Raw genomic sequence first — 72,089 nt, 5'->3', positions numbered from 1 at the left:
CTCTTCGAGTAATGCTATATGACGAAGAGGCAAACTGGGAAGCCATGCGCCTGGCATTAGACTCACTCCCTGAAAGGAGGGGCAATGATGTCTTGCGCCATGAAATTTACCGCCTGAGAATGACTAGATCATACAACAAAAAAGTACACAGGCGTCCACTCAAAGTGGGGGACTTTGTACTTAGAAAAATGGAAGCAGTTGGAAGGGCTAATGAGTCTGGCAAACTAACTCCCAACTGGGAAGGACCCTACCGAATCTGTGAAGAGGTCAGGGACGGTACCTACCGTCTGGAAACACCAGACGGCCAACCGTTGCCTCGAACTTGGAATGCAGATAATCTTAAGAAATATTTCTTTTTAATGATATAAATAGTCAAGGGCTACTTAATAAAAGTTTGCATACTTAATATTCAATTTTGTACTAAGAGGGGCACGCCTACTAACAAACAGTCGGCTACTCTCCATTGAGTATTTTACTCTATCTTCAGAGGGGCATGCCGTTTGTACCTTTATAGTCGGCTACTCTCCATTGAGTATTTTACTCTATCTTTAGAGGGGCATGCCGCCTGTACCTTTACAGTCGGCTACTCTCCATTGAATATTTTACTCTATCACCATAGGGGCATGCCGTCTGGACACATAGTCGGCTACTCTCCATAGAAGAGGGCCGACTGGTTCCAAACACACAGCCACCCCCCTTATACTTAACTAAAAATGATCAGGGCCTGGCCGACCCTGTGCCCAAACAGGCGGCTACCCTCCTTTTAATTAGCACCTACGTTCACCAAGAACTAACCAAGGCCACAGGCCGAATGATCAGACCAGGCGCCAAGCCAACTGATCCAATCTTCAAAACTAATACGACCTGTCCCAACATCATAGCAGGCGTCCGGCGGCATCCCTCCGGATGAAATTCGTCGCAGAGGGCAGCTCCCTTTTGGGTGGAACATTGCTCTATAAACTAATTACACGGCACCTATACGACTGCCCCCAAGGGCAACCACGTAGCCGTTTTTGAGACAAGGATAACTCTATCACTAACCAAACCAGTGGTAGCAGTAGGCATCTGAGTCAGATGACCGCCTGTATTACTTGGGATAAATGCAGGGGGTACCTCTTGAGTTAATAGCCAACAAACATTGGCGAATCAAAAGGTTCAGCCGGCCTCCGCCGCCTGGTACCTTTACTACTCAAGCAGGAGTGACGGCGACTGAGTAACTCCAAAGTTAACTCATAGTCACTCTCTCAAACTTAGTATGGATCCTAAAAGGTATGAGTCGTCCGCCTGTTTTTAGCAAACAGGGGCTCTTAACCACTACTCCTGCTAGGTTAATAACTTATGAGTTAAAAGCCAACAAACATTGGCGAATAAAGGGGAACAACCGGTATCCACCGCTTGATACCTCTACTACTCAGTTACTTGGCGACTAGGTAACAATCATGTTTACTTGATCACTCCTTTAAAATTTTAGTATGAAACTAAAAAGGTGTTCATACAGCACCTGTTCACACTAGATTAAATATGGCGGGAAACAGTCGGCCTAGACGGCCTAAAGTCTCTAGCCTAAAAGCATGACAAGTAGGAAACAACTTTCCTACTTGGTTAATTTTTCAAATGACAGGACCGCCTGCCTAAAGGGGATCCAGTCTTTAAAATGGTTCGAATACCGATTGGATAAATGGCCGACTGATTGTCTAGCCTGGAAACAGACAACCAGTCGTCCAGGGGCATAGGCGGCGTGACTAACTATTCGTACCTGTCTGCAATTATCGGCCATGTAAAACAGTCGGTATAGTGTACAATTGGATATCAGAATATTCAATACTTAAACAAATTTGAAGCAAAACAAAAAAATTCATTAAAAAGAAGCCGGTCATTAAAGACCGGCAAAATATTCAGAGCCCCGGCCCCCTGGCCGGGTAAATACAAACAAACGGCACACAGAACGTGGGAAGAAGACATAAAGCTTAAGAAGGGGGCAGATCTTCAATATCAGCAGCTGCCGCCTGGTCAGCACTCTTCTTGCTGGACTCGGCTTCAGCTCCATCCTTCTTTGATGCATTACCCCCAAGCGGCACAAGCGCCACTACCGGCTGCTCCTCCTCCTCCAACGCCTCCTCCTCAGCAGCCGCCAGGATCTCTTCATTATATCTATCAGAACACTGGCGGTACGTTTTTTCCCATGAAGCAAAGTCGGCATTGGGGAAGAGGCAGCCCCAAGTCATGCGCTGGATTTGAGCAGAGTCTTCCATCATCTCCCGGACCAGCTCTTTCTTTTCTTGCTCGACCTTTTCCGAGAGCTCCTGAGTAAAACTCTTCTCCTGGGTCACCAGGCGTACCTTTACGCTCGCCAAGGATTTCTCCAAGGTTTCGTATGAGGACATCTTTTGGCGAAGAGGTCTCAGCTCGGCCTTGAGGTTGTTGATGGTCGCCTCCAGCTCGCTATTCCTCTTCTGGGCCGCCTCTAACTGAGCCCGGATAGCGGCGGTAGCCTGCGCCTGATAATAAAGAATATCAATGGTCAGAACTTCATTTTGGGCAATTTGAAACATTGCCTTATCACAGTCAGAGGCGGCCATAGCTTTTGCAGCCTTTACCTCTTTGTTCTTCCGTTCAAGCGGCTTGCGAAGGTCGTTCACTCGGAGCAGGGCCTAAGTAAAAAGGGGAACAAGCGTCAGTTTCCAAACAAAAATAAAACAGGCGTCCTGGAATTCAAATACTCAAAAATATGCTAAGTATACCTCAGCAAGGACCCCTGCAATCCCGTCTAGGTCAAGGTTGCCGACACCCCTGACCGCCTCCCTTTCAGCTGGAGGAACGACCTTGATCATAGACTTGGCCACCTCGACCAAGTCAGGCTCCTGAGGGCCGGCTGCATCAAGCATAAACAAACGGATTAGACCTAGTAAAGAAGGGAGCAAGTCTAAAATTTACAAGGACAATTTCATACTTCTAGGTGGCCCGGCTGGAGTTTTAGAAGAAGTGGCCGGCTATTTCTCAGCCGCCGCATGTTTCTTGGCAGAACCAGGAGAGCTCGCAACAGTCGTCCTCCGGGCCTTGGGGTCCGGCTGTTGGGAAGAAGAAGCTCTTGGAGCGCCCGTCTAAAAAAAGAAGAAAAGAGTCAGTATATGCATAAACACAACTCCAAAAAGAGGGTGAAAGGTTCGAAGCCCACCTAGGGTGCCCCCTTGTTGGCGGAGTCGGTTGAAGACTGTTGCATGATGGAGGCCCGCAACATGGCCGCCGCAGTCTTGGAGGCGGTAATTTTGCTCATGGCGTCCGCTGCAAAAACAAATAGCAAAGTTAATAAAAGTCATAACAAGAAATGCACGGAACAGCAGAGTATTCGACAGGCCGGCTACCTCTTGAGCACCGACTGCTGAGGCCACAGGCGGCCAAAAAGTACTCGTCGTAGAGCCATTTGAAGCTCGGGACGTAGTGCAGGGGTACTTGCTCTCGTACCCCTGAAGTAGAGTTCACCTTCGACTCTACTTTGAAGAGTCCTTTATCTAGGATCTCTTTCTTAGCCTTAGGGGGAACAGGCGGCATGCTGCGGCCGCCTGACAGAAGGGGCGGATTCCTGTTCCACCTGTTGAAGCGCTTGTTCAGCTCTGTGTCTGAACTCTCAATGATGAGGAAGGTGCTCCGCCAGTCCTTCCATTTGTTTGCTTTACCTCTCGTCATGAGGTAGCCCCTGTGGCTCGTCAATTGATACCAGCCGGTACCGCCTGCCTTAGGGGTCCGGCTGAGGTAGTTCATGTGGGCGAAAGCCTCGAAGCTCGGCTCCACCCCGTGCAGTTCGCACCCGGCCACATAGCCGAGTACGTTGACCCAGGAGTTCGGGGCTAACTACCATAACCCCAACTCATACCCATCCAAGATCCGCTGAACAGCTGGATGTAGTGGGAAGCGCAGCCCAGCCTTGATGGACGCCTCGTAGCAGCCAAAGCAGGCCCCATCATAACTGGTACCAGCCGGCCATACGACTATGTCTTCTGGATCCGGCACGAACACTAAAAAGCCGGGGCCCATTGTGTGGTTTGCGATAAAGCTCTCCACTTTCTCTTGCATGGCCGTGATCCGGCCCCGAGGTACCGTGCAGTAGTAGGGGGTATTTTTCTCTCGGTGAGAGGCGGATGGCTCCGCCCAATCGTCCCCCTTCTCAACTGCGTGAGAAAGCCTCGCCTCTTGTAGGCGACTGTTTTTCTCTTCTGTGTCTAGGGAAACATGGCCAGAAGAGCTAGACTCGGAATCGTCCTCTGACGAGTCCGAAGAGGACGACTCTTCTCCTCTCCCGGAGGGGCCCGCCTCCTCTCCTTTAAAAGGAGCAGGAGAGAATGAAGAATTGTCAACTGTAAAATGGGAAGGGGTCACTTTGACTCCTCCCTCAAAACTGCCGGCTTTCAAGCCGCTTTGTTTCACTTCCACATCTGGCGCCTGGTCAGATGTTTCACTAATCGGCACCCTGTGGGAGGAGCCGTCTGAGTTTGAGATCCTAGCAGTCTTTTTTGTTCTGGCCATCATGCTCTGCATAGACACAGATACAGTCGGACTTTGTATAAAGGGCAAAGATGGGTCCAGAAAAGGGCAGGCGGCACTCCTAGTCCTAGATTCAGCCGTCCCCGGTGACCGGCTGATCACTAACCTAGGTCGTGTCGTGTGCTTCCGTGGTGCCATTTCAAAAAAGAATAAAGTAAAGAGAAAATTAAGAGTAAGAGAAACGACGGATACCTGAGCGAGTGACGATTGATGAAGTTCTGAAAATCCTTTGCAGTCGGCTTGTCAGAGCAGGCGGTAGGCAGAAAGGGTCCAAAATGTTAGAGCAAGTTCAGGGGTCCGAATGTTCTCTCACAAAGTTTTCAAGTGTGAAAATGACCGAAGTCAACACTCCTTTATATAGGCGAAGTGAGAAGGCGAAGGGTCACTTCCAGAATTCAAAATTTTGGCGGGAGAATCTCTCGGCCTCTCGCCGAGTGACACCTGTAGCAAGCCGTCGCCTGTTACAGGGCGATACCTGTCACAGGTAACACGTGACCAGTCACGTGCCACCTGTGAGGGGCAAATGATTAGGGGATTTTTCCCCACCAATCACCATCTGACAAGTGGACCAATCAGGTTCCGCCATGTGTCCGTCACATGGGCCAATAGGAGCCTGCCACGTGTCAAGCAATGATCCGTCCACTATGGACCAATTATGACACGACACGTGTCCTTCCCATGACACTTGGGATAACCGGTCACCTAGGCCCAACTTCCGAGGGAAGCCCAATCAGCCCAAGGTTAACCTAAACCTAGATTGACACGTTTCCCGAGGTTATAAATACCTCCCTTAATCCTCATTAAGGGAGATTACGCTAAAAACGCAGATTACACACATTAAACACTCTCACCTAGAGAGACCCAATCACTTTAATTTCCGCATTAATTACTCCTTAATCAAGTACTAACTTGACCGTCGGAGGCGGATCTCCAATCATCCGGAGCATCCGTTTGTTTTGCAGGTACAGGCGTCCGGTTCCAGTCTCGGAATTGTAACTCTCCCGCAGGACATCAGAAAACCCCGAAACAAACCCCACTTACACAAATATTTTATAATTTTTCTCTTTTAATATGGAGTAAGAATTAAATATTACCTTATCTTATAAAATCCTCCTCTGGTCTCCACTACTACCAGTAAGTCGATAAATATAATTTTACATATTTAATAAATTAATTTAATATTTATAATATATTGCATCATAATTTTACATATTTTATAAATTAATTAAATAAAATCCTTACTTTGATTGTTGATTGTTGATAAAGTGTTGATTTTTAATGAGTTAATGTCTGGGTCAAGTTACGGGGACATAACTCCTTTTAGGGGGTAGAGGGCGATAGAGTTTCGTGCGTTTACTTTACGAGTCATTTTTGAGTAATTTTGAGTATTTCTTGAAGTTAGTTATGATCTTGAGTCTGGTTAGGATGTGCATGAGTCTAAGAATTTAAAATCGATTTCTTTTAATTTTGGCTATGTTTCGGGACGAAACTTCTTTTATTTTTTGGAATAATCAAATATTGTTTTATTTTTTATGACCAGCAAAAGATTTTTCCAAATAGTTCTTCCTTCCTTACTAACTTGTGCAAATAAGCACTCTGCACTCATAAGAAAATCCTTAAGATTGAGAAATAATTATAAACCATGCCAAATTAATAATACCACCCTTGAACCCGAATTTTCGTCGAGCCTCCAAAGCAGTCTGCACATCCGCAGCCCAATCATCATAGTTATCAGTTTTGAGTCGTGTAGGGGTAATAAAATCCCAGGTCGATCTTGCAACCCAAGGTAAAATGACGAATTTGGTTTAATTTCTGTGAAAGGGGGTGGCGGTGGAGGTGGAATATCATCTCCAGCCATTGTTACGAGAAGAAAAAAAACTCAAAAAATAAACCTTGCCCTAATACCATGTTAAATTGAATAAAACTCAATGACTTGATTGTATTGATTACTCTCCACCACATATATAATACAAGCTTAACCCTATTATGATAGGATTAGGAAACTACCAAAAATATATCGTAGAGATATTCTAAGGCATAAATTATGATATAAAATTTATCCTAAAATATTCCCAAAATATATCCCGCAATAATAAATGATTAGATCATTTAAATATAATATGCTTAGCTCATGCTCAATAAAAAGTTTTATGGTTCATACTCAATACCGCAATTTCTATCTTACTCCTGGAGTACCGTGCACATGGTACTCCAGATTTTATAAATTCATGTTATTTTGATATTAACTTCTTATTATTTCAATTTATATATATGTTGTTTTTAAATAAATGTATGTTATTTTGCCTTTTTTCTCAGTCATCTTCCTCCCATACTCTCTCTTCCTCTCTCAGCTACTCCAACTCAAAATCACACACATTCTCTTCCCTTCTTCATCCAATTTTCTGGGTTTCCCAAAAATCAACCTCTCACTCTCTCTCTTCCTCTCACTATTCCAATTCTAAATCAAAGACACTTTCTCTCTCCTCTTTTCTTCTTCCAATTTTCTGGGTTTCTTAGAAATTAATTAATTTGAAGTCATTTAAGGGTTCAAATGTGTTCATGTCAAGAAATTTAGTACCTCTTGAAGTGTTCGATTCTCTTTTAACTCAAAGCTGCTAATGTTATTTTGATGTAAAACTTATTATTATTTCAATTTATATACATGTTATTTATAAATAAGTACTTGTTATTTTGTAAATTAAAAATATCATGAATGGAGGTTGAAGTAAATAAGTAAATAACATATTGTTGTAACAAAATAAGTAAATAACACGACATTTAAGCAAAATAACAAAAAGTGTACGCAAAATAACTCAAACATATTTGTAAGGAGTACCATGATCCATTGTACTCCAGGAGTATATAATACTAATTGAATCCACTTCAAATTAACACAACGAACCTACTTATTATGATACTACATACATAATACGATCCAAATAAACTCTTAACATGAAACTAAATTGAAAGTGCAGGAATAATAGCTCAAGAGATCGATAGATTTAGGTTATATATTTGATATGCGCGAAACATAGAATACAATATATAAAATGTAAAGTTGAAAAATAAAGGAGAAATAGATGAGATGAATACACAGATATACTTGGTTCAAACAACCTAACTTACGTCCACAGGGTAAGGGATAGTATTTTCTTATTAAGTTATTAGATTTCATGGAAGATAAACAAAAGATATAACAAAAGAGATTATACAACACTCTCCATCTCATAAAATCTCTCAAGTGGAGCTACATATTGTCTTGAATTTTCTTCAATTGAGGACGGACGTATGGTAAATGGTAATTTCCTTTTTGCGGACAAGTAGAACCTGTTTAGGCAAATCTCAATAAGGACATCTAAGAATTTGCTAGGTTTGAGGGGTAATAACAATCATTCTACCAACAACATATAAAACAACTAAGAACGATGATAAATCAATAAGTAATCAATAAGTAAGCAGTAAATTATCAACTATATAAAGAAGATGAGTTTAGAGATACAATACAGAGTAAGGACAAGCTTCCTTGTTCAGTAGGGATGCAATCCCGTAGATAAAAGTAGAGCAAATTGTTTATATTTAAGTATATGTGACAGGGTAAAGTCGTATCCCCTAATCAAAAGTAATTCCTAAGTCCTATAACTAATGTAGATAGGGAAGTAGGGTCGATCTCCACAAGGAAACAAGCCTTTCTATTCCTAATTAACTATTATAATCTAGATTATTAGGTAACCAATATGTGAATTTGAATGTAAAACTAAGCTACGAAGATTAAGAATAAGGAGAGGATAATATATAAAAGGATCTAGGGCATAGGTTCACCAATAAATAATATTCCAGGGTAGAATACAATAATCATTCATCAATGCATATATTAATACGATTATAAAGGGCTTTCGCTACGTATTATAATCACACAATTAATTTACCGGTATTAAATCTCATCTTTCGAATCTCGACCTAACCATTTATAAATTAACCTGCCTATTGAAACTAGACCTAAACATCAATTCTCATCTGTCAAATCTCGAATCAATATTGTTAAACTCATGCATAAAAGATCTGCGAAAATCTAGTCATAGAGCATTAAATCAATCAATAGGAAATTAATCTAGCATTGACAATCAACAACAATAAATTACCCCTTCATATTATTTATGGATCCCCATAACCCTAGAAATAAAACTACTCACACATAGTAAAAACTAAACTAATCAAAGCAATAAAACAAGTCATGATGGAAGGAGTAAAATAAATAACTAAGATTAAGAGAAGAGAAATCGTTACCAAACTAATCTGTATTAATTGAAATAATTAAGAACAAGAGTTGAGAGAAGAGTTAAGAGAGAGAAAAATCCTAAGGAGAGAGAAAGTCTAAGAAAGAAGATAATCAAAATTTCGTACAAAAATCCTACTTAAACGTTTTCTAAAACAAAAATTAAGACTAAACTAATCAGGTCCTATAAAAATGCGCGCCCGATTGGGCGAAGGGCCGCCCGATCGGGCCCGCCTTTTTCTTCGCGTTCCTCCTCCGCAGCATCGCCCGATCTTGCTAGACACTCGCACGATCGGGCGCGCTATGAGCCACGCACAGCACCAGCAGCGCCGCGCCCGATCGTGCTAGAGGTTGCCCGATCGGGCCCTTGCTTCACTTTGAGGCTCGGACTTCGATTGGGCTTGATTTCTCGGCCCAATCCGGATTGCCTCTTCGGGTCTTGAATACTCGGTCCAAATACCTTGGGATCCCAATTACCGAGCCCTTAATCACCGGCTCGATGACTCTAATCGGCCTTGGGCTTCAAAGATGGTCGTGCACTTCTAATTCCCGTAGTCGCTCCATGAAAAACCCGAGAAAACGCTCCAAAGGCGCAATTTCCTACAAAACTCAACAAAGGCAACGAAAACACTAGAAAACACAAATTAGTAATAAAAGTGGCTCGAAAGAGCCAAAAAAAATACTAAATATGACCAAGGGACGGGGGTAAATTACTATATAAAATGGATACATCAATATGTGAACGTACATGAGTGTTAAAATGCTTAATTCTTCTTATTTATACCTAGGGAACTCTAGGGTTTACAAATATACTCGGAATATATTTGAGATGTATAAGATCTTCTTGATTTATTTTGTTCCCTGTTCTGTAGGTGTATCTTTGGCAAGTATCTCCTTGATTAATACGCTTGGTGCTGCTTTCCTTGTTTATTCCAATCAAGTCGTTTTGCATATTCTTGCTGATTTATTGATCTTGGATTGGTGCTCTAAGTACAATGGGTCGTGTGGTAATATGGGCCCAACAATTTCCCCTAATTTTTATTTTCAAGTATTGGAAGTGAAAATTACCTAAAGAAACTATTATAAGGATTTTTGAATTTTTCAGAAACTATTCCAACGGTTAGCAAAATAGGAAACGTGGTGGCGGTTTTAAGGCAACTTTCTCGATAACTGTAAATGGCAGTTTATTTCTTTCTTTGGTATTTATTGGGTGTGCAGGCTCTTGTCTAATCACTTCATTGCTTTGCCCCAATTTCAATTTTCATCAGGTATTTTCTCTCTCTTCTCTGTTTCCTCTGTTTCTTTACTTTGTTGTTTTCTTTTTGCTTTGTGATGGGTGATTCTGTAAGAGTGGTGTTTGCTGGGGTGGATGAGGGTGTTAAGAAGCCGACTTTGGTTGCGCAAAACGTCTTTCCTGCTAAAGATATGTACCCTTCTACTGTGACGAGGGAGGAAGTACAGAATATCGCTGCCGTTGCGCGATTTCCTGATTGGGTTGTGATGAAAATCCGATCTTTTAGGGAGAGGGCTGACTGGATTGCCCCTGGTTGGGTGTGCTTCTTTGAGTACCCCTTTGTGATTGGGCATACTTTCCCTTTTTCTTCTCTTGTTCGCCAATTTCTATCTAAGGTTAGGGTTTCGCCTTGCCAGTTATTGCCCCAAACCTGGAGGGTTTTGAGAATTTTAGATTTGCTGAGTGCAAAATTGGGTTTAGAACTTGATGTGAGGGATTTGTGTTATCCTTATACTATCAGGACCAGTGGTAAGGGTCGGGTTGGTCTACGTTTGAAAGATGGTGTTGGTCCTTTGGTGACTGACTTAGAGAAGGCGTTTGACAAGAAGTGGTATCACAAGTTCTTCTTTGTGAGGATTGATTCGTTGGGTGATGATTGTGATTTTTTTATTGACACTGTTGAGGCTGAAGGTATTTTGTTTTCTTATTTTCCTGTGTTATGCTCTCCTTCTTTGTTGATTTAGGCTTATTTGCTTGATGGTTGCAGTGAGTAAATTGAAGCAGCGTTCTCAGTCTCCGTCCCTGATAGACAAGTTGTACGAGTTGAGTGCAGACGAGAGGTCCTTCATCAAATTGACGCAGCCAGAGGCGGTTATCCCAATCAAGTCCTTAGACGATTCTGATTCTGAGCAGAAAGTTGCCCCAACTATGTCTCAAGGTTTGCTTTTCTCTTTTCTGATGTGCTTGTTGTGTTTTGTTGTGTCAATCCTTGTAGATGTATTTTGTTGCAAGTCTGTTTTGCCCTTGTTAATAATTTAGTTGGTTTCCAGTTTGTTTGTCCTTTCTGAGGTGGTTATGTACCTTGCTGAGTATGTTTGTTGTGTTCCTTGCTGAATTCTTTTTTGAATTCTGCCATGTTCCTTGTAGATACTTCGAGGTCACTAAGGTCTCATGACCTTCTTAGCTCGTCCTCTCTCTTGGGTCGCCTTAAACATCGTTCCTCTCCTCAAACTACGGAGGTCGTTCCTCTCAAATCGGTTGCTCCAAAGAGCGGTCCTCCTCTACCTCCACATCGTACTGGCCTTAAGAGGAAGTTGGAGGTGACTATTGATGTTGACGCTGCTGATTTCTCTTTTGAATCCTTGGCTCCGCATGTGGATACCCTACTGTTTCCGTCCTTCAAGGATCGTCAATCCTCACAGACTTTTGCTCATCTTTCTCAAGAGGCTGTTGTGCAGTCTTTCCAGGTATGGTACACTCCCAAAAAAGAAAAAAACAAAATTTAATAATCATGATTATATCAGGTTGCGCATCTCTTACTTGATTCCGTATTCTACAGAGCCTTCAGTCCTGTTTGGGCGTACTGGGAAAAGTGTCAGAGTTTATCGGGTGTATGAGGCTATGAAGAAGGAGCGTGATTCCCTTTCTGACAAGTGCAAGGCTGCTACTGATGCTCTGAAGACTGAACGTGCTAGGCATAGGGATCTTGTAGCTGGATAATTTGTTGCAAAGCAACAAAACAGACAAATTATCCAGTTGCAAAGTAATTCTGCCTTGTTTGCTATGATGATCTTGTATTTATGTTTCTTACTGTATCATTGTTGTATTACAATCGTATTGCAGTTGTATTACAATTGTATTACAGTTGTAATATGAATGTAGTGTTGCTTACATGTGTTTGTTTGTTCTATGGGGACAGTTGGTTTGTTCCTTGCAGGGCAGATTAACCGTTGCTCTGTGATGACATGTTACACTCTTGCTTAGTAGTGTAGGTGTTGTTCCTTGCAAAACAGAATAGTGTGACGGGTGACCGTGGGTTTCCCCAACGGCCCTTCGATGCCAATGTAGTACTCGTAATGATCATAAATTGAATTGACAAAGTGTGAGTAGAGAGGAGTACCTTTCGTGCTGATTTTGGTTGTTGGAGGTTTTTATGTTTTTCTATTTTTCTTTTTTTTTTTTTTGGTTTTTTGCTTGCTTTTCTGTTTTTTTTTGTGTTTTTTCTTTTTGTAAAAAGAGACAAAATTGAAATGATAACTACGTACCTTCGCTCCTCAGAAATTATATAGCTTTAAGTGTGTTGCATTCTAGCTTCGATGTATCTCTTTTCCTTATGCATTTCTGAGTCTGTAGGCTCCATTGCCTACCACCTTAATGATCTCGAAAGGTCCTTCCCAGTTGGGTGCTAGTTTCCCTGCGTTTACTTCCCTGGTATTTTCGTATACCTTTCTGAGAACCCAATCTCCCAGCTTGAAGACTTTTGTTCTGACATTCTTGTTGAAGGATCTTGCTACTTCTTGCTGATATGCTGCCATTCTCATTTTTGCGTCTTCTCTAAGTTCTTCCACTGTGTCTAGGTTGTGAATTAATTCTTCTTGATTCCTTTCTTCTGTCATTAACCCGTACCTTGCTGTGGGGACCTCTACCTCTGTTGGGATCACTGCTTCACATCCGTACACCAATGAAAATGGGGTGTGGCCTGTGGCGCCTTTCGGAGTTGTTCTGTCTGCCCATAGTATGTTGGGTAGTTCGTCTGCCCATTTCCCTTTTGCTCCTTCCAGCCTTTTCTTCATGTTATTTATAAAGACTTTATTGCTTGACTGCCTGTCCATTTTCTTGTGGGTACCTAGGTGTAGATGTGATGAGGGAGATGTTCCATTCCTTACAGAACTTTGTAGTCTTATTGCTGATGAACTGGGATCCATTGTCTGTAATGATCTCTGCTGGTACCCCGAATCTACTTAGGATGTTTCTTTTTATAAACGAGATGACGTGCTTATCCTTGATTTCCTTGTATGCTTCTGCTTCGATCCATTTTGAAAAGAAGTCTGTCATTGCCAAGAAGTATACTCTCTATCCTGATGATGGGGGTAGTTTCACTATATCCATTCCCCACTTCATGAATGGCCAAGGTGTCAGTGTTGGGTGTAGCTCTTCTAATGGCTTGTGTGTTAAGGGTGCGTGTTTCTGGCATGCTAGGCACTTATTGGCGAATTCTGCTGCGTCCTTTCTTATGCTGGGCCAGTAGTACCCCATTCTAAGTGCTCTGTTGGCTAAATTCCTTCCTCCAGAATGATTTCCGCATTCCCCGCTGTGTAACGACTGTAAAACCTGATGTGCTTCCTTTTCTTCTAGGCATCGTAAGAAGGGGCCTGCTGCAGATTTCTTAAAGAGTACATTGCTGATTAGGCAGTACTTGGAGGCTTTTTGAGCAAGTGCTTGAGCTGCTACTTTCCCTGTTGGTTTCGTCTCGTCCAAGGGATATTCTTTCAGTGGTGTTGTTCAGTTGTTGTCTTCTTTCTCTGTAGGGCTTGCTTGAACTTCGTAGATGCTCATAGATGATTCTTTTTCTATGGCTGGAGAGAGTACGTGCACTAGGGGGATAGCCCCGAATTCTTCTGGGTTGATGTTTGATCCTAAGTTTGCTAGGGCGTCTGCTTCAGTGTTCAATCCTAAGTTTGCTAGGGCGTCTGCTTCAGTGTTCAAGTTTCTGGGTACTTGATCTATCTTAAATTCCTTGAACTCCTTAATGAGCTTCTTTGTGACTTCCAGGTAGGCTATCATCTTGACATCCTTTGCTGCATATTCTCCATTGATTTGATTTACCATGAGTAAGGAGTCTGAGATTTCCTCTAGATGTTGTATCTTCATGTCCTTTGCAATTGTTAATCCTGTAATTAGCACTTCATACTCAGCTTCATTATTGGTGGCCTTGAAGTTGCGCCTTATTGCCTATGCTATCTTGTCTCCTTGGGGTGATGTTAGTACTACTCCTAGGCCTACTCCACGCGCCATCTGTATGGAGTATCCATTTCTGTGTAGCTTTTGGTTCCTGTAGTGCCAATACCTCTTTTTGTGCTTCTTCCTCAAGAGTTGGGCTGAAGTCTGCTACGAAGTCTGCCAAGGCTTGTGGTTTGATTGCGGTCCTGGGCTCGTACTGTATATCATACCTGCTCAGATGTAAGGCCCATTTCTCCATCCTTCCTGACATTTCTGGCTTTCTCATGATAGCTTTGATGGGGTAGTTGGTGCGTACTCGTATGGAGTGGCTTTCAAAGTATGGGCGTAACTTTACTGAAGTAGTAACTAAGGATAAAATGATCTTCTCTAATGACGCATACCTCGTTTCCATACTGAGTAGGGTTTTGCTTACGTAGTAGATTGGGAATTTCTCCTTATCCTCTTCTCTTGTGAGGGCTGCACTGATCGTCCCTTCAGACACTGCGAGGTACAGCTGGAGTGGCTCTCCTTCTTTAGGGTTAGAAAGAATCAACGGGTTGGCCAAGTATTCTTTCAGCTTCTAGAATGCTTCGTCGTGCTCTTGTTCCCACTTGAATTCCTTATTCTTCTTCAGTACTTCGTAAAAGGTTCCGTTCTTGTCTGAAGATTTTGAAATGAACCTATTCAATGCTGCAATTTTCCCTGTTAAGCTCTGTACATCCTTCTTTGACTTTGGTCGCTCTAGGTCTAGGATGGCTTTAACTTGGTCTGGGCTGGCTTCTATTCCTCTTTGCGTAACCATGTATCCTAGGAACTTTCCTGACTGTACTCCAAATGTGCATTTTGTGGGGTTCAACTTCATGTCATACTGCTTCAGGATGGCAAATGCTTCTCTAAGGTCTCTGACGTGATCTTCTGCCTTTTTGGACTTAACTACCATGTCGTCTATGTAGACCTCTATTGTATTCCCTATTTGCTCTTCAAACATCTTGTTCACCAACCTTTGATATGTTTCTCCTGCGTTCTTTAATCCAAAAGGCATTACTTTGTAGCGGTATATTCCTTGACTAGTAATGAAAGCAGTTTTCTCTTGGTCATCCTTGTGCATGAGGATTTGATTGTAACCACTGTACGCGTCCATGAAGGATAGTAATTCATGCCCTGTTGTGGCGTATGGCATCAATATGAGGTAGAGGGAACGGATCTTTTGGGCACGCCTTGTTGATATTTGTGAAGTCTATACAGATGCGCCATTTTCCGTTCTTCCTGACTACTACTACATTAGCAATCCATTCTGGGTACTTTACTTCTCTTATCTTTCTAGTCTTCAATAGGTTTTGGATTTCTTCATTAATAATCTTGTTCCTTTCTGGCGCAAATTTCCTCCTCTTCTGCTTTACTGGTGTTTGTAGTGGATCTACATTCAGCTTGTGAGTAATTACGTATGGAGAGATGTCTTTCATGTCTTCGTGGGTCCAAGCGAATACACCTTTTTCCTCTTCTAAAAAGTCATATATTTGTTGTTTGAGTTCTGACTTCAATTCTGATCCTATTCTGACCTTTTGGTCTGGATGTTTGGGGTTCAACTCTTGTTCTTCTGCTATTCTCAACTTTTCTTGGCTCAGTTGACCCTCTGATTGCTATGCTAAACTCTTTTCTGCAAATGTTGCTTTTAGTGCGATTTTGTAGCATTCCTTGGCTTCCCTAGGATCTCCTCTAATTTCTTGAATACCCCACCTAGTAGGAAACTTAATGACTTGGTGGTACGTAGAGGGGATGGCCTTCATCTCATGTATCCAGGGTCTGCCTAAGATCATATTGTACGAAGATAGAGTGTCAATCACTCGGAACTTGACTTGTAGGTTGATTCCTTTTGCGTACGTGGCCAATGTAATCTCTCCACTTGTCTTCTTGGTTTCCCCACTGAATCCTACTAACATTGTTGACTTGTTGACGATGTTCTTTTCGTCTATGTTCATATGTTTCAGAGTATCAAGCATGATGATGTTTGCAGAGCTTCCGTTGTCAACTAGGATTCGCTTGATCATGCAGTTTCCAACTGGGAGTGAAATCACTAGGCCGTCATGATGGCCTTCTACCACATCGCTTTCTTCAAACATGATGGGAATGTCTATCTTAGACTTCTCCTTCTTGTCAGGTTGATCTTTGTTACTCTCCTTTGCATGCCGCTTTGCTGATGAGTATGTTAAACCACATACTTTCGATCCTCCTTATATGAAACAGATGGTTTTGACAATTGGAGGCGGAGGTGGAGGACCTCCTTGCTTAGATTCTCTTTCTTTCCCTGAAGCTTTAGATCTATCCGACAAGAGTTCTTTGAGGTAGCCCTTTTTTAGCAGGTATGCAACTTCCTTTCTGAGAGCGACGCATTCATCAGTAGTGTGGCCGATATCTGAATGGAAATCACACCATCTGGATGGATCTTTCTTCTCTCCAGGCCTGTAACTCCTCCTAGGCCATTGCACGGTATCTCCCATCTTATTTAGGGTCCTAATTACTCCTGCAGGGTTAACATTGAAGCAATACTCATGTAACTTAGGTGGGAGTTCAGGATCTTCCCTCCAATCAGAAAATTCTTCTTCGACAGCATTGATTGATCCCTCATCAAAGCGGGAACGATGATACGGCTTGAATCGATGATCCCTTCTAGGAAAATTGTTGTTCCTTCTTGACTGGCGATCTGGCTCGGGAGTCTTTCTTGCATACGCATCTTCCTCAAATTTGACTTGAGCCATAGCTTTGGCTTGCACATCTTCAAAGGTTGTACAGGGATATTTGGTCAACTCCTTGTAGAGCTCACTATGGTCTAGAAATCCTCTTTTGAATGCTTCGATTGTTGTGGGAGCATTACACTTATGTATCCCAATCTTTTCCCTGTTGAACCTGTTAAGATAATCTCTCAAGGATTCACCATGTCTCTGCACAACACGGTACAAGTCTGAAGACTGCTTCTCGATTTTTCTGCTGCTAGCAAACTGGATCTTGAATAGGTTCACCATTCCTACAAAAGATCGAATTGTCCCATTATCTAAATTAATGAACTAAGTTAGAGCTGGACCTGATATCGTGGCTCCAAAGCCTTTGCACATAATAGGCTCTCTGATGTCTCTAGGGATTGAGCTTGTCATCATCTTCTGCTTGTAAAGGGATACATGCTCATCGGGGTCCGTTGTTCCATCGTACATGGTCATATTGGGCGTGCTGAACCTCTTCGGCACTTCTACCATGGCGATCTCTTCTGAGAAAGGAGATTCTATATAACCATCTGCTACCTCCTCTTCCATGGGCTTCGGCATTCCAGGAATTTTGGCGATTTTGGCTTCGATCGCCTTGAGGTATTCTTTGACCATCTTCTCTACCTTTCCCTCTTCGGCTCCTTCCTGATTGTTCTTCTTGAATTTTCATGCATCCAAAAAGTCTAGATACAGGGTTGCTTCCCTGTTGTTAGATCTTTTTTCCCCGTTAGGGGTGTGAAAGGTTCCGAACATGTCAAGCTGCATGGCTATACTTTCAGTGCTCTTTGTTGGTTCTATTTTATTATTGTGCTTTTGTTTTAATAACAAGCATTTTTTATCATTATCAAAATCAAATAAATAGTTTTCTTTAGTCTAGATTCTATGAATCCGTTAAAACAAAAGGGCCTGGCGAGGGACGGATTAGGCCAGGCCGTGGGAATTAAAAAGGCCCTTTCGGGTGAAGAAGTCTTTCTTTTTTCTTTTCTTTCTATATTTGAATATTCTCTATTTTCTATTGGTGTTAACGGTTTTAGATGCGACTGATTGTATTTGGCTACGAAGGGCTTCATTTTGTTTGGTAAGGCTGGTGAGTTTGGCTTCAGTTTGGACTTTTTGAGCCAGCGGTGTTTCAATTTGGCTTTTCTGCTGGTCTAAAGTTTGGCGGAATGCGTTCATTCCTTCATTAATTTCGGCAATGGTAAAGGGTATTGGTTGCCCAATCATGGTGTTTGTCTTGGTTTTTTGGCGAATTGGTAGGTTAATTGATTATCAGCCCCACGGTGGGCGCCAAATTGTTTAGGCAAATCTCAATAAAGACATCTAAGAATTTGCTAGGTTTGAGGGGTAATAACAATCATTCTACCAACAGCATATAAAACAACTAAGAACGATGATAAATCAATAAGTAATCAATAAGTAAGCAGTAAATTATCAATTATATAAAGAAGATGAGTTTAGAGATACAATACAGAGTAAGGGCAAGCTTCCTTGTTCAGTAGGGATGCAATCCCGTAGATAAAAGTAGAGAAAATTGTTTATATTTAAGTATATGCGAACGTACATGAGTGTTAAAATGCTTAATTCTTCTTATTTATACCTAGGGATCTCTAGGGTTTACAAATATATTCGGAATATATTTGAGATGTATAAGATCTTCTTGATTTATCTTGTTCCCTGTTCTGTAGGTGTATCTTTGGCAAGTATCTCCTTGATTGATATGCTTGGTGATGCTTTCCTTGTTTATTCCAATTAAGCCGTTTTGCATATTCTTGCTGATTTATTGATCTTGGATTGGTGCCCTAAGTACAATGCGTCGTGTGGTAATATGGGCCCAACAGAACCTGATCCTTCATACATAGCAAACCAAGGCCGGTTATGGGCCTGTGCAAAGAGACCCATAGCACATGGCCCCGAAATAAAGAGGGCCCCCAATTGAAAAAAAAATTGTTACTGATATAACAAAAATTAATGTTGAATGTGCTATGCAAGTGGAATTTGCAAAGTTGGTAGCAGTCAATCACTGAAATCATTTAGTCTTGGGTTGTTGTGCCGAGGTTCAAGCACCATGTTTTTTGTTTTTTTTTTTATACATTTTTAAAATATCTGCCATTCTCTTTTCTTTTCTTTCCTTCTTATCTTTCTTTTTTTTTTTTTTTTGCTATTTTTTGTTAAAATAAAAAAATAAACAAACTAATCAAACTTTACATTTTAGGTTAATTAATTGATAACATATTGATTCAAAAAAAAATTAATAAATACATATAGTTTCTCTCAAAAAAAAAAGGAAATATACGGATTAAACTTAAAAATGAAATGCTATTATCAAATTCATAAACTTAATAATACAAACATTAGTGTTATGCGTTTTATCATGTAAAAAAAAAAGGCTAAAAGCAATGAGTTAAAAAACTATAAAGTATAATTTCATATTTAAAATTATACGTTTTAAATCATCGGGGCCTAATTTAAAAATAGCACAGGGCCCCTAAATTGGTTGGGACGGCCCTGTAGCAAACATATATAGTTAAAGAATAACATGGATAGTAACGAACACATAAGTTACTAAGGTTCAATTTAGCTCAAAGTCTATGTCCTCCCTAACCTAATTACTTAATTTACTCCAAATAATTTTTAGAAAAAAGTATTTACAACACGATTGCTAGCCTACTTGAGACAAACAATCTCTCACGCCTAATTATAGATGTGCACTCTTTCGCACTTGACCTCACAAATGCTCCCTGCTCACTAACCTTTCAGTTACCCAATTACAATAAGCACTCTTTTTCCCTTCAAAATGCCTTTTTCCAAAGATAAAAGTAAGAAAATAATACATCTAACAATAGTGTACACTATGTCACTACAAGTGTATAAATAGACGAGTTATATAGCATAAGTGTTTGAGCCTTTCAAAAATATTTCTATTATTGCACATAAAAACTTAAACTCGAACTAAGGGATTGTTTGACATTGTTTTTTGTTTTCAGCTTTCAGTTATATTAAATAGCGTTGGGAGATGAGTTATTCGTAACCTAGAATATCATATCTTATAACAAAAGATATTTCTATAATACATAACCCACAATAGAAATTACCTAGTATATTAGAACTAGAATAACACCCTAAGATATTACTGAAGTATATGAAATAATTCAACTTTTCATAATAGCACAAATATATTGTATTAGAAGTCTATTATTTTTTCCCTCAAAAAAAAAAAAAAAAATAAGTCTATTATTTTAATAATATAAAATATACTCTTAGCTTGTTATTCAACTCACAACTAGTTATTGAGCAAGTAATAAAATAAATAATTCTGAATATATCTTTAACATCAATTCTACTAATAATGATACAACTCAATTACAATTCATATATGACGTGAAAATATAGCTAAAAATAAGGAAATTGTGTGTGGAGACAATATGTGGTACAAGGGATTGTGCTTATTATGACTATATAACCTGTAAGTACTGAGTAGTCATTTGTGAATAATAAGTTTGGTCCGACCAAATCCCTGGTTTTACAAGAAGCGCTCCCCTAAGCCAAGATGAGCCATATACAACCACACAAATGTAATGAGCTCCCTACCTTGGCTCAATTGAGCAATATGACTTCTTGGCGAGCAACGGACAGCAGCATAACAAAGCAGCTCCACCCAAACCTTGCTGGTTATCTTCCATTGCTCTTTTTCTCCAAACAACTGCAGTTGCTTATCTAGACGACATGCATCCAAGAGGACTGATTTACTTTTATCATCCTTGGCAACAATAGGCTTAACATCTGCTTTTACTTCAAGCACCCGCTCACTAAACTTCTTGAAAAATTCAGCTTCTTGGACTTGTGAAGGATTTTCACCTGATTGGCAACAACACTTCTTAGCCTTCCACCACCACCTACAAACCAGCTGATACTCAATTTCTCATAATTCATTAACTTCAAGGCTTCAGCACAAGTGTCTTCAAACCGAGTATCCGACATACCAACCACAGAAGAAAGAAGCTTTTGCTGCGACATTACAAGATACAACATGTAATCTGAGAGTGACTTGCTGATGAGTTTATAATCTTTGGTCTCTTGACTTTGGTTGTTGCTGCTAGCAGTCCAGGAGCAGATATCGGTCGCAAGGTGCCAAATCAACAGAATTTCGTCATAATCAATATCTACAGTCCATGGACTTAAGCACTCGGAGGCAAGGAAATAGTCATCTTGCAAAACCTATTCACCTCTAGCAGAAAATACATCCTTCGCCACCACTATATCAGAAGCTAGTACTGCTTTCTGATGTAGCTCTTTCATGACAAAATCAATAAGCTTCTCTTCAGCCTTACATCCTTCAACATAGACAAATCCATAAAGAGAATCACGAATGTGCTTTATACCAACAAATCAACAATACACTTAGAGTCGAGCAAAGAAGGGGGATTCCTGAAGCAGCGTTTTAACAGGTTGTATTTGGAGATGGATTGTGACCATCTTTGGGAGCTAGGTTGCCTTATACATTTCGACCACCTTAAGAACGGCATAAGAACTTCATGGTATCTGTTTATTTTTACACCGTGTGTGATAATAATCCACCAATCTGACAATACAAACATAACACCAGCACATATATCCAATGCTACAGCCCCAACAAGCAAGGACAACGTTATTATAGCATCAGACACATGGTGTTTGATGTCCCATCTGAAAGAGAACATCAATAAGGATGCAATAACCAATAAAAAGCATAAAACGCGAACAAATGCACGTTTCTTTAGCAACAAAAATGACTTGGTATAAAAGATATCATAGATTAAGTTGAGCTCAATCTGCATGATTTCAAAAGCTTCTTTTAAAGACCTTTTCAAAATAAAGTTTCGACGTCGTTCACCATCCTTTAAGCTCAAAAACCCATCAGCGAGAAGGGGTTTGAACATTTCATAGAATTCGTGAGCTTCTCTTACTATCTTCATAAAATAATTTGGATCTGTTTCCTCAGAAGTGCCGTGTTATTACCACCATTATTGCTTTCACCATTCTCGTCTAGACCTCCATCTCCCTGCGATTTTTGGTCCAAATTTTCTGATTGACCATGTTCAACATCAAATTCAGAAGGAATATGAGCACATTTAGCAGAAAAATACTCTTCCATTAGCCTAGCATAGTTAGGCCCAGGTTCAGGTGGGGTCCTGAGGGAGTCCCTAAAATTGTCACTGCTGGCGTAAAACAAAGCACAAGTGCGCTCATAATATTTGTTAAATCCAACTACAAACATGAGAATCGTGGGTATCCACAAAGAATTACGTCGCAATGATCTTACAAACACATAAATAGTCACGAGTACCTGGGTAGCCAGCTGAAGAGCGTGCCTGCGCCACAGCTCATTATCCTCCATTGCCAGAACAGTAATTGTGTCTGGACCACCAAGGTGCAGTAAATAAAATCATATAAGAATAGTTGAAAACTATAAGTTTGGAATGGAGAGAATGAGCTTAATTAAGTTTGGAAGGGAAAACAATCTAATGAGGTTAATATAAGCTAATATACAGCTACAAGGGTAATACAGTCATAGCAGCTAGTTGTTAGGATATTTTGTGTGATGTTTTCTAGGATGATTCTAGTGAATGCTAGGCAATGATTAGCTGTAAGGATTGGCTGCCACTCTTGTCTTCTAGCTAGTATATAAACTGATGTAATCAGTCCTTGAGGAATAATGAGAAATGACCTAATATTCTCCCTCTTATTCTGCCTCCTTTTCTATTATTCTCTGATTACTGAGCTAGTCTCCTTGCATCTCTTAATATTATTTATGTCATCATGGTATCAGAGCTTTGATGCAAAATCGAGACTTTATTGCTCACATATGTATTTCTGGTCATCTCATTTGTTAAAAATCTATTTTTTTCTGTTGCTCCTTGTTTTTTTCTTCATAAAAATCCTCTCTTTCTCGTTTTATAATGGCTGACACTGCCAGTCCTTTGTATCTTCATCCCAATGATGGGTCTTACTCCATATTTGTTGATAATCTTACAGGAGCAGCTGATTACAGATCCTGGAAACGTTCAATGGAGATAGCACTTTCATCAAAGAAGAAACTGGGCTTTGTTACAGGCTCAGTTCTCAGATCTACATATGCCGAGGATGCTGCAAAATCAAAACAATAGGATACATGCAACTCAATGGTAATTTCTTGGATCCATGCTTGCTTATTAGATAATATTAAAAAAAAAAATTGTTTTGTATGTCAACACTACTAGAGAAACTTAGGTTCAGCTTGAAAAACGATTCTCCATGTCCAATGGTTCTAGAAAATATAGGCTAAACAAGGATATCTATAATTTGAAACAGAACAATGAATCTGCCAATGCATATTATACTGGTATGTCTAGTCTATGGGAAGAACTTGATGCTATGAATATCTTGCCTCTGTTTCTGATGGTAATGCCGAGGTCAGAAATCTTTTAAATGCCATTGCTAAGTTCTAAGAAGAAAGCAAATTGTTTCAATTTCTAAATGGGTTAGATAAATGTTATGCTGCTATGAGAAGTCACATTTTGATGCTCACACCTAGACCTGGCAATCCTGACCCAGAACCGATGACCCGACCCGAGTGACCCGACCCATGACCCGAAACCAGTGACCCGAAATTGACCCAAAACTCGAATTAACCCGACCCGACCCATACCCGATCCGAAGTGGAACTGACCCGACCTTGACCCGAAACCCGAAATGACCCAACCCGAAACGACCCGACCCGAGATGACCCGACCCAAAGTTGACCCGAGACCCGAAACGACCCGACCCGAAGTTGACCCGACCCGAAAATGACCCGACCTTTAACTTCTTTTAGTAAATAATAATATAAGTTACTACCTCCGTTAACTTTATTTGCAATTTTGGAATATTTTATATCTCACAAATAATACCCCAAAGTTACAAATAAAAGTTAACGGAGGTGTTTTGGGTGTTTTTGTCCCTTGGGAGAGTTACAACACGAAGACTGATCCGGGGTGAGCTGTACCTGCAAAACAAACGGAGACACCAGTTGGGTGGTGCTCCGCCTCCGACGCACAAGTTAGAAACTTGAAGGGAGAAAAAAGGTACGGAAATTTAGGTAGGGATCTGCTCGGATTCCAAGCTCAGGATGTCTCTATCGAAGAGTCAATGTGTAATAAATGATCAAACGTGCCCTCAAAATGAGGGACATCTCCCTATTTATAGGGTCTTTGGGAATTGTGCCCCTGATTAGGTTACTGAACCCTAATCATTGGTGGGCTGCGCCGTTTGGCGGCATTCTCGGGATTTGGGCCTGAAGGCCGCCTTTTCCCTTGATTTCGGGAATGACACGTGTTTGGCAGGGATTGGTCCATTTTAGACCAATCTGGGGTGACACGTGTCACCTTCTGATTGGGCCACGCGGCAGGGTAAAATTACCCTAAACAGGAGGTAGTATAAAAAGTTTATATTAGGAAATTATACATTAAAATAGACCCAACAACATCTTACATGACTACATTGACTTTCATATAATAGCTAAAAAAGATGGTCAAAGTGAGATGTGTGAATAGTGCAAAATGTCAAATCGTTAAGAGTAATTTGGGACGAAGGGAGTACAAGAATAATTCAAAGAAATTATTACAACAATGACAATGATAATAAGAGTACGTATTAAAACTAAGATCAATAAGAGAGTGAGGTATAACTCAATTAGTTCTTCTTAGTTTCAGGAGATCCTGAAAGTGATTCTTAGCCTAAAGTTTTAAACACAAAAAAAAAAAAAAAAAAGTTAATAAAAGTCAAACAATTATTATAATCCATGAAAAAAATAGCCTTAATAAATATAGTGAGTTTTTCGTCAAAAAATAAATAAATATATATACAGAGTTGAATTTAATCCAATGAATCACCCGAATTGACTCGACTAGAAGTTGACCCGGAATTGGACCCGAAAATTGACCTGACCCGAACTGACCCGACCCAAACTTGACCCAAACCCGAACTCGACCCAAACTATTGACCCAATACCCGACCTGACCCGATTATCAGTCAACCCGAAATCAACCCGAAACCCGAAATGACCCGACCCGACCCGAACTTGACCCGACCCGAAATGACCCGACCTGAATGACCCATTTGCCAGATCTACTCACACCCCTCCCTACTGTTGAATCTGCTTGTTCCATGCTGCAACAAGAAGAGAGTCAAAAAGAAATCCTGCTCATAGGCAAGAATGAGCCTGAATGAGCCTGCTCATAGGCAAGAATGAGCCTGACTCATAAGCAAGAATAAGCCTGATTCTCAGCAATGTACAGCAGAAATTCTGCTACTTATCCTACTCCTGGTTCTGCTAATAGACTTCCTCTTTGTAGTACTTGTGGGAGGAAAGGGCATAGTTCAGATAGGTTTTGGTTATTAGTTGGGTATCCAACTTGGCATCATAAATACAAACCAAGCACGGCAAAGCCAATTCCCAGACAGAATGAACAGAAATGGACTAGGCAAGGTCCTAAGTTAGCAGTTGTTGCTTAGAGTGCAGGCACTAGTAGTTCTGGTTCTATAACCCTAACTCAAGCACAATTTGAAAAATTGCTTCAGAATATTCCCTCAGCAAATGCTGCATCCCAGCATAGGGGGGATGACACTGATGAAGAGCTAGAGAACTTCTCTGGTATGGTGTCCTGCTGTAATGCAATCAAAGTGTCAAATGACTGGATAATTGATTCAGGTGCATCTGACCACATGACTTCTAACCTTCAAAATCTCAGTGAATTTCAACCTGTTCTCTCTTAGCTCAAGATAAATTTTCCAACTGGTGAAACTTCAAGAATATCACACATAGGATCTATGGAACTTCCTAACTCTCTGACCCTTAGGAATGTGTTATGTGTTCCTAACTTCAAGCATAACTTGTTGTCTGTAAACAAGTTGATCAAAGATTCTCAGTGTGAAGTGGTCATCTATGGAACACATTGTGTAATAAGAGATATAAAATCAAAGAAGATCAAGGGGCTGGGAAAGGTGAAAAATGGCCTTTACTACTTGATTAATGGCTCTACTGATCAAAGTTCCAATATTCTTCAACTGACAGGCAACAATGAGAATGATGGTGATGAACATCTAGACTTAGCAATCTCATCAAAGACTGAGAGTGTTCCTTTTGCTGTGTGGCATCACAGACTAGGACATGCTTCACTCAGCAAACTGAAGCATATTGAATGTGTTAAGAAGACAATAACATAAAATAGCCAAGTTTGTGTGACCTGTCCCCTGGCTAAATTCACTAAGCAGCCTTATCAGTTGAGTACATCTTATGCTAAGGAACCATTTGAAGTGGTTCATATGGACATTTGGGGCCCACAAAGTATGTACTAGAAGAAAATACAGATATTTTCTCACTTTGGTGGATGACTATTCAAGAATGACATGGGTGTATTTATTGGAGCAAAAATCTGATTCTCTGGCACAATTCAAGTCTTTCTATAATTATGCTCTCACTCAGTTTGAGAAGAAAATCAAAGTTCTTAGGTCAGACAATGCCCTTGAATTTGATGATGGGCCATGCCAAGAGTTTTTTGCCCAAATGGGAATTGTGCATCAAACTTCCTGTGTTGACAGGCCACAACAGAATGCAAGGGTGGAAAGAAAGCACAGACATATACTTGAGATTGCAAGAGCCATCATATTTCAAGCTAGTTTGGAGCTATCTTATTGGGGAGAATGTGTCATGACTGTTGTACACATCATAAATAGATTGCCTACCACAGTTTTAAATAACAAAACACCATTTGAAATGTTATTTAACTCTGTTCCTGAGTATGATCACTTGAAAGTATTTGGGTGTTTAGTTTTTGCTTACACACACTCAGTTCAGAAAGATAAACTTCAACCCAGAGGTTTGCCATGTGTATTCTTGGGATATCCAGCTACTCAAAAAGGGTACAGACTCCTTGATTTGTCAAATAAGAAGATCTTTGTGTCTAGAGATGTTGTGTTTCATGAAACCATCTTTCCTTTCCAACTTTCCTCTCTTGATCAGCTCATGAAACCCCTACCAGTACCCTTTCCTAACTAGAATCATTACCCTATCTTTTTTTATGACTGTCCTGTTCCCTTGGGTGCACAAAATGACATTCATGAAAATCAGACTTTGTCTGATGATGACAATGATACTGATGCACAAAATCAATCCCCAAACACAAGCTCAAACACAAACCAAAACACTTATCCCCCACCACCTCCACCACCACCTCCCAGACAAAGCCATAGACCATCAAAACAGCCTTACTGGATGAGAGACTATGTTCAGCCAAAAAATAAAAACAAAAATCAGCAAATAGCCAATTTTGCAAACCAGCAGGTTTTCCCTGAATTCTACTGTTTTCTTTCTACTCTTGAAAGCACCACTGATCCAGTCCACTACAAACATGTTGTGCAATCTGATCAATGGGTTGCAGCTATGAACCTAGAGCTTTCTCAGTGTAAACTTAATGGTACTTGGGAGGTCACAACTCTGCCACCTGGAAAGAAGGTCATAGGAAGCAAATGGGTGTATAAAATAAAGTTCAAATCTGATGGCACCATTGATAGACATAAGGCAAGAATTATGGTTTTAGGTAACAGACAACAATTTTGCATAGATTACAAGGAAACCTTTGCCCCTGATGCCAAAATGACAACTGTAAGGACAATCTTAGCTATGGCTTCTATGTATAATTGGAACACCACCCAAATGGATGTGACCAATGCTAATCTGCATGGTGACTTGCTGGAAGATGTTTATATGTCAATCCCCCCAGGGTATTTCTCTTTTGGGCACATAATTCAAGTTGATTCAAGTGCTTCTGCTCCCTGCAAGACCTCTCATTTGGTCTATAAGCTTAAAAAATCCTTATATGGATTAAAGCAGGCACCTAGGCAATGGTTTTCTAAACTTTCTGAGACTATTATATCCTTTGGGTTCACACAGTCTAAGGAAGATTATAGTCTATTTACTAGATGTCTGAACAATAACTTCACTGTTGTACTAGTCTATGTAGATGATCTCTTGATCACTGGTAACTCTGAATAAGACATTGATGAGGTCAAGCTTCTTTTGTCATCAAAGTTTCACATGAAGAATCTGGGGCCACTGAGATATTTCCTTGGTCTAGAAATAGACAGATCAGATCAGGGAATTTTTATTTCTCAGAAGAAATACACAACAGACTTGCTAACAGAGTACAACATACTTAATGTAAAGCCCTTGAAATTGCCAATGGATACTCACTTAAAAATGAGTGATAGCAAAGGTGATCCTTTGTCAAATCCTACCCATATCAGCAGCTCCTTGGGAAGCTCATATACTTAACTGTCACCAGACCTGATATCTCTTTTACTGTCCAGAATCTAAGCCAGTTCATGCATTCACCAACCACAGTGCATATGCAAGCTACAAAGAGGCTCCTTAGATACCTAGCTGGTACTTGTTCTCAGGCATATTACTAGCTTCTGCTTCTGCTACCATTCTCATTGCATATTGTGACAGTGATTGGGCAAGTTGTCCAATTTCCAGGAGATCCACCACAGGTTATTGCATACTCCTTGGTGTTTCCCCTATATCCTGGAAATCTAAGAAGCAACCAGTGGTGGATCGTTCATCATCTGAAGCTGAATACAGGGAAATGGCTCTTACAGCATGTGAAGTAACTTGGATTAAAGCTTTGCTAAAAGATATGAATTTATCTCACTTAGCTAAGACTGTGCTTAAATGTGACAACAAGGCAGCCTTAGCAATTGCAGCAAACCCTGTAGTGCATGAAAGGACCAAACATGTGGAAATAGACTGTCACTATGTTAGGGATATGGTCAAGGCTGGAGATATTGAACCACAATATGTTTCCTCAACAAATCAGCTAGCAGATGTCTTCACCAAAATTCTGCCAGTTAAGCAGCACAATGGTCTTCTACTCAAGTTGGGAGTCAAATCTTCACCTGCCTCTCAGCTTGAGGGGGGGTAATGAGGTTAATATAAGCTAATATACAGCTACAAGGGTAATATATACAGTCATAGCAGCTAGTTGTTAGGATATTTTGTGTGATGTTTTCTAGGATGATTCTAGTGAATGCTAGGCAATGATTAGCTGTAAGGATTAGCTGCCACTCTTGTCTTCTAGCTAATATATAAACTGTTGTAATCAGTCCTTGAGGAATAATGAGAAATGACCTAATATTCTCCCTCTTATTCTGCCTCCTTTTCAATTATTCTCTGGTTACTGAGCTAGTCTCCTTGCATCTCTTAACATTATTTCTGTCATCACAATCCATTTGCACAAAGACAAATTTATTGGTTTCAATTCACTTTTGAAACAGAACATATATGACAATAACTATAAATGCCTACTAAAGCCATATAAAATCATACCACGAGGTAGTTGAACTATCTCATGTACATGCATTATGATTGACATTAATTTGGTATGTACCATATATGGTCATATTGTCTGTAACTTTATGAGTGGAACCTATTATGAAACATACTGCCACTTTCAATGTTGAAATAATTATTGATGTGTGATTTGAATATGATTACATATATACTATTATACGCCTTAATGAAGTTGGATATATAGGAATGTTGAATAAGTTGGACATGAAATACTCATACCTAAGAACTTGAAGTTCCTTTAATCTTTGAATGTTTACAAACCCGCTACAAAAAATTTGGTGGCCTCCTACTTTTAAGTTTTCCACGTGGGAGACGATTTTTTTTCGAATCTCTAAAGTGTCATCTTATTTTTTTTAATTTACAATTAGTGGCCTAATTGTCATTAAAGGTGCTAACCATCTCCTAAATGGCTACTTTTTTAACTAAAGTAGATAAAATGACTAACCTACCCCTGATTTAATGCATCCCCTCCCCTTTTTCATTAATGCCAACCACACTGCACTGTTCCTCGACATTCATCCATCAAAAATCCCAAAACCTTTCTTCTTCATTCAACAAACATCAAATCACAACTGAAACTGTGTGTGTTTTAATTAGGGTGAAACAAACACAACTGATTGACGTTTTTTTTTTCGAAATTATTGAGAAATTGGTAGAGATTAAGGGTTTAGTGAAGATCGAAATTTGGCAAATTTGGGGGAGCAAAATTTAGGGGTTTTGGTGGGATTTGAAGCAGAATTCGGACAATCGTGGACATCCTAGGAGTTGCTAAGTACTATACAGACCTTAAGCAAGGTATGTCTTTAAATATTACAGTTTTTTGATTTTATTTAGACTTGCAGAAGTTAGGTGCTCTGTTTTTTGTTGTGTGTGTATATGTTGATTAAAGATGATAACTTTATGCTTGTATGTGGGTGTTTGATGTTTAAATTTATGCGTCTAGTTGTTATGTTGCAGAATGGATCAAGTTATGCTTAAGTTTGCTCATATGGGTAATGTAATTGATGTTTTTGTTGAAGATGTGGACAAAATCATGTGGATTGATTTGATCATTGAGTGTGAGGAAAGGTTTAGGAAAAACAACTATGACTTCCCTAAATTCCCTAAGTTTCACTACTGTTATAAAATGAAAGATGTTAACATTACTTCGGATAGTGATCTAATGAGTATGCTGGATAGATTGAAGGATAGGGAAGAGATTACTATTTGGATTGGGTTTGGAGATAAACCTAGTGATTGTGTTATTGCTGCTAGAAAACTTGCTGAAACACTGAACAAAAACAACCCTGATAGCCCACCTAAAAACTTGAATATTCTAGAAAAGGAACAGTCTCAGTAAATGAGGGGTTAAATGATCTTGATAAACGTTGGATTGTAGGAAATCTTGAAAGTGATGATTACATCATATTAGGATAGAAGCTGAGTTAGATTACAATGCACCAACTGAAGAGGAAGATGAATATGATCGAAAAGCAGATTCAACAAAAGGGGAAAAGAAATATTGCACCTAAATCTAAGAAAAGTAAGAAATTACCTGTCAAGAGAAAGCTACAAGTAGGCACTAGTTCAGAAACCATAACCCCACAAGAAACTTTCTCAAATGCCCCTATTGTTCCTCAAACAGAAAATGTTGACATTCCAACACCCTTTCCTAATGTCTTACACAAAATTCCAAAGACTACAGCTGCTAGGAAGCAAGGTTCTCAGAATAATAATACTGTGGTTGAGGCAATGGTGATGACTAAGTTTGTGTTCAATGAAGCAGTTAGGAATAGGCAGGAGAGGGAAGATCAGGTGGTAGATGACAGTGCAAGGGTGGAAGATCAGATATGGTGTGGTAATGGAAACAAGTACTCTTTATAAGATGAGAGGGGTGGCTTTGAGGCAGATAAATGGTGGGCATGATACTTCTTTTGGGCATTTGCCAAAATACTGTGAAATGGTTAAAGCAACCAACCCAGGATCTAAGGCACACAGTGTTTGGAAGCAACTGAATCCACCTGATCCAGCCCTCACCTTTTCAACAATATTCATTTCATTCAAGGCTGCCATAGATGGTGTAATTGCAGGATGTAAGACTTTGGTGGAAGTTGATGGAGCCCACTTGAAAGGCCATTTTGGTGGGGTTCTTCTATCTTTTGTGGCATTAGATGGAAACAATGAATTTTTTCCCTATGCTTGGGCTGTAGTTCCCAAGGAAAATGCTAACACATGGAAGTTTTTCTTTTGGCACTTGAAAAAGATCTTGTCAGAGTCTGGGAGGGGTAATGACTGGTGTATCATTTCATACAGACAAAAAGTAAGCTTCATGTGGTATTTGATCCAACAAGATGTTAATTTAATGCAACTAATAGCTAATCTTATTATCGTGTATTTGTATACAGGGAATAGATCCAACACTGACTAAGATATGGCCTGAGGTGGACAGGAGGTATTGCTGCAAACACTTAGCAGCAAATTGGAAAGGAGCATTTCCTGGCCCTTTGATGCATTCACTCTTCTGGTTAGCATGCAGTGCCACATCACCTTTCACATTTAAAAATTTCATGGATAGGATTAAGGCAGTAAATCCTAAGGCTTGTGAATGGTTGGCTGATTTGGGGAACCAGTCAAGGTGGACAAGGCATAAATTTGATCCCAAGATATGAAATGAAGAAAACAAGACCAACTTTGTAGAGAGTTTCAATTCAGTGGGTGTGGATAGATGCAGGCCTATTTTAACACTATTAGAAGGTATAACTTTTGGTTTGTAACTTGCTTTAATGTTGATTTATATTTTCTATAATGTTGCTTACATAGCATATCATGCTTGAATAGGTATAAGAAGAATGTGTATGGCGAGGCTATCAACTAAAAGACAAAAATGCAACAGTTGGAATGAAGATGAACCTTGCCCAAAAATAGTAAAGAGAATAAGGGTATTGACCTTTTAATCAAGAACTTGCAAAGCTTATCAATCAAGGGAGGGTGAATATGAAGTGAGGGATGGGAAGTCTATGCTTCCTGTATCACTTAACAAAAAAAACTTGTATTTGTGGTTTATGGAAAAAACATGGTTTGCCTTGCAAACATGCAATTAGAGCAATATTGGTTGCTGGATTGAACCCTTACAACTTCTACAGCACATGGTTCTCAGTCCAAACATATAAGCAAGCTTATGCCAACTCTATTCACTCTGTACCTGATTTTGAGCACTGGCCAGAGATTGACATGCCCACAATCCTACCACCACAAATGACAAGAGCCATTGGTAGGCCATCTAGACAGAGGAAAAGGGCAACTGATGAACCAGACAAAGGAAAAAAGTCAACAAAAGTGCAATGTTCTAAGTGTCAGTCCTATGGTCACAACAAGCAGACCTGTAAGGGTGGACTCACTACAGCTGAGAAAAGTGCAAAGGTTGGTAAGAAGATTGCAAAGGCTAAGGACAAAGCTGCAGCAAGGAAAGCTACTAAACAAAGTGCAGAACAGAGCACTTCCACATCACAGCCAGTTGGAAAGACAAGATTCACAAGAAGCTCACTTAAGTTTGCTTCTCAACCTGAGCCCTCCATTAATAATACTCAACATTCTCAGAAAGCTTATGAGGGTCCCAGCAGCCAACCTATTACTAGGTCAAAGACAAATGCAAAAGGAAAGAACAAAGTCTAAGTTGTCTTGTGACATGTAGCTTACTGAACTAAGTCTAAGCTTAAGTATTGTGGGTTTTTTTTTTTCGGGAGCCTAAGATACATATATGATATGTATTTTGACTAAATCCTTTAATGTCCTGTATTTTGACATTGCAACATGCTTTTGATATCATATTTTATGCAAAATATCATTTCATATTAGTTGCTATCATTTCATATGAGATTATTGCAACAGGCTTTTGATATCATATTTAAAGTCATATTCTGCTTTTCAATCTGTTTTGTAACATACTCCATAAAATTGTTGGCTAAATTAACATAACCAAAGAAAATACCATAAATAAACATCCATTAAATGTAATAGACAATAAAACTTCCAATCCCAATTTTTATTTATACTCAGAAGAATTACATAACTTCATGCATAAAACCCATACAATTTAGGATTCACCTACTTGCTACCCATACTACCCCTTTCCCTTCATTACCCTGAGTAAATCATTTCATGTAAACAAGAACACAATTGCAGCAATCTCTGAATTTGCTGAAGCATCATAATAACTCACAATTGCATCAGATGTGTCCTTCTTCCTTGAAGACAGTCCTCGATAATTCATCCTTACCCAAATGCAATTGCAGAGCTTTTTTTTCGCAATTGAAATTGCAGATGAAACCCTAGAAAACGAATTGGAAAAGGGGAATTGATGTTAGGCAGGAAACTAATAATAAAAAGGGGAGGGGATTAATTAAATCAGGGTTAGATTAGTAATTTTGTTAAATTTAGTTATTAAATGAGCCATTTAGGAGATGGTTAGCCCATTTAATGACAATTAGGCCACTAATTGTAAATTAAAGAAATTTAGATGTCACTTTAGAGATTAAAAAAAAATCGCTCGTCTCCCACGTGGAAAACTTAAAAGTAGGAGGCCACCATGTAGAATTTCCCAATAATAATAATATGAAGATATATATATATGTGACTTAGAAATTCCTATTATTTTCACAATACTAATGTGATTTTATAAATATAGTGTCATGAGAAAGAATATACAAAAGTTTTGAAAAGTATATCAAACTCAAGGTCAAAATTGATTATTTATAAATTACTAGATTTACTCACTCCCAGATGTGAATGAGAATTTGTATGATTGGAAAGAAGCATGTTTGCATGATGTTTTTGTCATCAAATCATTGAAAAGTTCAATAAAAATTACAAACATTATTATATTTCAACTATTTGACCGAGAAATAATTTTTATGAGTTTATGAAATACAACATGACATGAAATTGTGAGCAACTGATCAATAAAATAATTACATGACTTTTACAAGAGAAATTTAACTTTGATTGATATATGATATTGCTAACTTAAAAGAGCAAGGGATTTAAAGATTGTTGGACTGTTTTTATACCCATATGCAAGGATTAGGGGGAGATAGTGTTTATTCCATTGTTTTTATGTAATTTTTGCACATGAATAATTAAATATATTGATGGTCAGTGTGGTACATGCAATAGCCTAAATATTAATGATTTATTTAATAGTGGTGGCCACATGCTAATTAAATATTTTGAAATGATACCATCCTGAAGATGGATATAAATAAATTTCATTGTCATATTACTCATATACTAATTGTACTGTAAATGCTCCAATTAAAATTGATGTCCCTGAAGGACGACATCAATTGCTGATGAACCTATAGCACGTCTGAAGCGTGATAGATCAATAAGTTCTAAAGATGATTAAGTATCTTCGAAAAGGAAAGGAGTCACTATTGACAATGACAAATTTGAGGAAGTGATAAATCCCAATATATTTCTAGAAGAAATCACTTTAGTAAAGTTCATGTGTTCCATGATTACATAAAAGAATCCTGAAGAGTATGAAACGTCCAACAAGATTAACATATATCAAGATTATAGTCAAAACTCTAGCAGAGTATGAGTAATTATTGAAATAATGATGAAATAAAATTTAAAAAAAAAAAGTGATTGCCTAGCCAATTGTAAAAAGAAACACATGTTGGTGTTTTAATATCACATCATATTCATGGCCATGCATAAAATAAGTTTTTTAAAGTGATCACTAGTATTGGAAAACTGATCAAAAATTCAAATTTAGAGAAGTGATTGGATGTGATAATTAAATTAGGCCATCCGGGTTTAATATTTACCCGTTATGGAAACCTGAAGTTTCATGTGATAATGTGCTGACGCTCTCTCAATGTTAAACATATGAAATGAATTGAATGGCAAGACATAACATTGAGATTGAACTATACTTGGATAATGATTCATAATAATTTGTATTGATGAAAATTTCAAGAGTTAATAAGTTTGATTTCTTATATGAAAGAGTAATGGGTGACCAAAAGTTCACCAAAGTAACTTAAATTATATATTATTGTCAACTATCAGGTGACCAGAGGCTCACCAAATATACTATTTAAGTCTTTAAAGATCTAGAAGATCACCAACTAGTAAAATTACATGCAAGTGATTTATGCTTATACAACAATTCTTTTGATTTGGGCTATAATATGTCAGCACATAAGAAATAGAAAAAAAAAATAAAAAAATCAGCTGCACAACATATGTCTCCCCATTGATGTTGAATTTTAGATTTTCTGAAGAGAACAAATTATGAAAGATTAATAAAAAAATACATATGCGGTATGGAATGTATAGTTAATGAAGAAATGTTTTAAAATTGCTCTCTAGAAAAGATAAAAGCTTGTTTAATATAATTCTTCTGAGAGATTAATTTTGTTGATTATGATCCTCCCATGAAATGCATTTTATTGCAAATTTGTACACTAAGGTAAAGAATTGTGATACCCCTATATGTGAGATATTTTACCAACTTAGGGGGAGAATTGAAGTAAGTTGGCAAAAAATTAATTAAACTGATGATCCCTATATATATAATGATAATTTGAAATGTTTTCTAGCTAACTTTCGTCCATATGCTATCAAGATATATTGCATATTGAGATAAAGCTTGTCAATTGTATATACTTGAATCACTACACTTGAAGTGTAGATTGTATAATCGGTTCCAAAATAAAGATGTGATATATGGCAAGATAGTGCAGTTGACACTTTTAATAGTGTAAATAGTATATTAATACCAGGTGTATTAAATATCTTTGAAGTTGTGTAGATATCTGAACTATTACAATAGATTGCATATGATGTAAGAAAAATTATGATGGTACCAATGAAAAATGTATTCAGATATCATTGTCAAAATAGCAAGCAAATTAAAATTGTACCTTGAGGAATTATATGATGATACTAGCATATGATGGAACCGATAAATAATGCGTATGCATGATATAATGAACTAGTGAATAAGGGATCTGAAATAATTGTCTATTTTGATGTCGACATAATGATAATAATTAAAGTTTATCATGGACAAAAAGTCCAATGAAATATGGATTTTAAAATCCACACTGTACAGTGTCTTGCATTATTTAGAGTAGTATGTATGTTAATATACATGTGTGAGTCATAGGTCATTATTCATTGTATAATTTGTTTAGTATGTTATCATGTATCTATATCTCATGTTGCATGCATTAGTTTCTTATAATGACTATGGTGTATGTGAATGTTCCTTCAAAATATAGTAAGACATATTTACAACTTTGATGAAAAATTAGAAAGAGATATTTATATTTCAATGGGCTTATAATTATAATGAAATTATTGATGACATTAATTTAATTGCATGTTATGAATCACGAGTTCCTGAAGAACTTATAACAGTATATTTAAATATCCAGCCCTACAAAGTTTATATATTGAATATTGCAATTACTATCAAACTCTTGAAGAGTATATGTAACTACATCATTGACATCTCAACCTGAAGTTTGAGCATATGAGAGTTAGTGATTTACTGTTTGTATTTGCAAGAGAGCTATCGCGTCAATTATGAAACGTCTAAAGAACATCAATGGAATACTTATGCATGAGAATGTTTTCTTATGGTCCAGAAGAACCATGATTAGCGTATATAATTACATGTGTTATATTATAATTCATATAAAATTGAAGAACGACATTAACAATATCAAGTTTTGTCATCAAATTATTATTAATGAATGTTTGATCAAATAATGATCATCAATAAAGACTTCCTGCAGAAGTTATAACCGCATAAGTTTAACCTTTAAATCAACTATTAAACAGAGATTTGAAATAATGATATTAGAGATAAACCCATGTACGGTGAAATGAATACACTTCACATGTTCACGTGAAGACTTGAAGATCAATTTCAATTTAGGAGGATCGAAGATTAACGAGTGATATTATACTACACATGAGAAGATATTCAACCTATTGGATTCATTGCTGTGACACTAGAAGATATGAAGTTATGTATTCATCAGGGGGAGAAAATACGCGCTGCACTCTTTTTTCCTTGACCATGGTTTTGTCCCACATCAGGTTTTCCTGGTAAGGTTTTTGATGAGGCAACATCTCGAGCGTATTACGAAGAATGTTGTACTCTTTTTCCTTCATTAGGTTTTTATCCCATAGGGTTTTTCCTAATAAGGTTTTAACGAGGCACAGTCTTCGATAATGGACATCCAAGGGAGAGTGTTATGAAATATTGTGTGGATGACCATTATACTCCTTTATCATTCCGGAATATTCTGGATGTAGGGTTTATTCTTATCTAAACATATTTGTGGATGTCCATCTTGTATCATTCTAGAACTTTCTAGATTTTAGGGTTTATTATTCTCCAAGAAAACCCTATCAATTGTACTGTGTATATATATATATATATATGTATACCTCATCATATAAAAAATACAAGTAGAATATAGAGATCAATTCCATCTCAATCTCTTATATTTCTGCTTATTTTATAACATATTATTATTATTATTATTATTATTATTACTATTATTATTATTATTATTATTATTTGAGTTATTATTATTATTTATAAAAAAACCCACAAAGTCAATCAATTTACAAGAAATGGGTGGGGAGCCGAGATACAATCTAGGCCCCCACCCCTCTAGCTATAGCGAACCCTTTTCTGCTGAAGATGTGAGCAGCTGCACGAGCACCAATCCCGAGTCTTAGAGAACGCCTGAACCCGCTTCAGCAACGCAACAACATCCTTCTCTAATTCCCCCAACGAAGAAAAAGGGAAAGGAAGAAAACCATAGCCAATAACCATGCAACGTGCCCTATACTTGTCCCGTTTCCGCTGAGCCGCTACGGACACAACACGACCAGGAACGAAGTCAGACAACCCCGATTGTGTCAAAGGTGAAGACCCCATCAAGTCAACACATACATCAAGGCCTCTATCCCGGGAATAAAGCAACACATCTGCTGGACGAAGAGCCTCGTCGTTCTCTCTAGTCAACCCAACGTTAACCTCCTTTAGAGCAGAAATTCCAGACCGAAAACAAATATCAACAAGTGTGTCACGAATAACGTTGTGCCGATATTTAATAGCCACCACCCTAGCACAAGACACTGTATGATCCCCATAAATATCCCCATCAAAAACCCTTGAGCAAGCAGAACATGTTGTTGAAATAGAGAACAAAGGAACACCCAACCAGTAGCAAAGAACACTACGGTAAGTCTTACCATTCATAGTCTGACCCAAACCCGATATCAGCACCGTCCGCAACCAGGCCTAAGAGTGATCCCCCTGCTGGGACTTCCACAAGGTAACCTGACGCGCAGATAAAGAGAAAGTGGAATCTGCAGATGCAGCGACCTTCATGAAATATATATCTGCCAATTTTTTCATGAGTCTGGGGGTAGCGATCTTACTAGGGTTACTCGTAAGGTTAGTCTCCACAGTCCCGTTAAAAAGACTAAGAGCACTATCGAAGGCCAATCCCAGACCAACAATACCAGAATTGCTAAGAAGCGTAGCCGGAAGACCAGAAGACTGCAGACGCGACGCAAGGAAAGCATAGTGCCGAACATCACGCACCCGCTGCATAGACACCCAAACCTCCAAAAGCAAAAGGTAAGGTGGCAAGTCGCCATTGCTAATCACCAAAAATTATTTTGAGATACCATTTATTTGAAACTTTGAATGTATAGCAACAAAAATTGTATACTACCTCAATTTTAAATACTTGCTAGTTGCTACTACTCGTACTATATACTTCCTCTATTTTTTTAGTTAAGTTGATATCGTTTGACTTTTACAGTACAACACGCTTTGACTCGCTTTTGTGGTTTATAGATACGATAAAACATATTCATGTAGGATCTTGTTTGAATTGTTTCAATGTATATTTTATTAATATCTACTTTTTATAATTTTACAATATTTATAATTAGAGATATTAATCGTCAAAAACATGCGTTAGCAAGCGTGATAATCGAAAGGTGTCAACTAAAATAAAATAGAGGAATTATTTTTTACACTATTTATTTTTCCTAACTAGCCTTGTTGATATTTGTTGAAATCGAATCTAAACTAATTCCTAAAATACATTGGTTTAAAAACTATTTCCCACAATATCATCCACGTAAGCTCAGTTTTAAGCTAGGTTTGGTATTTGCAAGTATAAAACCGCTTACAATGTTCGCGGTTTTAACTAATATAGAATTCCAATGTTATTAGAGGTTCTATACATGGAATTTCTATTGGTATTAGTGGTTATTTACGAAAAACCTCTAATACCATTGACGGTTCTATATAAAGCTCCGCTAATTCTATTTAATTTGGATTATCATTAGTGGTATTATATAATCTAGCAGAAGTGAAAGTTAAAGTGAACAAGGTAGCTTCAACTTAGAACCGCTAGTGATATTAGAGGTTCCATGCATAGAACCTCTAATGGTATTAGCGGTTCTATGCGTAGAACCTCTAATGATATTAGCAGTTCTATGCAGTCAAATTCCAAACCTAGGAATTGATCTTACGTGGACGGTATTATGGAAAATGATTTTTAAATTGACTTATATAAAGAATTAAGGGTTTTTCTACATTATAACCCTCTAGCTTTCCGTTTTCTACGATGTGCCCCTCCTTTTTGAGAAATCCACATTGTAACCCCAGAATACATTTAGTTTCTATACGGTAACTTTGTCGTTAACAAATTTCGTTAGTGGGGCCCACTCACCACTTAATAATATTTTTTATCGATTTGCTGTTGAAAAAGGTTTTGTTAAAGGTTTTGGGGGCTATTTTGACCTTTAAAGTTTTAAATTGGGCTCAGATTTAGCAAAAAAAAAAAATACATAAATGCTTCGTTTTGCATATTAAAAATGTCTCGATATGCATGGTTACGTATTTAATACGCAAAACGATACATTTGCGTCTTTTTTTTTGCCAAATCTAAGCTCAATTTGCATCCTCAAGGCACAAAATAGCCCCCAAAACCTTTGATGGAATAATTTGTAACACGTAAATCAATAAAAAGTAATTATTAAGTGGAGAGTGGACCCCACTAACGGAATTTGTTAACGGCGGGATAACGACAAGTTTACCGTATGGAAACTAAATGTGGATTTTTCAAAAAGGAGACACATCGTACAAAATAAAAAGTTAGAGGGTTATAAATCTTATAATGTAGAAAACCCAAGAATTAATTTGTATTTTAGCATTATTGATAATTAAATATATTAGGGTAATGCTATTTGTAGCCCTAAGGGCTATATATAAGCAATAAATTCATTCTTGGAAATTGTATAAAATTAGGAATTCATGACAAAACACAAGCGTAAATTGGTGTATATTTTTTATGATTTCTCAACTATTTACGATTTTCAAGTGTAAATTTAATGCTTATATGTAGCCCCTATGGCTATGTATAACATTTTCCAATATATTATTGATAATAGATTAACATCGGCATACGTGCTCAAGAGTATTTCTTACTTTGGATACAACATAAATTTGAAGGAGTAAAGAGCACAACTACTCCCTAAACTTAGCCAAAAGTTAAAGTTAGCTCACTAAACTTTCAAAAGTTGCAAGTTACTCACTATAACCTCTTGTGACCTTCATTTACAGGTTAATTGGTAGAACTCCCTAAACTTTTTGACATAAAAGTTAGTGCACACCCTAAACTTTCCTATAACTCCCTAAACTTCCTCACATAATTTTTAATTAATTAACCATTTAGTTATAAAAAATTATTATATAAAAAAAATTCTAACAACAGCTATATATATACTCTAATGCATTTTCGATACTATGTTATTATTTTGTAAAATAGATAGTGAAGAAAAAAAAAATTAAACTATTCTGTAAAAATGAAAAAATGGCTACTTAGCAAAGTTTTTTTTTTTTTTTTTTTTGAATAAATGGCTAATTCTAGTTTGCCTTCCTTAAATAATTATTTTTTAGTCTGGTTTAACTCTTGTAAAAAAAAAACCCCCCCCCCTTAATATAATACGAAGTACATAATAGTGACAAACACATTGGCTATTTATATAATTTAATTCCATAACTAGCTAAAATATTGATTTGGAAGGAAGTTATATATTTATTTTTATTCGTCTCTTTTGAATTGGTTTAGTTCAATTTTTTTTTTTGGTTTTTTATTTATATTTTTGGTTTTTTTTTTTTAAAAAAAAAAATTTCTGTTTTTGGGCTTTTTAGTTAGAAAACTTTATAGCCACGTACTAATATAAGTAAACAATGGCTATTAAGAAATCCTAATTTTAACATCACAAAAAATTCTAAACTTTTTTCTTGATCATGATCGTATCACAAAAAATTGGAATTTTAAGTAGTTTTTATTTTATTTTATTTTATTTTTTAATCAACACACGCAGCTGCAAATTCTTACGATGTTCTGATGAGGGGGAGTTTTTTTTTTAAGGAGACGATAAGGGATTTTTAGTACTATGTTCTCTTTTGAAGTCTGCTAATTATAAATTTTGTTGAGTTTAATGTGTATAATAAATCAAACATTCAAACTAATAATTACTCGTATGTGATATATAATGGCACACAATGAATATGCTCATCTTGTTCAAAGAACAATTTGATTCTTGATTGTTTGATTTGGTAAGCCATTATTTCTACTATGATATTAATGCATATGGATCTTTCTAATTAAAAAAATAAAAAATATAAACCAAATTAGTGCAAAGGAAAAGATTCCGTCCAAGTCAAAAATTTAGTTAGTTTTAGAATTTAAATTTAGAGTTCCCATTGGCTTTCAAATGTATGATTAGATTGATATTTATTAAATTAAAAAATATTAAAAAAAAAAAAAAAACTAAGGTTTAAGGAGTTGACATATTAGTACAATAGTTTAGACAAAGTTTAGGGAGTTAACCAGCTATAGGTTGCTATCTAAAAAAATGACCTCCAATCGCCTTAGTAGTGACTAACTTTTACAACTTTTAAGAGTTTAGTGAGTGAATTGCAACTTTTGGTAAGTTTAGGGAGTAGTTGTATGCTTTACTCAAATTTGAAGTCATGCGAATTTACCATTTTACCCCTTTGTTGGGCAAATTAACCACAGCAAATTGCTGGGCTGAGCGGCTGAGCCACGCTACTCCAATCCTAGCCCCCTCTCTCTCAACGGTCTCCATTGAAGCGCAGTTCACGTTTTCCGTTGAATCTAATACTTGTATCCTCCATTGAAGCAGCTTCTGAGGTAAAATGGTTTGTTTTTGTTATCATCATATCAATTTCACAATCTAGGGTTTATCTTTGATTTAATCGCACTCAACATTCTCCATTGAAGCGCACTCAACGTTCTCCATTGAAGCGCAGTTGATGTTCTGCAGCTTCTGTGGTAAGTTGTTTGGTTTTTGTAATCGTCATATCAATTTCACAATCTAATTTAATTGTCAGCGCATTAAGTGTTGGGTTCCAAAATCTCAACGATTGGTTCTGAATTCTAAGATAACCAAAATTATGAGCCTAACTTGATTATTGAATCCTAAAATTATGTGATTTTTCGAATCGAATTTGGTTGATTATGTATTGCACAACCATTTAATGGTAGGATTTAACCCGTGAATCAAACATCTTTGGTTCGAAAATCTCAAATGTTGGTTCTGAATTCTGAAATAACCAAAATTATAAGCCTAATTTGATTATTGAATCCTAAAATTATGTGATTTTTCGAATCGAATTTGGTTGCTAATGTATTGCACAGCCCTTTAATGTTAGTATTCAACCCTTGAATCAAACATCTTTGGTTTGCTGGATTGGGTGATCAAGTGTAAAAGCTAAAAATGTCTACTGGAAGCGACACTTCATGGGTTGGGAAGAAACCATTGAGGCGAGTTGGTGGCATGTCAGATGCTCTATCCATTGCTTCCGATCTTGGTTTCAATGTCTCTACTCCTCCACAGGTTGCCCCTTCTTTTCACTATTATTACTCAATTTTCTTAAAATTATGCTACTTTTTTCTATCTGGATTGATTTTGATTATATGGAATAATCACTTTTGGTTCACGTAGCCCACCCCACTTATGGGATTAAGGCTTCGATTGATTGATTTGATTGCTCATAGTTATATGAATATAGTCATGTTAGTATGGCTGTGAGTTTTCAGTTAAATGTATTAGAGGAGTTGGGAAGATATGTTAGTTTGAGTGACAGGAGAAGTGAGCGTAATCTAAGCTTTCTTTATATGTTTTCAACGTTATGTATGAGACTGAAAAATGATCTTCCAGGGATTGTTCTTGAATTCAGAGGGCTTTTTTCAGAATAGGAAAGCTATCTCTCCTAGGTTTCTCGTGAAGATTAATTTGGGCAAAGTGTATGAGACTATGATCTATCAATTCAGGGGTTAGTTGAGATTCATACTTCATTCATGAAATTTGCTAGATAAGAAGAAAGGTTTTAGGGAAATATATCTCATTTATAGAGGAAAGGGCCTGTGGAGGGGGCACAAGAATCTTTGCTGAGGTCTACCATCATCCCGATTACAAGTTGCTGACTTTGTTTACGGAATGATATTTTATGAGTCGCGTAGTGTGCCTTTTTCTATTATTTCCTTAATGCTACTTCCGTTACTTTGAATTGTTGCCTTTTTGTTTATGTTTTACATATTTTCAGTGCGCATATTGAAATAACTCATTGTACAGCTGTATATATGCGTCAACTTAGTTTTGTCCCTGCCTTATCTTTTTAATAGGAAGCTCTCCAAAATCCATCTGCCACTGGGGAGAAGAGTGATGATCTGGTAAGGGTTTTAAGAGACCTTACAGCAGTTCAGAGGAAAATTGCAGATTTAGAAGTAGAATTACGAGGCAGAAAGGTTAGAGTTTATCCATTGATTTTTATAATCTTTTTACTGGTTATTGTGGATGGTAGCCTCATCAATGGATGCATGATGTGTGTGTGCGTGTTATTTGTTGTATTTCCGTGGTTTTAGAATTCCACCAAAATGAAATAGTGCTTTCTAGTTTATGTATGCTTAATGGTGGAACTAATTCCGTTTAATTTTTTCGGAAATTTCACCAAATGCCCCCGAGTTATTTTTTTATTCACCATATACCCATAACATTTTTCAAATTCACCATATACCCCTGAATTTAACAAAAATGTCACCATATTCCTAAATGACTAATGGACGTTAACTCCGTTAGTCATTAGGGCTAAGTATGCCACGTGGCAGGATCTTATTGGTTGTCTTTTCAATTAATTAAATTTTAAAATAATTATTCATTTTTATTTTTTTTTAAAAAAAAGAAAAACCAACCCCACCCCAACCCAACCCCAACCACCGCCTGTCACTGTCACCACCCTATCCAGCCACCCTTCCCCCGATTAGCACTCTCTTTCTCTTTCGAAAATCCCTCCGCTCCCCATTACCGACGACCAAAGGCCCCTTCCCCACACCGGAGAACCCAAATCGGTTCATCTATCCCCTCCAAGCTCCACTATTTTAACCACCACGCCAGAACCCGAAATTAAAATCCCCAAAAATCGTAATCTAGGGTTTTGATTTTGGGGTTTTTAGGGATTTGGGGTGGTGTTTCACGGCTAAGGGGGCGACGGCAACATAGGGGAAAGGGTCTAGATTGCCGGCGAAGGGGTTTTGGGGCGTGGTGGATGATTTTCGGCGGTAGTGGGATGCTGCGAGAGCTATCAACGATTCAAGGTGTTTCGGGGTTTGATTCAAGGGGTTTCGGGGTAGCGAAAGGGGTTTTAGGGGTGGCAGAGGACATGTTGTGATGGTGGGGTGGCGTCGGCGGAAGGAAATGGGTGGCGTCGACGGAGGACAGATGTGGCAATGGCGGGGTGGCGCCGGCAGAAGGTGGCCGGCTGACATGTGGGCTAGAGGTGGTTCTCTTAAAAAAAAATAAGTTTTGTTAAAAATTAAATAATAAAATAATTTTAAATAACCAATAAGATGCTGACACGTGGCATACTTATCCCTAATGACAAACGGAATTAACTGTCGTTAGTCATTAAGGGCATTTGGTGACAATTTTGTAAAACTCAAGTGTATATGGTGAATTTGAAAATTGTTATGGGTATATGGTGAATAAAAAAATAACTCAGGGGCATTTGGTAAAATTTCCGTAATTTTTTCCTACCTGGCCTTCACCTTGTAAGTGATTCATGCACAAGGTTACTTGGTAAAATATCGCGCTACACAAATTACAGGTTTCTACTCATTTGTAAGGATTATACATTGGATACCCATTAAAGAGGGTCAATAGTGTTCACCTCTCCACATATCAAACATGCATTAAGTGATTTGTGCAAAAGATTTGGTTTAATATCGTGCTCCACAAATCACGGGTTGGACTGGAACACTGAGTGGATTATAAAGTGATTATACAAGTGGGAATGCATACAAATTACCCATCATTTTAATTGTACTAGTATTGTGTGAGCAAATGAAGATAAATTTGTTTTTTTTTTTGGGGATTCAGTAAACTAAATAGCCAGGGAAATTTTCAACGATTTTGACAAATTTCAAACTTCAACATCATTTGATGGTTCAAAGAGGTTAGAGTGGGTTGAGTTAAAAGAGATATTAATAAGGGAATGTAGAAAAAGTATGGAAATAAGAAAAAGATGGTTGATGCAGAAGAAGAATGAAGAAAAATAGGTGAAGATAAAATTAGAAAGACATGTTTAATATAAATACCCACTAATGTTATACAACTTCCACATCATTTGAGTTGCTGACGATCACTGCCAAGACAAGGAGTTATCTCAACAAATTTCTGAGTGCATTTTCCTTCCCACATCTTGGTTATATCTACATTTCTAATTCTATCCATCAAGGTGTTCCCATACAACCATCTCATTATAACCAGTCCCTAATATTGTAAATGATGAGTGCTCCCTCATGATGTAACCACATAATATAGTTAAAGGTGTGATGGATATAATTTTCACTTCAACATTCCGTATATGGAAAAGGCATTATGGCTCAAAGGGTTACTGCCAAGTGCCGACTATTAGATATAGGTTCTTTATCGTATTTTTTGGATATTTATATTCTATGACCAAAGAATGAATGTGTAGAAGGTATGGCTGAACATTGCTTTTTAATTTCTAATAATAGTGTATGTCTGTTTATCCAGTTTTATGTTTTGGAGCCAATAAATCTTGTATTCTTGTGGCAGTAACGTGTTTGTTATAGTTTGTTCTGACCATTTACAGTCAACTGAACAATTCATGTTTCCTTTGTAGGATGACAAGAATGTGGCATATTTAACACATGTGACCGAAATGGAAAAGAAGATAGAGACTTTAGCTAGAATCACTACTATATTGAAAGATGTGATTCAAAATAAGGTATCACTTTTTTCTGGATTATCCATGCTATACACTATTCAAATAAATATTATAATTTTTTTTTTGAAGACAAAATATTATTAGCTATATGCTATGGAGTATGGACCACTGTGAATTTTGGTGTGTAAAATTGGCCTTTTCTGTTTTACAGGTTCAACCATAACTCTATAGACTATAGTGTACTTGTCACTCTAGAAATGAATGATTTATCAAGTTTTCAATTGCTAAAATTTGTTGATCGTAGGAGTTGGACAGGCAATTAATAATTTGACATGGCTAATTAATGAATAAGCTACAATTCTTGTCCTAGAAAAATTTGCTGTTTCTAAAAATGATGCTATACCCTTCTTGAACCGTGCTAACATAATTTATCAACATTTGGTAACATAGGGAGTAGTGAATCATCTACTGGTTTTGTCATGTTATTGTTAACTTGTTGATGCTTTAGCTAGAGAGGGATGGAGACTTTGGCATCTAGGGAAGAAAACGCGCCGTATTTGGACTTTCTATACGTGGATTCTGATCTGCAAATCCCAAATTTTCAGATTTTAATCTAGATCTAGATTCGTATCCACATGTAACTTTTTCGCTTTTATTAAATTGATTTATTTTAAGAGTTTTTATTTTATTTTCTTTAGCCAATAGATAAGTATTATTAGTTCTGCCCATCATCTTACATGCTTAAGCTATCAAATTTCCGAAATGGTAAATAAAAGCAAAATAAAGTTTTTAATTCACAAAAGTTACTACCCTTTGTTTTGAAATAATAGACACTTTTAGGCGCATAATAAAGAAAATAGAGACATGTGAGTGTGATGAAAGTAAGTGGGCTGTGGTGAGTAAGGTAAAAACATTTCAATGTTAGTATGTCATGTCATATCCAAATAAGGAAATATGTCGATTATATGTAAAACAGCCAAAAGAAATAATTGTATTACTTAATATGAAATGGGAGGGGATAAATTTTAAAAGAACAGAGTATATAAATTTTAATAGTCCATGAGAAACATTGAAAGTATTAGTATCATTATTACTATCAAAGTCAAATCAAATAATATACCTCCTCCACTTTTTTATTTGCACCATTTGGATTTTTGCACTATTCGCACATCCCTCTTATTTGCTGTGTTTATACATAAGAAAAAAAAAATATATATTTGTGGTATTTTATTGGATTTGTGTTGATTTGTACTTTTCAAATATCAAAAATCTATAATTATACTAAACAAAATTAAAGATATTAATGTTTAAAAGTTTTGCATTGGCAAGCGTGAAACTCCAAATAGCGCAATTATTAAAAAAAAAAAAAGAAAAAAAAAAGATGGAGTATAAATTTTATAAAATTGTATCATAAAATACAAAGACATTAAAGACTGATCCACAGGTCGGATCCGGATCTCAAAAATAGCATCCTAAACCCAATCCATTATATACAGGTTGACGTTGGGTCCCAATTTTTTAATTCTAGATTTCTTCAAACAGATCCGGATCTAGAGCATATTCCATTTCTAATATCCACTCACAATTTTTGTTAGGAAATTGTGCACCATATTTTGTCTTTGCCAATTGAACTCCATTGTTGACATGCTCTTTTTCATGTTGTTTATGATTTCTGTTCTCTCTTTTATTTTGTATCACTTTTTCAACATTGGAATTTGATCTTAAAAATATGATGAAAGTGACATAAAATCGATATTAATTGCTCTTTACAATAGTTAGTGCTGTGGCAATGTTAAAATTATTCAGAGTTGCTGCAGCAGTGCAGCGGTACTGCAGCCCTCGGCAGTAGATGGTTTGATTTTGCTAGCTTTGTCTACTAATTTTTTTATTTAATCAATGTTAAAATTAATGCCATCTTTGTTAAGACAGTATTAATTTGGCTTGTCTTTTTCATATCTGGCATATGAAGAGTTCTCTCCCCAACCTTTCATAGAAAGCAGGGGTAGATTGAATGCTGATGTCCTGGAGATATAATGAGCTTTAATGTTTTTGAGGCTTTTTGCATAAACTTTTTTGTATTTTCTCATGATTGTGACATTTTCGAATTAATTGCCAAAAAGAAAACGTAGAAAGTGTGTTTCTCCTCTTCGCGAATGGAACTTGTTAACATTCATGAACATGTAGATAGTTACTACATGACATCTCTTCCAAATTGAGATATCATGAGATAATTGTCTTCTTACTACTCTATCAAGTTCTAGAGTAAAGTTTTTTTTTATCTATTTGTTGCCATCTTTTCTTTTATATCCTACATTTCAGTTGACATGCTGAATTTTGATACTATTCAGTATTTGCAAACTGTGCTTTGACGAGCTTTTGTGATTTATAGATAAGAAAAAAGTCACGCGGATCTTGTTAAATTCTTCTCTCTGTGTACTTCTAAAATATCAACTTTTAATAATTCTAACTTGCTGATAATTACCAATATTTATGGTTGACTATATGCATTGACAAACATGGTAAACGAAACATGTCAATTAATTTGGAATGAAGTAGCTTCTTATTGACTGGAAAGGCTTAGGATTAAGGGCTTTGTGATAGGTCATGTATGTCAAAATCCACGGTTATGAAATAGAATTAATAAGGATATGTGTTATCCAATTTAAAGTTTAGCATTTTCAAAGAGTGCAACCTTTTTTCTTTTTTACTTGGTTTTTTTATTTTATTTTATTTTATTTTATTTTTATTTATTTATTTTTATTTTTTATTTTTTTGTGTGTGGGGGATTTAGAAGTGTCTTTGTATGTTATTGCATTTATTCAACTCTCTCAAAGCTATTAGACTGAGCTGCATTTACATTAAGTAAATATGACAGCTATATACTCCGTATATATCATTTGTGCATTGCTTATTCCTTCAAAATCCATATGAGCATGAGTATATGATGTTTCAAGATAAAGGTGTCCCTGATTAATTAGATTTTGTAATAGTATGCTAATACAATCCTGTAGTTAACTCAAGGCTGATAATCTACTCCAACATGAGCTAGGCAGCTTGGGCTAGTGTCATGCATAAATTCAAAGACTTCCAAGAAAAATTCTGACTGCCCATCTACTGCAGCAGGCGTGCCTAATAAAAAATCCCAATTACAATCTGAGAAACTGTGAAATTGCTGGCAATTGATTTGTGTATGTGCCTAAAGAAATATGGCTTATTAACCCACCAGAGCTATTATGTGTCTCTTTTACTCTGTTATATAAATCAGCTTCTTTACAATTGCTCTGTCAGGGTCACTTTTCTCAGGAAAACAGGGTGATGGCCATCTGATGGTTTCCACTCTGCATACTGTTGGCACCTAGCTCACTTTTTAACAGAAATAATGGCTTCCTACTCTAGTTTAGTGGCATACACAGCTACACACTGTAGGCTATTGTTGTGATATCTTTATTAAGCTTTTTTCTCCATTAACTTCGACACTTGGGTTATATTGTCCTGCCTGTGGTTGTGGAGAGTCTGTTGGATCAAAACATGCATTGAAGTTGTTCGGCACATGAGAGCTATGGTTGAATTATTTGTTTGTGTTACCCAAAGTTTGATTTTTTCTTTCATTTTATCATAATTTTTCAGGATCGTATTATTGCCCGTCTTCAACAGCCTTACTCATTGGATTGCATTCCCGTGGAAGCAGAATTCCAGGTTTGTAATTAGCAAGTTTTCTAAGACAGTACATTACCTACTGGAAGAATATGCCTGACTGTTATATAATTCTGCTTTAGTGGTTGTTTTAGTAGGAATTCTCCATGTGTGGCTCTTGAGTTACTGCATTTCTGCTTTAAACTTTGAATTGCTATCACTTTGCTTTTTGGTTCTTGAGTTACTGCATTTCTTGTCATGATATTCGAAAATCCAGGGCTGTAAATAAGCTAATATTGCATACAACTCGCAAACAAGCTCGCTTAAAAATTTGTTTATTACTGAATAATGCTGAACAAAACTTCTAGGCTCGTTAAGTGTACAAGCCAAGCTTGGACCCTTCATTTTTCTCATTAATGTTCGTTAACACTTGTCTCTAGTGCGAGAATAACTCGTTTTATTAGCTCGGTGTAACTTGTTCAAGTTTGAATATATTTATTTCAACAGTTTAAAAAAACTAAAACTTTTCCTTGGGATTTTTTTATGGAATAAATTCTACAGACGAGTGTTTCCCTTGGTATGTTCCCATATATGATTTGGCCTTTTATTTTTTGTACCTGAGCAATTTATATGCTTGGTTTGTATTTTGTGGATACTGGGCTTTATTGGGTTAATGCGCTGTTCTTTTTCTTGGCTTGATGTTTACAGAAGCAATTCTCTGAATTACTAATGAAAGCGGCTAGTGATTATGGTGCGTTGTCAGCATCAGTTGCAGATTTTCAGTGGAGCCAAAACTTTAAGGAACCACCTTCAATTTGGGCTGTATGTTCCTGAAATTTTTCTTAATTTTAGTTGGAATAATATGGGTGATGACATTTTTGTTTTGTACTGTCATGTACTAGTATTTTCTTCATTTCATAGTCTGATGCTTTCCGGCTTTGTAAGGGCTCATTTTTTTTTTCTTTGTAAAGCTTTTGTTTTTATGAAAAAAGTGAAGAGAGATGTTAACCTAAACATTCTCCTGTCACAATGGCAAGCACATCAATGGACCTTTTTTCATCTTCTGAGCGCTGGGGAGGGCTTCATTTACTGAAACTTGTTAATGTGGCTGAAAAACGTAGCTGCTTGAAGACTGTAATTACGTACATTTTAATTTCATATATCTGCTGTTGTGGGAGAAGTGAATCAGCTACATATGTGTGGAAAGTACCAAAAAAAAAAAAAGAAAAGTCTTTATAGAAGTTGGAGAAAGCTATTTCATATGATAGTATAGGTGGACCTGAGAGAAAAGTAGCTAAGATGGAATAAAAATCAGCAGGTACTTAAGTAGGCTTAGTAAAAAAAATTTTGTCTTTCATTTGACGTGATTAAAAGGATGCTTAAATTTGGTTGATTATCACTATGAGTTTGATATGACACAATTATTTGCAAATTTGTAGAAAGTGATAAATATACAATAATTTTTTATTTATTATTATTTTCTTTATTATTTATCAAATAGGCCTTAAAGATGTCTGCTTTAAGTTGCTGAAAAATTGATTGAAAAATAGTTTGGTGATATTGATTGTTGTAAAAATTTCAAAGATCACGTGTTTGATGCTCCCAAATCCATTGTGCTTGACCTGATATCCTGTATACCTCTACCTCTTTCAGCATGTCAAAGTTGGGTTCCATAAGTAAACAATTTCTAGAAAGTAAATTTAATAGTCTTTGAAACTTTGCATCTAGTCACGCTTGTCATGTAACCAGATTACTAAAGTGTGTTCCTAGCCCAGTGAAGTAATTTAAAATTTGTGGGTGCTTTTTGTAGGCAAATATTGCTTGCTGATTTGCTGCTATCTAAGAGATAGCAAGACAGATTGATTTGAGGCATATATTCTTTGATAGAAATGATAAATGTTTCATTATTGGCCTATTGGATAGTGGTTGCTCAGTTTCTGATTTTATCTTGTCATGCATTAAGTGCAAGCCTTAATGTTGAGATTCTTTGATAGGAAGGATTATGTATCATTGTTGGGTACTGGTTTCTATCAGTTTCTGATTTTATTGTCATGCAATAAAAGCAAGCCTTTAATGTTTGTTTCATTATCTACCTCCTTGTCCTTACTGTTCCCTTCCTAATCTTTAATGTAGGATATGCTGCGTCCAATACCTGTTGCTCTAGCATCATGCACTCGGTTTTTTGAAGCTATGTCAGCAATGAGGGAGTCATTTGCCACCCTGCAAAAGCTGAGGACGGGTCGCTCTTCTGCCAATTCCCTTCCCTCAACACCTGCCAGGAATCCTTCTCAAAGTTCAACAGGGGAGTCTGATTGTGTGACTCCGCCTCCTTGGAGAAATGATCTTAGCTTTAATGATATAGCTATAAATAGCACACAGAGTCAAGAAGTGGAGCAGCAGGAAGGGGACATTTTTGGTGAAGCTACTGAGTAAGACAGTACAAGCTACAAGAGGTTCTCGTGGCCTCCAGTTATAACAGTTTGGAAGTGATTTGATGTGTAATGTCTTGTGTGCAAGGGTTATTCAGTCGTGTGCTTTCTATTTGAGCAATGGGTGGAGTAATGGTTGTAATGAAAACTTTAGTTGTATTAAGAGCATTTGTTCTCCGTCATAGTTTTAGAGCCGACTGTCCCGTGATTTCCTGCTTTGTTGAAGGAGATCCTTTGAGCAGGCCAGTACAACAGAGGCCTCCTTAGAAAGCCTACCCGCTACACTTCTTCAAGAATGTATATCCTGCGCAGCTATTGTATCATATCTGTACTTTGTAGGATTTTGGGGTTATTTGTGATGAAATGTCTCCTCTGCGGATGACCGAAAATGTTAGTTTAGACAAGTTCAAATTCTATCACTGTTTGGCATGCAAATGGAATTGAATTATACTCTAATTTTTAATCTAATATCCTTCCCTATTATTCTTTTAATCTAGCATAAACTAATACTTGATCCAAACCAAAAGGTAAGGCTTGGCTTTTGGGCTTATTTGTAGACATTTTTCAAGGTGAATATTAGTATTGAATTGGTGATTAAGATTAGCTTAATCCCAACTTTTATTGTAAATGAAATTTGGGTAGTTCTCATACTTGTATAAAATTAAATTGCTATTGAATGATTATAGAGGTGCATCTTATGTAGAGGAAGGTTGGTGATGTTTATGAGTTGGAAGTTACATGTTGATGGCAAAGATGAACAAAATCAGTATATTGTAAATTGGGAGACCATGGATGAATTGGAAGGTTGATGGTGATGTTGAAGATGCATAAAAATTGGGAAACCTTGTCAATGGCTAAAAAAATATGTAGCTACTAGGGCTTTCATTGGTCCAAGACCAGACCGACTCGGACTGGACCGAAGACAAAAATTAGAATTTTAAGAACCGAAGACTGATTCAAGAATTTTTTAAAAAAGCATTCTAATTTTTTATTAATTTTATGGAATAATCAAAAACAGTAAAGGAAAATATACACTTAACATCTTTTTTTTTGTTATTTTTGTATATTTAGTACAAAAAAGTTCATAAATTTAAAGTTTTCTAAGTTTATTAAGAGCAACTCCAATGGCAAGCTAATTGACAAATTAGCTTGCCATGCCATCTAAGATTGCAAAGCTATTATTCCTGCTAGCTAATTCATACCACAATAGTTAGGCTAATTAATATTTAGATTTTTCAGCTTTATTTTTTAAATATTAGTATTTTATTAGAGACAATTAATTTCTTAGCTAATTAGCTTAGCTAAGCTAATTTGCTTGGCATTAGCTTGACCAAGCTAATCATTAAATATACTCCAATGGTTGGGCTATTAGCTTGAAAATTATTAAAATTGCAAGCTAGTCCTTGAAAGCAACCATTGGAGGAGGATGCCCCATTTTCTCATGGTGAGAAACAAATTTTGTTTATCAGATGGCATTTTCATAAATAAATCAACAACTTTATTCAATTGTGGAGCCCACAATAATGAAAAGGTTGTTGATTTATTCACGAAAATGCCCCCATAAGAAACATATTTCGTTTCTCACTATGAAAAACATGGAATTTCCCCCATTGGAGTTGCTTTAAGGATAATCTTAACCATTATTTAAGGTTTCACGCACATTTTTAATTAAAAAAATCGGTTCATTCGGTCAAAGACCGGTTTTTATAGTATTTTGGACCGGACCGGACCGAAGACCTGGAAAATAAATTTCTAGACCCGAAGCCCGGACCGATTAATTTGGTCCGAGGTGATCCGGTTCATTTTTTCGATCCAGACCGATTTATGAACACCTCTACTAGTTACTCCATACTATATAATTGAATTAAATCTCAACCATTCATTTGAGAGAAATTTTCAAATTTGATTAATGTTACCAAAATCATAAATATCATAGTAATTGTTCTTATAAATAGCTATTGGCATGACCTTAACTTATTTTTTATAAAATTTAATCATTTAAAGTGCGTAGTTATTTATTTATTTTTATTACTTAATATTCAAATATCTGTAATATTATGGACTATGGAGTATATAATTAAAGACAATTATAAATGTATTAAATTACCTTTTATTTGATTTCTAAACAGCATGGCTTGTATTAAATGATATAGCTTACACTTCAATCATAAAATACTTAGTTACTTGTAAAGCGAAAACCAATAAAATCAATTACTTTAACGACAATAATTAATAAATTAAATTGTCTTTATTATATCTTTTTCACAAACATCGCATTTCTTTAGTTTATCTACAGAAAATGACTAGTTTGTTACAATCGTTTTCAAGGTGATGCTATGTGGCTAAATCCTCATAGGAAAATATGTTGTCAATTCAATTACTATACAACTTTCAAGCTATGTAACAACTATATAATAATCTCTTATCGGAAACAGAACTATATATATTTAAGTTGTTGAATTAACATACAGATGGATTCAAATACTCATTGAAGCAAAGTAGGAAACAACTTGCCACTTGTCATATGTTGTTTGCCGCTTGGTGTTTTCATTTGACGCTTTCATAAATAAAGACAACGAGTTTGAAGTATACTCTTCTACGTTTGACTAAAGAATTAGTGAGAAAGATAGCGAACAAATTAAAAGGACTACTAGTTTAGTAGTTTCACTAAAGCAACACTAGTTTGTTTCAATCAACTTTCAACGTCGCGTATGCGCATAGCAATTTCCAACAAAAACATCTCACGAAGCCAACTCACTATACTTTCTCACCTCAGCTCTTACAAATTTAATTTTGACCATCCACATACAACACTACACCGACAAAAAAAAAAAAAAAAAAAAAAAAAAGAATCCCGAGTCTTGATACAGGCATGTTCTCCACTTCTTGATACAAGCATACTTCCACCACTTTTCCAACTAATTAGTTGAGCAACATTAATTTGTTTCAATCAATTTCCATCTTTATGTATGAGCATAGCAATTTTCACCCAAATTCCTCACGAATCCAACTCACCATATTTTCTCACCTCCTACTAACTTAATTTTGACCATCCACACACTACACTACAACGGAAGGAAAAAAAAAATCTTGAGTCTTGACACATGCACGCCCTCTACTTCTTGATACAGGCATGTCTTCTCCAACTTGTTAATTGAGCAACATTAATTTGTTTCAATCAATTTCCAACGCCGTGTATGTGCATAGCAATTTTCACCAAAAACACCTCACTAAGCCAACACACCATACTTTCTCACCTCACACAAACTTAATTTGACCATCCACACACTACTCTACACCGATAAAAAACTAAATAAATAAATTAACTCTTGAGTCTTGATACCGGCATGCCCTCCACTTCTTGATACTAGCATGCCTTGATCACTTATCCAATTTGTTATTTGAGCAACATTAATGTGTTATATTCAATTTTAACTGTTGCATATGCATTTAGCAATTTTCACCAAAAACCCCCTCATGAAGCCAATTCACCTTACTTTCTCACCTCTTTGAAAGTTAATTTTGATCATCCACACACTACACTATACAGGCAAAAAAAAAATAATAATAATAAAAAAGAAAGAAAAAAAAAACTCGAGTCTTGATATAGGCATGCCCTCCATTACATGTATGTCACAATCACTTCTCCAACTTCTTAGTTGAGCAACATTAACTTGTTATATTTAATTTTTTTATGTGCATTACAATTTTTACCAAAAACACTTCACAAAACCAATTCACCTTACTTTCTCACCTCTTTAGAACTTAATTTTGACTATCCACACGCTACATTATACAGACCCTTAAAAAAAAATCCGAGTCTTGATATAGGCATGCCCTCCACTACACGCATGCCTCGATCACTTCTCCAACTTCTTAGTTCAACAATTTTAATTTGTTACATTCAATTTCCAAAGTCGCGTATGCTCATGACAATTTTCACTAAAAACACTTCACGAAACCAATTTACCTGACTTTCTCACCTCTTACAAATTAAACTTAAGTTTGACCATCCACACAATTACACTACAGAGACAAAAATAAATAAATAAATAAATAAATAAAAAATCTTTAGCCTTGTACAAACATGCCTCGATCACTTCTCCAGCTTGTTAGTTGGTTTTACCTGATTTCGCTATTATTCTCATTAATATATGAGTCTACATAACATGGGTGAACAATCTAAACACACTTCAAATTCGGTGTTTTATGCAGCCATGCCCGGAAAAAAAAATGCTAATCAATCCTCGATTTCTAATCCTTGATATCTTTTCCAATTTCGTTGACCATTTCTACTTTTTCGCTATCTTTCTCATCAATTTACAAGTCAAAATGAGAGAGCATATTTCAACCTTAATGTCTTAATAAAGGTCCGTTCGATAGAAAAAAAATAAAATCTCCTAATCAATCTTCAATCTCAATTTCTCTTGTATAATTTTATTAATCTTTTCTACTATTCACCATATCTTTCTCAACTTCCCAGTCAAAAATAAAAGACCATATTTCAACCTCGATATCTTATTATAGGCATTGAGGCTAGGGCTGGCAAACGGATCAGGTCGGGTCGGGTTCGTGTTCGGGTCACCTAGTTTCGGGTCAGCAAACCCCCAACCCGACCTGATCCATTTAACTTTTTCGGGTTGGAATTCCTAACCCGAACCTGATAATTTCGGGTTCGGGTCAACCCGAATTTGACCTGATGACCTGATTTTTATTTTATTTTTTTTTTTTTTTTTTTTTTTGGGCTAAATCAAATTTCAGAAAATTCACAAGTCTTCATTTCAAAACAAAATAAACAACAAAGTAACAAATATCCTAAATTCCTTAATTAGAAATTACAAACCAAAAATATTTTTATTAAAAATCAAACCTTACAAATCATACATTATAGGATGTATATAAGAAAAAGATGAGAATAGTAAACATCATCAGCTTCATCACACTCTTACGTCCTTTCACTAATTATAACTTAGCCTTTGCTACTAGATATCATCAGTAGTGTCGCCGCCGCCTCTCATATTTTTATAATTTATATGCGTGGGAATTGTTTGTCCTTCCTTATTCTTGAACTGCAATATGGATCTCCATTCTCCACTATTGAAGAGTGAGAAAAATAGAGAGGAAAATGAAAATATGAGAGAATGAGAGAAAAGAACCTCTTGCGGCTATGAGAACTGATTCGTGAGGTTGAGAATATTGAGAGGAGTGAAAGTGTGAGAGGATTTTAGGGTTTTAGTTTTTATTAGGACTTAAATATGGGCTTGGGCTGTTTCCTCTCCTTCAGTATTGTGGTTTTTTTTTTTTTTTTTTTTTTTTGCTATTAACTTATTTCGGGTTAGATGGGTCGTTTTCGGGTTGAAAATTCCAACCTTAACCTGACCCATTTAATTATCAGGTCGGGTTCGTGTCGATCCATTTAAGTTTCCGGGTCAAGAATCTCAACCCAAACCCGCTATTTTCAGGTCGGGTTTTCGGGTCGGGTCGATTTTTGCCGGCCCTAATTGAGGCATGCCTTCCACTTCTTGGCTTTACCCTTTCACATACCTACCTCTTCCTCTTCTTTCTTCTTTCGCCACCTAACTTTTTAGTTTCGTAATTTTTCCGCCTCTTATAGTCATCTCCCACTATTTTCCACTTTCTCAATTTCTAACGTCTCTTCTCTTTTCATACTTGTGTGTGTATATATATATATATATATATATATATATATATATATATATATATATATATATATATATATATATATATATATATATATATATATATATATATATATATATATAGTACATTGTATTTGCATAATCCACTGTTTTCCATCAACTATATTCTCCAATATTCTTCCCCTTCTTCTTCTGCTTAAATCTTGACCTTGGTATCTCTCTTCTTCATCAATGGAGGCAAAACTGTTGATTTCAAAACCTCAAACTCAAGCTTATTTTAGGACTAACCCAGAAAAATTAAGGATACCCTTTAATCTTCTTCCTTATCAGAATGGAAAAAATTGCAGCTTTAGCTTTTGCAGGAGGACAAATTCGTCAATTAAGGGCATTCAATCTTCTAATGTTTCTTCAATTGTTGCTGGGTAAAAAAAGCATTTCTGCTCTTTTACTCATTTTTTTATTAAAAAAAATATTTCCCCATGTTTTTTAGTGATTAATTTGATGAATTATTGCTGCTACATTGCTTTATTTGTTCTATTATTTGGTTTGCTTTTTGGTAATTTGAGAATTTGCTGCTTGTTATTTTTTATAATGTTTGGTGTACTGGTCGAAGTTTAAATTTATTTAATGTTTGTCTTTTGCTTCAACTCTTGGCTTTATTGGGTGGTTGTGCAAATACTTTTAACATTTTATATGTACTTGTTGATTATTGAATCTATTGATGTTTGTCTTTTGGAATTGAGTTAATTGTTTGTGTTAGTGGACAGTATAGTTTTTGAACCTGTTAATCTGCTGACTGTGGTTAAAATGGAGCCAATGTTGTTGGTTTGATCCTATATCTCCACAAATAGAAAGATGTAACTAGCTGATTAAGTTGGAAGATATGTTATAATTTAGGCTTGTTTTGGTGAAAAAAGGACAGAAAAGTTTGTTTTCTGAAACAATTTCTATAGCCCCTTTGGAGAATGTGTGGGAAAAGGGTTTATCGGAACATTTTGTAACGCGTTCCTAAGAGAAAATGACATGAATGAGATGGAAGATGAACTCTTCCAGACTAGTCGCTGCCTAGATTAGGAGTCCTATGATTGATCCTGCCCCAGAAAAGGAATCTACAGATTATCTCTAAATTGCCTATGGAGTCTATTGATTCTTTTTGATTTGCCTTTGGTATGTGTTGATTATATTGATTCTCTTTAATTACCAATGCAATCTCTTGATTCTCTCCAAATGCCTATGCAAAGGATTTATTTACTAGGAAGAATATGGTTCTATGCATAAAGCTCCCAATGGAATTACATTGATTCTCTTTAATTGCCCATGGAATCTCTTGTTTCTCTCTCCAAATGCCTATACAAAGGATTTATTTACTCAGAAGAATATGGTTCTATGCTTTACCTAAAAGCTGTATACAGTCTACACAACTATAATTTTGTTAAACTAACATTTTTTTTTTTTTTTTTTTTTTTTCCCAGAATTACTACAGTTGTCTGTCTGATTAAGCTGACAAGTGACAAGTAACAATTACTGAACTACAATTTGTTCATGCAAACACCGTGATGGATTTTCCCCTGGTCTTTCCAGTTAGCAAAATTTATTTCTGTTATAAATTTAGCAGCCTTTGATGTTCCTATCTGTTGTCCCTAATATCAGTTTGTTAATAGTGTACCCTATACCCCTACCTGTACCATCAAAGAATGTTGGTAAATGGTAATGCCACTATTTTGAAAGGATTTACCAAAAGTGGCTGATGTCATACAAGTGTCCAACATTTGTGCTTTAAGATGTTTGGAATTCTTCTCTAAAATACACTTTAATAGTTTAATGTCATAGTAGTAGGCATATAAAATGTTGGATATCTCTCGGATGAGAGGGCCAGGGGATAAAGGAAGAGCCTGATGAGAATAACCATAATGGAAATATAAGTTCTCATACTAATGTTTATGGAGGAAAATATATGGCACAACTTACTGAATTGATTGTGATGTTTTTGAAGTATCAATGAAATTCTAGTGAAAGTTGAATTAATTTAAGACTTCAACTTTTGTAGCGTACAACCTAAGACAAGAATTGATGAGAGTGAAAGCTTGACCCTAGATGGTATTCGGAACTCCTTGATTCGGCAAGAAGATAGTATCATATTTGGTCTTCTAGAGAGATCGCAATTTTGTTACAATGCTGACACATACAATCCTGACGCGTTCCCTTTGCATGGCTTTCATGGGTCTTTGATTGAATTTATGCTTAAGGAAACTGAAAAGCTTCATGCGCAGGTATCATAAAATTTGAAGTTCTCAAGTATAACTAGATAGAAATATAATAATGTGCTTGACTTCTAATTTTTATTATCCCTTTGTATTTAGGTGGGAAGATATAAGAGCCCAGATGAGCATCCTTTTTTTCCTGAGGATTTACCTGAACCATTATTGCCACCTATGCAATATCCTCAGGTAATGAAGTATTTTTAACGTATCTCCCATTTTTCTTTCTCAATGTTGTTATTAACATTTAGTTATTGAATGACAAACAATTATGGAGTCATCACCATCCTCTAATCCTTTTACTTTTTGATTAACAACTTGGCAGTCACTTATGTGGAAATAATTGTATGCAATTATGTATGCCATCCATCCTGCTAGATTTTTGATTTATTAAAATAGAAATTCATGAACTCTTGAAAAAAAAAACCGTGTATGATTTATTCGTGAGTGTAGGGTGGAAGATATGAAACTTAAGAAAACAAGACTTTTAATAGACAGGAAAATAAAACTAAGGCTTTGTTCTTTTCACTCTAAAAGTAAATATGAAATTTAAAGTCCGGGTAAGGGTTACCTACTTTTAATAGACAGGGTAAATATGAAATTTAAAGTCCGGGTAAGGGTTACCTACTTTTAATAGACAGGAAAATAAAACTAAGGCTTTGTCCTTTTCACTCTAAAAATAGATATGAAATTTAAAGTCCGGGTAAGGGTTACCCAAGTTGAATTTAAGACTAAGTTCAATTAATTTCAGTTAAGGGTCAATAAGCTTAGGTAACTTTTGGAAAAGGGCTTGTAAGTTCAGATAGTGGTTTTTAAAGGTAAAATTAAAAAAAAAAAAAAAAAGAAGGTAATTTTATGCCTTCATTTTGGTATTGAGGAGGATTTTGTTATAGACTAATCTTAGGAGAGGCAATTTGGGAAGTGTAGTATTATTAGGTTAGTAATCTTTAGCTTTAGTATAAATAGAGAGAGGGAAGAAAGTAGAAGACAGAAATTTGGAGTAAATCTTTAGAGACTTGTCATCTCAAATTACTATTATGAGAGTGCTGACCTAAAAGTCAATAATAGAGATTGGCATTTGCATCCTAAAGTTGTTAGCTTTTACAAATCCCTGATTTTCAACATTTTCAATCAAGGATTTGATCCTTTCTCTCTTTACTCTGTGTTAAAGGTGTGTGTGAATGTGTGATAGTCCAGCAAGCATGAGTCTATCACAAATGCTCTCACTGATTCTAAGGTGTGAATGGGGGATTTATCCAGATTCTCTTACATGTTAATCTTTACTAGTTTGTGTGAATTGCTCTCCTCAATTCCCAGCTTTTAAGTCAAGCTAAGTATGGAAGATTAACACTGATGACATGCTCCAAATACATAGGTTGAGGTGGGTTATTTAATTGGACATATACTTGTTTGCAGTGCTAATAGTAGTCTTGTTCACTCTTTTTTTTCCAACATGAGATGACTAGTACCTCTGGAGTAGTTTGTTTGCTGTACATGAAGAGTCTTGGGTATTCCCTTTTGAGGTTATGAATTGGTTGCAGATTTATTTTTGAAGACTTGGTAAGGAGAGTTTTCTATGGTGCAATCCGCATTGCCTTCATGGCAAATGTGTGGTATGTGTTCCTGGAAAGCTGGAAATAAACTCCTATGTCTTTTCTCAAAGCTCTTTGTCTTCTGATTTGTGGTGGAACAAAGTCACTTATTCAGTGTCATTATGGACTAAGGCGTTTGGAGCTTACAAGAGTTACTACTTACTATTGGGGAAGTTCAACGAAATTGGGTTATTCTGTAAATTTGGTATTTTGAGAGGACAGATTTCCCTCTTTTCTAGTACTACTTCTTCAACTGTTAATATAATTCATTTTTCCTGTCAAAAAAGTTATGCTAGATATTGAAGTACGTCATAATAAACTCATGCTCTTGATTGAATAGTTTTCTTTTGATAGATCATGTAACTTTATAAGATGTCAATATATTCCATTTGAGACAACATATAGATCTGTAGGGGATCTAAAATAAGCCAGCTTCTTTATACTTTTGTGAGAAAGGCTTTTAAATCAGCATTTGTAGACTAAACTTAAATAGGCTTTGCTTTAACAGGCTGTATCATAGTGGAAGCTATTGTTCAAATATTATGTAGCCTGTAATAGTTGAACTAGTTGTTTTGTGACTTTTGTCAAGAGATATTAACTTAACTTTTGAATGTCGGGATAGATCATAACATTCTTACTGACAAAGCATAATAACAGCCTTGAGACAAATATGTTCAACTAATTGTATCTTAAATATAGTGTGATGCCTTATATTGTATTTTTTAGGTTGATGAATTCAATGGTCCATCCACTTAGTAAAATGTTAACTTATGAATGGTAATACACTAATACCTGTCCTGAATACTCTGTGTTTGTACTTATGTGTAAATGAAATCAGCTTTTACTTATGTGTAAATGAAATCAGCAAAATACTGCGTGAGAGTGAGAGACTTGTGGGAGTTACTGGGTGGGAGTCAACAGAAGCCGCCTGGAGCCTGAAGAGGAAACAAAAGACTTATTTTTCCCTTAATTGGTTAAATCATCAATTTCTAAGCACTTTGCTGGACATTCACCAGCTCCGCGGCTCCGCCCACTTTTCACTTGTGAAGAAATTCATGAAAGAATCTTGATTCATATTAAAGGAAAGAAAATGAATGAGACTTTGGAATGCTGCTTGCTCTGATCAGTCAAACACAGGGGGGAAAAAACCCCTAAATTTTTAGAAAATGGAAGTATAGGGCATGGCAGAATAAAGAAGATGCAACTATTAGCTTGAAATTCATACAATTTCATTCAAGTCTTTAGTGTCTATGCTTTTAGATGGTAGTATAAAAAATTGTTTATAGAAGATGCATTAATCAAGAGAAATACTATATAAGCTTCCCTTTCTCTTTCAGATACAATGGATGTGATCTTAAGATCTTATATGTGTAGTGTAATGCTGTCTGATGCAAATTAAAAGTTATTGATTGTTTATTGGTTGAATTGTGTTGGTCATTTGTTCTGATTATGTCAACTACTGCTGCTTTATATGTAGGTTCTCCATCCACATGCTGATTCAATTAATATAAACAAATTAATTTGGGATATGTACTTCAATGACCTTCTGCCAAGACTTGTAAAGGATGGAGACGACGGAAACTGTGGTTCTTCTGCTACTTGTGACACAATATGCTTACAGGTATGAATACTTAAGCTAGTTATCTACCTTCACAATAGTTGCATTTAGTTATCGTGATTTGGTGTGACAATATAATCAAAAGAAAGTTTTTACAATAAGCTGAGTTTTCACTTTAATTTTAGGAGAAATGGACATTTACACGTACTTTAAGTTTCTAGATTCATGGGTTGCTGGTAAGAGGTTTCTGTAGTACTCTGCCACTTTAGGTTTCTAGATTCATGGGTTGCTGGTAAGAGGTTGCTGTAACCTTCTCTTCTTGCATAATTTTATCTCCAATTGAGCTATGTTATTGTCCTAACAGCATCGTAATCTGAGGCTCATATCTGCTGTATTATCTTGTTTGGAGAACTTTGGTAGTTCCCTTTTCCCAGTAGTCTGACGGTCTCTGACCACATTAACAACTGCCATGGAAAGATTCTGCATTGGAGTTCCTACTTCCTAGGGAGGTCTATGTGTACTACAACCTTACTTTTGTGAACCTTTCGTAATCGGGTTGGAATGTCTTATAATCATAATAACCATAGAGAAAGAGACTTATACACCTCAAATGTGGAGTTTTCCTGCACATCCTCCCCACTTTTGCTCATGGGAGGGATGCTTCAATTTTACCTTCTAATCAATGTATATATTGTAAGTTAGTGTTCGCAAAGCAATGCAATGTTGAGAGTCCAAAGTGTATTCTGCATAAATAGTACTCTTGTTTTTCTATTAACAGAATGCTTGTGTTACCTGGAGACTTTTAATAAAATCCCTGCAGACTGCAGCTTTAATCTCTCCTTTTCCTCCAGCTGTTAGGTTTGGAGTACACAGATAAGTGAGCAGATTTACACCTTAGAACACACTTTTACTTAACCTGCTCTAAAGGATATATATGGAGTACATGTTCATCTTGGTAGAACCACTCTAATAGCTTCGATTATTAAGAGTTTAGTCTGCATATATCACTAAGGCCAGGACCTTTACAAGCTCATCATTTCTACTTTTGGCTGCTGTATTTTAGTCATGCAAAGTTTCTGCACTACTTCTGTATATTTAATGATCATATTGCTGGCAAATCACTAATTTGATATTGAGACTTGAGGCAATGAACTGGTTTTTATAGGACAAACTGCAGCAAATATAAAATTTGCCGTGAAGGATTGGTGGCATTGATCACAGAACCTTCAGTAAAATATGAATGAATATATCTGTAGTTTTGTACTTCTATCTGTGAGGACATAGTGCTGAACATTTCTGTTAAGTTCATCTTCTTTCTTGCAGGCACTCTCTAAAAGAATACATTATGGTAAGTATGTGGCAGAGGCAAAGTTTCGAGCTTCACCTGATATCTATACAGCTGCTATTGCGGCACAAGTAAGAGTTTATAAATCTTACACATTAACAAATAAATATTTGTAGCTAGTTTGGCTCTAGAAGCTCTTCTCTGATGTTGGTACTCTAACTTTGCAGGATAAAGATCAATTGATGAATTTGCTGACATATGAGGCAGTGGAGCTAGCTGTACAGAGAAGAGTTGAAATGAAAGCCAAAACATTTGGACTTGAGGTGCCTGTCAACCCAGATGCTATTGGTGACGAGTCATGCCCCGCTTACAAGATCAAACCTAGCTTGGTTGCCAATCTGTATGGGAAATGGATTATGCCTTTAACAAAAGAGGTTCAAGTTGATTACTTATTAAGAAGGTTGGATTGAACTTAGCCTCATTTTCCTAGAGTGCGATGAGATTATACAATCAAACTCAGCATTTTTTTGATTGTTTGTATCAATGTGAACTATGGATGATTCGATGGGCATGATATTGTACGGGTTTAATGTATAGCTCACTAGCTTGTATAGCCCTTGACCCCTGTGTAACTGTTTCCTTAATGACTGGGGAAAAAATGATAAATTGATGAACTCGTGATTTCATGAACCATTAGTGTAGCCCCAAGAGAAGGCATTCTGTACTTTGTTAGTTGTCAGTCTTGGTATGGTTAAGCTCTTTTCTGTTTGTTACAGGACTTGTCTATAGAATTGTTTGTGGCATTGCATTTCTAAAAGATTGTTCATTCAGACCGTTCATTGTTTTGGTGATATAGCACAGATAGGTTCACAGTTCGAGATCAGAATGTATGATTGGTTAGTTCTCTGGACAGGTAACTGTTAAAGCCTGAAAAACTGTGTCGTCTTTAGATAAGCTTAAGCAAATGGGGTGTGATATGGCTTTTAAAGGTAATGAAAGCAAGGGAGGGGCAACGTTCTACTTCTGGAACTGCAGGACAAGTTCTTAATTGGAACTTGCTGTCACACTTGTTTGTTACTTGCTGGAACTCGCAGACTAAGTTCTTTTCTAGAACTTGCTTCACTTGCACTCCTGTTTGGAAGATGTTCACTGTGTACATGTTAGGGAACACCTCATGAACCTAATAGGGATCATGCTCCGACTCTTGTGGGAAAGCCGGCCGAAAGTTCCTTCTGGATCACTCATGAACCTATTATGTATGTTGAAATAGGGGTGGTGCAATAAAAAAATTTGGTACTTAAAAAAGGTAGTTTAGTAAATAAAAAAACATAAAAAGGTGGTTTTTTCTAAAACGTTATACAAAAAAGGTGATTTATACCAATTTTTCCTTAAACAAAAGAATTAATGGGCCCTTTAAATTAAAGTGGCAATAAAAATACGGAGTATTCAATCGAAGAAGAGAGCAATCCATCAAGGATGAAGGATCTACCCAACTTTTCTTTTATCGTGGCATAGTTACAACAAGCCAGCATGCCCAGCAAGTATTATACCAAGCCATCAATATGATTGCAGAGTAATGATCAGAAGGTAAGTCTCATAGGAGGAGGAGAAAGTTTTTTTTTTGACGAAAAAAAAAAAAAACAAAAAAAAAAACTCTCCTCCTCCTATGAGACTTACCTTCTGAGGAGGAGAAAGTTAGTAAAAGAGAAAGTTACTAGATGATGATAATCAAAATACAAGAAAGCAACTCAGAATATCTTTTACATTTTTTTGTATGTGGCTGGCCAGCCACAATTTTATCTATTTTTTTTAAAAAATAATATAAGCCTTCTCTCTCCTTTATCTCTCTCCACTTTTTTTAGCTTCTTCTCCAACTCAAACCACACATTACCAACAACCATATCTCTACTCCACCCATTTTCTCTCACCTCTTTTCTTGGTTTCTTCTTCAAGTTAGATCACACATCACCAACAAACATATCTCTACTCAACCCATTTTCTCTCTCCTCTTTGCCAAACTGATGCAATTAAAGTCCGAAATTGTAAGATTTGGGTGTCAAATTGCTGTGAAAATTTCGATTAATTAAGCTTAAGATCATCAACAACATTTGAAGTGGTGTAATCAATGAGAACCGGAGAAATGTGAGCTCGTTTTCTTCGTGGAATCTTCGATCGGACATTCTTCGTCAATAAATCAGCAGCAGAAACAACAATAGTAGTATGAGCAGATTATAGATTACTTGTAGGGTGTGATTGGTTTGGTCAGGGGTTACTTGTAGAGTGTTACTGGTTTAGTTAGGGGTTACTTGTACGGTGTTTCTCGTCAGGGGTTACTTGTAGGGTTTTAATGGTTTTGGTCGGGGGTTACTAGTTTTGGTCGGGGGTTACTTGTAGTCTTGTAGGGTGTTACTGGTTTGGTATGGGGCCTACAAGCAACTCTTGAATATGTAACTTATTCAAGTAACCTTGAATAAGTAACTCATCATACAAGTAACCCCAAAAGTAACCCATACAAGTAACTCTTGAATAAGTACTCATACAAGTCATCCTTTAAGTAACCTCTGAACAAGTTATCTATACCAGTAACCCCTGACAAAAAAAAAAAAAAATAAATAAATAAAAATAAGTAATCCCTAAAAAATACAAGTAACCCCTAAATAAGTAATGGACAAATCTTGTGCTGGTTTCATCACGAGTTGTAAAGATGACAGTTTAATTCAGTTATACATTAATTTGAGCAATTTAGGTGGGACTAGGAGTTGGAATGTTGTGTGATCGAAAATGACATTACTCAAGGACTGGTTTGCGTCTTCCCTATTTGGCGAAGTCATTGCAAAGAAGATGTGTGCGATGGGTTTGGTTTGCCGGTTGGCTGATCTCAAAGTGATGGTCAGCTCATTAGGGTTGCGGTACTAATGTCCATTGAAATAATTTAGCTACTTGCGGGTGTAGACAGAGTACTGCTTATACTTGTACATAAACGTTGCTTTTTGTTGTTTAGGTTAAACATTTGGATTATGTTATACCTAATAATTTGAAAAGGGGCATAATTATTAATTACTGTACACTTTTATACTCATAATTACTCCACATAATTTTTATAAGCAAAATTTTATCTGTGTAATAATGTTTAACAAGAATATTTGTGGTGACATAACATTGGTAGTGAAGCTCATAACGGATTTAAAGTTAGTTGATCAATTCTAAAGAACCCAAGTTGCGCAACAATCCAAGTGAGGAACACAGTCTTAAGGCATTAGCCACATTATTACAAACCTCTCCTACTGTTGCTATTATTACTACAGGTGAACATGGGTCATGTCGACCTGCAGGCGGCACGGGACCAACACGAGATTGGCCTAGCACGGCACGAGCCCGCCAATGCCACGACACGACAAGGTGACTGAGGAATGGGCCGTGCTGTGAACACGATTTCAAGAATCTGGCATGAGCACGGCACGAACCCGCGGGCACAACACGGTATTTTGGCCCGCCAGCACGACATGCCAAGCACGGCCTGGCACGACCATAAAATAACATAAATAACAATAAAAAACTATCCCTACCTTATAAAAAGTGGGAGAATACTCTTATAAATAGTGTGAAGACTATTATACCCTTAAAAAAGTTAATTGACATATTTACCCCCAATTAAAATTAATTTTGATGCATTTAAGTATTTAACCTTTCGTATTTTTGTCCTCTATTTCTTTTGTTTATCTTCCTTCTTATCATTCCACCGTAAAGGCCAAAACTCTTCATTTATCAATTTTCTCTTTTTTCACGAACTCCTTTTCTGTTTGCTGGAAAATACTGCTAACATGTCAGTTTCCATTCCGATACCCCCGATCATCACCCACCACTGCGATAATTCTAGAAGGATGATGACCCTGTTGGTTGCTTTTTTATACTAAAGGAAATGTATAGTTTGTGCAATCTATTTGTTTATGTTATACGAAGAGGTGAATAAGAATGCTATTCGGAGACGCCTGTATCCAGTTAGAGTTGGAGACAGCTCAAGATTGGTAGAGTTCACGGATGAATGCAATAATGGTACCTTCGTAGTGGTGGAGTATAATTGCTTGGATACCATTAAAATAATTTTAAAAAAAAAACAAAAAAACAAACAGAAAAAAAACATAAGAGTAATACTTTTGATGTAATCACTTTTAGTTGTGATTATAGGGGAGTCAAACAAAGCAACACTTTTGATGAGTTTTCTATGGAATGTAGCATTTATGTCTCACATATGAGGTACTATATATAGTCTTATGCTATTGATTAAGAGGCTGTTTGAAGATGTATTTTGCTTTAATTACTGTGTCATTGTCTCGATTTTTATCCTAAAAAATGCTTATAGTTTATGATTATTGAAAAGAGTTAAGATGTACTCATACATCATCAGTTAAATACTCGTAGCTCATAAATGCTATCTCCTCCATTATATGGTCCAAAGCCTTTGTACCAGGGTGTTAAATGAGGGTTTTGTCCTCTCCATAACACTGCTATTGTAGTTATAGAATGATGCAATAGCTTTGATTGCCTTTTTATATAGTACTAATACGTACATTGGCGAGTTATAACATATATGACATTTTCAACATGAATAATCATAACACAAAACATGTTTCCACAATTAAATAAATTAAGATATGATCTCTTATTTATCGACCTAAGACAAGTATAATTCAACATCAAATCAAATATACGTAAACTTTGAGGTTCAAATTTATAACTCCCCTAGTAATAATAAAAATAAGAGTAATAAAAAGAACAATAATAATAATAATAATAATAATAAAACATATATTGATAAAATTGTTTAAATATTAAATCCATTTTAAAAGTAGCTCAAAAAAATAAATAAAAATAAATAAAAATAAAAAATATTATGGGCGGCCCGGTGCTCGGTACGGCACGCCAGGCACGTGAGGCATGACGTGCCGTGGGCTGGGGTGTGCTAAATGGTGGCCCGGTCTGGCACTGTAATACCCCGTATTTTTATACGTAGTTTATTTTAAATAAGTTTTTTGTGAGGTATTTAAATAATTTGAAATGAATTATTTATGGCATTTTAATCATTTATTTTAAACAATTTTGGAAATATTTTTATAAAAAGGAAAGTTTTATAGTAGTTAATTAATTATTTTAGTAAGTTGGGATTTATTTTAGAAAAGTTTATTTAAGTTAAGTTCTATTAGGAAAGGGATTAGTAAAGATTAAAAAAGGGAATTTCAGGTAAGAAGGGTTTCTAGAGAAAGGGGTATATATATTCAACAATTGGGCAAATTAAACTTTGCCCAGAGTGGAGAATACCCAAGGTAAACTTTCTCTCCCTTCTCCTTATTTCTTTTTCTTTCTTTCCCCCTTCCCTTTTGCACGCACCACCATCGGACACCAACACATCACCGGTGGGCCGTTGGCCACCACCAGCAGCAGCAATGGCGGCACTAGCACCAGCAGTTGGCTGTGGTCCTGTGGTTGTTGTCCGGCCACCCCCTTTTGGAAAATTTTTTTTATTATTTTTTTTTTAATCCTAGATCTAATTATTGATTATGAGTTTTATGATGATTGATTTTAGGTATGGTGCAAATTAATTTTTAGATTTTAATTTTAATTAAAAAGCCCCAAATTTTGAAACCCTAGATTTGTAAATAATTGATTATTGAAGGAGTGGTTTAAACCTTTAATTGAGGGTTTTAAAGTATAATTACAGCAAGTTTTCATGATTTAATATTGCTGGGAATTTTGCCAGTAAGCTAAAAAAAAATAAGTTTCTTGAAGTAATTTTGACTACCCATTAATTGGGATTAAAGTAAGAGGTTTTAAATTAATTTTCAGCTTGTTTTAACTAAATTATGAGTGGTTCAATAAGAGTATATATTACTGGAAATTTGTGTGGAGTAGATTTTAATGCCATATTATGATTTTGGATTGTAGGAGACTTCAAAGTGAGTGATTTCTATTGGTCGTGGCGATTTTAAGATCGTATTCAAGGTACGTTCGCGTACGTACTTGGTATTTATTTGGTGATATAGGAATATGCTAGGCTTTGAATAATTGATTCTAAATAGTATTGTGATAGTTTTGGTTGGAATTTATTTTTTTGGTTGATGTTGGTGATTGAATTATGAAGCATGGATTATTTGTGATGGATTATTGAATGGAAATAATATATTTTGGCATGTTTTATATGAACTACACTTTTATTATTGGCATGATAGCGAGCATGATTAATTAAACTAAATGTTTAATTTAGTTTGGAATATCAAAAAGGAATTTTATTATGCTTCATATAATTTTTATTGATGTTATAAGCATGAGAAAAGAGCTATGTAAGTGTCTATATACACGAGGAATAAATTATATGTTGGTGCCTTAGTGCACTTAAGGTGTTTTTAACACCGAGGGATAGGAATTTTGGCACATTATGCGTTTAAGGTGTCTTTGACACCGAGGTAAATTAAAAAGGGTTCAACATTAAATATTATGTGGTCGCTAATTATTCAAGAATTAAATTGGCATGATGTAATGTTTGAATAGTTATGATGATCGAATTGTGTTATGGTTTGAGACTCATCACCAAATCTAATAATATGTAAATAACGTAAAGTGAAAGAGATTACGTACCAAATCTTTTGGAACATATATACCATGAGAATGAACATATTGGGGGGGGGGAGTTATGGGGTTTCATATTTAACCATAACTTCTACTGGGATTACATGACGCTATATTTTCCTTTTATTATTATTTGTAGGAATTCTGCCACTTATGAGTGATTATTTTATATTGGCACGGTTAGCTCCCGTGTTAGTACCCCTTATTTGGGGCAGGTTGGGGAGGAATGAAACATGTTCGATGCATAATCAATGCTAAATAAATTAATTAGTTATTTAATTGCATTGAGAAGTCATATTGTATATTGTGTGCTTGTAAACAAGTGCTACGAGGTAAGTTGTGTGTTGATAGGTGAAAGCATGTTAGTGTGTTTAATTACGCTTATGTACTCAGCTTTGTTAACTGTGTGTTTATTGGCCTTGTCTTTACCTTGGGCCTAGGATGACCCATTTTTAATGGAGAGTAGTGGAAACAAGTAGAGAGAAGCTTTTCAGATGATTAAGCATATGCATGAAGGGCATGAGTGAAGAGCTATGAGTGAAGAGCGAATCATTCTAGTTTCCATAAGTTTATGATATGTTTATTGCTTTGA

General features: G+C 36.5%; 3 protein-coding genes and 1 long non-coding RNA gene across 7 annotated transcripts; 3 read left to right on the top strand and 1 right to left on the bottom strand.

Moving 5' to 3' along the window:
• Positions 1-15,625: 15,625 nt before the first annotated feature.
• On the bottom strand, positions 15,626-17,356 carry LOC110688923. Its single transcript, XM_021865673.1, has 3 exons — positions 17,065-17,356; positions 16,264-17,007; positions 15,626-16,179 (listed from the first exon to the last, which is right to left on the bottom strand). The coding sequence occupies exons 1-3, from the start codon at positions 17,354-17,356 to the stop codon at positions 15,626-15,628; spliced, it is 1,590 nt and encodes a 529-aa protein (XP_021721365.1).
• A 6,970-nt stretch (positions 17,357-24,326) lies between these two features.
• LOC110689008 lies at positions 24,327-32,967 on the top strand. Its single transcript, XR_002504767.1, has 3 exons — positions 24,327-31,443; positions 31,529-31,877; positions 31,962-32,967. It is a non-coding gene; the product is annotated as an uncharacterized LOC110689008 (long non-coding RNA).
• A 9,268-nt stretch (positions 32,968-42,235) lies between these two features.
• On the top strand, positions 42,236-53,006 carry LOC110689007 (AUGMIN subunit 2-like). 3 transcript variants are annotated; one of them, XM_021865760.1, is made up of 8 exons: positions 42,236-42,403; positions 42,494-42,544; positions 42,976-43,109; positions 43,898-44,020; positions 46,417-46,521; positions 50,089-50,157; positions 50,803-50,916; positions 52,228-53,006. In XM_021865760.1, the coding sequence occupies exons 3-8, from the start codon at positions 42,990-42,992 to the stop codon at positions 52,525-52,527; spliced, it is 831 nt and encodes a 276-aa protein (XP_021721452.1). In that variant the 5' UTR covers positions 42,236-42,403; positions 42,494-42,544; positions 42,976-42,989; the 3' UTR covers positions 52,528-53,006. The 3 variants fall into 3 exon arrangements, with proteins under 3 accessions (XP_021721452.1, XP_021721451.1, XP_021721453.1); XM_021865759.1 differs by having other exon boundaries at positions 42,238-42,403; positions 42,911-43,109; XM_021865761.1 differs by lacking the exon at positions 42,236-42,403 and having other exon boundaries at positions 42,411-42,544.
• A 5,309-nt stretch (positions 53,007-58,315) lies between these two features.
• LOC110689006 (chorismate mutase 1, chloroplastic-like) lies at positions 58,316-65,649 on the top strand. Of its 2 annotated transcripts, XM_021865757.1 has the most exons (7): positions 58,316-58,605; positions 59,656-59,697; positions 60,231-60,453; positions 60,544-60,630; positions 63,511-63,654; positions 64,915-65,007; positions 65,104-65,649. In XM_021865757.1, the coding sequence occupies exons 1-7, from the start codon at positions 58,415-58,417 to the stop codon at positions 65,344-65,346; spliced, it is 1,023 nt and encodes a 340-aa protein (XP_021721449.1). In that variant the 5' UTR covers positions 58,316-58,414; the 3' UTR covers positions 65,347-65,649. The 2 variants fall into 2 exon arrangements, with proteins under 2 accessions (XP_021721449.1, XP_021721450.1); XM_021865758.1 differs by lacking the exon at positions 59,656-59,697.
• Positions 65,650-72,089: the final 6,440 nt, after the last annotated feature.

The sequence above is a fragment of the Chenopodium quinoa genome, unplaced genomic scaffold (genome assembly GCF_001683475.1).
Source record: "Chenopodium quinoa cultivar QQ74 unplaced genomic scaffold, ASM168347v1, whole genome shotgun sequence".
In the NCBI taxonomy this organism is placed as follows: domain Eukaryota; kingdom Viridiplantae; phylum Streptophyta; class Magnoliopsida; order Caryophyllales; family Amaranthaceae; genus Chenopodium; species Chenopodium quinoa.
The sequence above is the reverse complement of the archived record's forward strand: the minus strand, read 5'-3'. Positions and strand labels throughout refer to the sequence as shown.

Bases quoted from the DNA above. Each gene is read 5' to 3' on its own strand.
- LOC110688923 (XM_021865673.1), bottom strand. From the start codon at position 17,356: ATGGTCAAAGAATACCTCAAGGCGATCGAAGCCAAAATCGCCAAAATT. The intron at 17,008-17,064 runs GTCCAGCTCTAA...GATCTTTTGTAG, and splicing joins CTTTGGAGCCACGATATCAG to GAATGGTGAACCTATTCAAG. The intron at 16,180-16,263 runs GTCCTCCACCTC...CATACTCATCAG, and splicing joins AAGAGAATCTAAGCAAGGAG to CAAAGCGGCATGCAAAGGAG.
- LOC110689007 (XM_021865760.1), top strand. From the start codon at position 42,990: ATGTCTACTGGAAGCGACACTTCATGGGTTGGGAAGAAACCATTGAGG. The intron at 50,158-50,802 runs GTTTGTAATTAG...TGATGTTTACAG, and splicing joins CCGTGGAAGCAGAATTCCAG to AAGCAATTCTCTGAATTACT. The intron at 50,917-52,227 runs GTATGTTCCTGA...TCTTTAATGTAG, and splicing joins AACCACCTTCAATTTGGGCT to GATATGCTGCGTCCAATACC.
- LOC110689006 (XM_021865757.1), top strand. From the start codon at position 58,415: ATGGAGGCAAAACTGTTGATTTCAAAACCTCAAACTCAAGCTTATTTT. The intron at 59,698-60,230 runs GTAACAATTACT...CAACTTTTGTAG, and splicing joins ATTAAGCTGACAAGTGACAA to CGTACAACCTAAGACAAGAA. The intron at 60,631-63,510 runs GTAATGAAGTAT...CTTTATATGTAG, and splicing joins CACCTATGCAATATCCTCAG to GTTCTCCATCCACATGCTGA.